This window comes from Oryctolagus cuniculus, chromosome 7, assembly GCF_051225735.1.
Source record: "Oryctolagus cuniculus isolate XC-2025 breed Fujian yellow rabbit chromosome 7, ASM5122573v1, whole genome shotgun sequence".
NCBI lineage: Eukaryota > Metazoa > Chordata > Mammalia > Lagomorpha > Leporidae > Oryctolagus > Oryctolagus cuniculus.
The window spans coordinates 28,855,076-28,927,164 of record NC_142873.1 but is presented as its reverse complement, the minus strand read 5'-3'; the positions used below and the strand labels follow the sequence as shown (position 1 = coordinate 28,927,164).

At 40.2% G+C, this 72,089-nt stretch overlaps 1 protein-coding gene across 2 annotated transcripts; it reads right to left on the bottom strand.

Moving 5' to 3' along the window:
* Nucleotides 1-13,209: 13,209 nt before the first annotated feature.
* Nucleotides 13,210-38,450, bottom strand: GORAB (golgin, RAB6 interacting). 2 transcript variants are annotated; one of them, XM_002715211.6, is made up of 5 exons: nucleotides 38,248-38,450; nucleotides 30,829-31,186; nucleotides 27,019-27,120; nucleotides 23,167-23,307; nucleotides 13,210-15,007 (listed from the first exon to the last, which is right to left on the bottom strand). In XM_002715211.6, the coding sequence occupies exons 1-5, from the start codon at nucleotides 38,306-38,308 to the stop codon at nucleotides 14,560-14,562; spliced, it is 1,110 nt and encodes a 369-aa protein (XP_002715257.3). In that variant the 5' UTR covers nucleotides 38,309-38,450; the 3' UTR covers nucleotides 13,210-14,559. The 2 variants fall into 2 exon arrangements, with proteins under 2 accessions (XP_002715257.3, XP_017201193.1); XM_017345704.4 differs by having other exon boundaries at nucleotides 30,825-31,186; nucleotides 38,248-38,423.
* Nucleotides 38,451-72,089: the final 33,639 nt, after the last annotated feature.

The window sequence follows — 72,089 nt, the reverse complement described above, 5'->3', positions numbered from 1 at the left end:
TACATAGTTATGTATACCTATTATATGTCGCTATTCATTTGCTACCTTTTCTCTGCATACTGTTTCAACCAACGGGTAAAATTTTGTTGATGTTCATTGATGAATCTTCAGTATCATACTGCTTGACACATGGTAGACAGTCAAAGAATGTTATGTTCAAACAGTAAAATTTATCAGGGGAAATAATTTGAGTGGATGTAATCTCTTGAAACTATCTCTCATTCTGAAACATCTTGGGCTCTACTAGTAGGTTACACATAAATTATATAAATCCCATAATTTTGAAACTTAATATTAATTCCTCTTTGTTTATGTCCCAAAAAATACATCGCAGTTAGTTAGCCAGCAAGGTGGCCACATGTCTAATCATAAAGGTGGGAATGATTATGTAATATTTCATAGAAAACTATGTATGTTTTTCTTTCATATAAAAAAGGGCATTTTCTTTCTCATCATCGGAGTGATGAAGAATGTGAGAAAATATATTTGCAAATCATGTATTTGATAAGGGGTTAATATCCAACATATATATAAGGAACTCAATAGCAAGGAAAAAAATCTGATGTAAAAATGCGCAAAGAACTCAGATAGTCAAAAAGAATATATACAAGTGATCAACAAGTAAAAATCACCCAACATCACCAATCACTAGAGAAACAATGAAAACAGTAAGATATCACCTTATTCTTGTTAAACTAGCTATCATCCAAAAGACAGATAACAAGTGCTGGCAAGCTTGTGGAAGAAAGGGAACCCTTGCACACTATTGGTAGGAATGCAAATTAATACAACCATGGGGCCGGTGCAGTGGCATAATGAGCTAAGCCACTGTCCGCAGTGCAGGTATCCCATATAGGTACTCGTTCAAGTCTTGGCTGCTCCGCTTCCAATCCAGCTCCCTGCTAATGGCCTGGGAGGGCAGCAGAGGACAGCTCAAGTGCTTGGGCCCCTATACCCATATGGAAGATGCTTAAGAAGCTCCTGGATCCTGGCTTCAGATGGGTCTAGCTCTGATCATTGCAGCCATTTGGGGAGTGAACCAGCGGGTTGAAGAGCTGACTCACTCTCTCTCTCTTTCTCTAATAAAAAAGAAAAAGAAAAATTAGTATAGCCATGTGGAAAACATATATATATATGAAAAATGAAATCAGAATGTTGAAGAAATATTTGCATGTCTATGTTCTTTGCAGCACTGTTCACAATAGCCAATATATTTGATCAACAATCTTCAATGGATGAATAGCTAAAGAATTTGTGATACACACATACAAGCACACACACACACAATCGAATACTATTCAACCTTATAAAATGAGGGTATTCTCTCATTTGCAACAACATGGATAAACCTGGAAGACATGTTGAGTGAAATGAACCAGACACAGAAAGACAAATATTGTATTATCTCTAAGATTGGACTCATAAAAGCTAAGAGTAGATTGTCATTACTAGGAACATGGAGTTGGGTGAATTTAAGTGATGTTAATCAAAGGATACAAAGTTTCAATTAGGAGAAATAAGTTCAAGAGATCTATCATATAATGTGGTGACTACAGTGATTAACAATGCATTGTGTCCTTAAAAATTGCTACTGGAGTAAAGTTTAAGTGTTTCAGCCACACAAAAAAAGGATGTGAAGTATTACATATGTTAAATAGCTTGATTTAATCATTCTACAATGTATACATGTATCAGAGCAATATGTTATCCATGAAAATTACATACAAGTTTCATTTGAAAATTTATAAATAGATGAAATTTAGTTTGTATTCAAAAAAGAAAAATGTGCAAATCTTTCTTGTGCATATAAAAGGGAATTACTCCCATTGGCCTTATCCACTGTGAGATAACAAACACTCCAGAGAGAAGTAGGGAAAGATGCAAAGGGGGCCGTGAAAGTAGCTTCAGTGGCTAGGAAATGTGCTAGAAAAAGAGCAATGAGGTAAGGATCAGAAGGCCAAGTCTGTGATAAATTTCTTTTTTAAAAGATTTAGTTATTATTATTATTTATTTGAAAGACAGAGAGATGGAGACAGAAAGAGAGCAAGAAGGAGAGAGACACAGAGAGATCTTCCATCTGCTGCCACAACAGCCAGGTCTGGGACAGGACAGAGCCAGGAGGCCAGGAGCAAAGCCCTCCATCCTGGTCTCCCATGTGGGTGGCTGAGTCCTAAATATTTCGGCCATTATCCCTGTGTTCCCAACTGCATTAGCAGGGAACAGAATTGGAAATGGAGCTGGCGGGCTCAAACTGGCGCTCTGATATGGGATGCTGGCATCAGCAGGCTTAACCTGCTGAGCCACAACATTGGCCTCTGTGATAAATTTCTTTCTTTTTTTTTTTTTTAACATTTTATTTGAAAGGCAGAGCCACAGGGAGGCTGAGGCAGAGAGAGCGAGAGCGAAAGTGAGAGTAAGAGAAAGTGAGAGAGAGAGAGGTCTTCCATCTGCTTGCTGGTTCACTCCCCAGATGGCTGCAATGGCCGATGCTGCACTGACTCAAAGCTAGGAGTCAGAAGCTTCTTCTGGGTCTCTCAAGTGGGCGCAGGGGCCCAAGCACTTGGACCATCTTCTGTTGCTTTCCCAGGCCATAGCAGAGAGCTGGATTGGAAGAGGAGCAGCTGGGACTCAAACTGGCACCCATATGGGATGCCGGCACTGCAGGCGGCAGCTTTACCTGCTACACCACAGCACCAGCCCCAGAAGTAGATAATTTAAATCAAGTTTTAAAAATAGATGAAAGACTGGAAACAGCCACACATGTAGGTTTTTCCTAAGACCTCCAGATTTGGTGGACAAAAGGCTCCACAACTATCTGACCAGTTTACAATGTCCACAGAAGGGCAAAGTAACCCTGTGCTTTTTTCAATGTCATCGTTTGTTTCTGATGGGACATGAAGAAGAAATGTAGTTGTTAATGGCAATGATACAAATGTGAAACTATATTTCATGACACAGCAAGAAAGAATGGCATGATCAGGAACTATGCTAAAGTCAAAATCTGAGGTTTAATAAAAACATGACTAATAGATTTTCCACAGGCACACAAGAGCCACTGAAAAGATAAAGGACCAGAATCTCCTGAACGCAAAAGATTTATAGGTCAAAGAGTAAGAGAAGGAGAAAGATGAGACATGTCCAGGTCCATAGCTTACTTGCAGACTCATGGAGGGCCCCGAGGCAGCAGCGAGCATGCAGGCTGCCAGGTGATACTTGATGTGGATTCTTGCACATTGCACTGAAAATCTACGACTTCCATTCCCTGTTGTCGGATGCAAAGCCCTCCTGTTTCCACCATCTCTCTCTGCCTGCTACCAGCCTCCTCGCTAATGCCCAGGCAGTTAACTCTGTCCTGTGCTCTGCACCTGTATCATTTTGGACTCTTCTATTCTCTTTTGAGCTGAGTGCAGCATGGATTTTCTTTTTAAACACAACCCACGCTACTTTCTGCTTTTCTGGTTGGAAAAAAAAATGCAAATAGGTGAGTACTAGGAAGGGGTGGAGAGTGGTGAAGGGCATTAGACCTTCCTGTAATCACAGGTGCCTCGTTAGGATTGATTTATGTGTTTGGCCAACTTAGAAAATGTTTTTACCAAAACAATCCAGTCCTAATTCATAGAGCTGTGTAGTCTTTCACCCCCAATCTGACTTAAACTCCTAACGTGATTTAAACACTGTAATGTACACATTGCCCAAGGCAAGAATTTAAAGTGAGAGTCAAGTTTGCAGTATTTTACAAAATATAGTTTCTCACCCCCTGTCACTTCTCCAGTTACCAAATCTTTTCCAACTTGTCTGGACCCTCTGGGGCTGGTGCATAAATCAGGAGAAATGTGGATGGAAATGGCTTCCTTTCTTCAAAGCTACGTGTACCCACCTGAATGGAGCAATAGAAATCCACAGTGCATGTGGTTTCCATTATGCCAAGAGAGGCCTGTCCTAACTGCTCCAAACTGTGTCTCTGCTGCGTGACATCGAGAAGCTGGCTTTTTAAAATCTGGAGAAGTCTTTGGATCAAAATCAAGAGGAGATCTTCTAGTCTTTAAGATCCGATTTTTTATTCTGATAGACACAGAGAGAAGACGCTGATGATATGGCAGCTTGGCAAGGGAAGGGGAACTGTGCTGGGAGACTTCTGACTTTAAATACCACCATCCTTGTGGGACTGCAGGGTCCTCTGAGACTGTTCTCGGCTGAGCCAGAATGCTCATGAGAGGCCTGGGAATCAACACAAGATATGCAGCTTCAAAGGGACGTGGTCACAGCTTGGTTTCCTTATTTCTTATTTTTCCTCTTCCTTTCCTTTTTTCTGTCCTTTCTACTCCCCTTCCACGTTCCTTCTTTCTCCTTCTTTACCTCCCCCCTTCCTTCTTTCTTTCTTCATTGCCTTTATTGATCGACTTGTATTTTTGAGTTTTACAGTACATTCAGCATGATGAACAGGTGGAAAAGGTTAATAAATGACCTATATTTTTCAAGTGCCTCATTCTAGCTCCTTGTTTTTGTAAGATTATTCTTATTTTTACCCTGCTGCTGCTTCTATCAGTAGGGAGCAGTACTGGGGTTCACAGACAAATGGGTTAACTGCTGTGAGAAATGTATCTTTATATGCTTGTGGGAGTTATCTAGTAAATCATAAGGCCAAGGGCTCATGAGAAAACATTCATCAAAGTTCCTCACAGTAAGTATGCCAAGAGACATATGCATAAACCCTATTCTTCAAAGAACAGTGAGGGGAAAAAATAGACAAGAACCAATGTTTACTAAGATCCAAATACGCATTAATTCATTCAGTAATTAACAGTAAGTAAGTGTATGAAGAAGTGAATACAGAAGTAAAACCTGACTGATCTGCTCTGTAGTGTTAGAGAGTAGGTGTTCTGTATACGTAACTTTATTTGCTGTTCCCAAGAATCTCTAAGCTAGATATTATTATTCCCAGTTTACACATGAGGAAATAGAACTTTAGAGAGGTTAAATTACAAACGTTTGTTAGGAAAACAACTTGGATCTCAAGTCATATGTGTCTGATTTCGAAGACTGTACACAACCTATTATCACACATTGTCTTTTTTGGTTTTTGTTTGATTTACTTATTTATTGAAAGGCAGAGATACAAACAGAGAGGAAGAGAGGAAGAGAGACATCTTCTATTTGCTGGTTCACTTCCCAAATGGCCAGACAACCAGGGTTGCATCAGGTCAACATCAGGATCCTAGAACTCTGCCCAGGTGTCTCACAGGTGTAGAAGGGGCTCAAGTACTTGAGCCATCCTCTGTTGCTTTTCCAGGCATGTTGGCAGGGAGCTGAATCTTAAGTGGAGCACCTGGAACTTAAACTGCCACTCATATAGGACACTGGCATCACAGGCAGTGGCCTAACTCTTTGTGCCACAATGCCAGCCCTGGCCACATGGTCTTTAAAGAATAATAATATTGTAAAAGATACTATCAGAGGCCGGCACCGTGGCTCAATTGGCTAATCCTCCGCCTGCGGCACCGGCACACCGGGTTCTAGTCCCGGTTGGGGCGCCAGATTCTGTCCCGATTGCCCCCCTTCCAGGCCAGCTCTCTGCTGTGGCCCGGGAGTGCAGTGGAGGATGGCCCAAGTCCTTGGGCCCTGCACCTGCATGGGAGACCAGGAGAAGCACCTGGCTCCTGCCTTTGGATCAGCGTGGTGCGCCAGCCACAGCGTGCTGGCCATGGGGGCCATTGGAGGGTGAACCAACGGCAAAGGAAGACCTTTCTCTCTGTCTCTCTCGCTCACTGTCCATTCTGCCTGTCAAAAAAAAAAAAAGATTAAAAAAAAAATACTATCAGAAAGACGGGGATAAATGCCACTTGAGAAGAGTCCAGAAGACTGAGATCTAACAAAGGGCTGATAGCCCATGAGAATTTCTTTTTTTTTAAAATATTTATGTTATTTATTTGAAAGAGTTACAGAGAGAGGTAGAGACAGAGAGAGAGGTCTTCCATCCGCTGGTTCACTCCCCAGATGGCTGCAATGGCCAGAGCTACGCTGATCCGAAGCCAGGAGCTTCCTCCAGGTCTCCCACGTGGGTGCAGGGGCCCAAGGACTTGGGCCATCTTCCACTGCTTTCCCAGGCCACAGCAGACAACTGGATCGGAAGAGGAGCTGCTGGGACATGAACTGGCGCCCATATGGGATGCCGACACTTCAGGCCAGGGCATTAACCCGTTGTGCCACAGCGCCGGCCCCTGCCCATGAGAATTTCATGGAGGCACTGAGTCTGAAGGATGGACAGAGCATAGACAAGACGAGGGAAGGTGAAGCAGAGCACAAGGAGGTGCAGAGACAGATCTGTGAATGGCCCATTTAGGGACAATGAGTAGAAACCGCTTCAATGGAAAAAAAGATTCTTCTAACAGAAAACTAGCAGAGAGAAAGGGGAAGGATGGCTCAAGCTGTGGTGTGCCTTGAACCTTAGAGTGTGTACAGCAGAGAATTAGGATGGCAACACATAAATATTCTCCTGTTCTTACTAAAAGATTTTCACCTCTCAAAGTGATTTCTGTATCTGTGAAATTGAGGCTATCATGGACATATTTGTAGATGACTTGAAGAATGACCAACTAATAAAAACATTTGTAAATCATTAGACAAAAGGACTAGCATGTGATTACATTTCTGCCCTGGAGACCACATATATATATATATACACACACACACACATATATATAGGGCAGCCTTGGTGTTCATACAACTGGACATAGCAGTATTAAGCCAATAAAACTGGTTGAAGAATGTGAGAAATTTATTTACTACATGAAGTCATTGTTTCATAGTTGTCTGAAGCTCCCAGCGGACTCTGAACACCAGATTTTTGTTCTTCTCTGCTTTCCACATCGCTCTTTCCCATGAGGAGATGCTTTTGATATCAGCATGGGGTATATGGAATTCTTTGGGGGTGAAAGGTATACTTTCTATTACAGTAACTTTTTATTTAACCAGTTCATTTCCATGCAAAAACTTCTAGTGATGCAATAAAATTCAAAGGGGCATACCAGATCCGCGTTTTAATTCTCCTCTAGCCGGGTAAAGTTGCAGAGCAAATTTTTTGAGCAGCTGGAATTGTTAAGGTCACACTAACTTTGAAAAAAGAAGGTCCTGACATCAACATACCCAGTGATCTGAATAATTTTGGGCTGCCTCCAATTCTGAAATCTATTTCTCCCTGCTCTTCAATTCTTCCTTCCTTCCCCCTACCCTGGATTCCAGCTTTTCCCTTTTTCTAATGAATGCAATTCTATGTGGATTTTTAGAAGTTGCCTGTTACAATGCAAAGAGTTCCTATGGTATAATCTTTAGGTCAGTTCTACCGAGGATCATTTTCTCAGTCTGTTAAAGAAAAAAAAATCACTTTCTCCTGCCTGGCTCTTGTGTAATTGCACAAATTCTCTGATTTAGTTGGCTCTGCACATCTATCCCAAGGTACACTGACTGCAGAGATGGAAGAGAATTCATTACACATTCCCTGCTGAAATAGTAACCTGCAAATAATGATAGGGAAATCAACCTTGATCGCTGTGCTTTTCCTGTCGTCTAATTTCTTCTGAACTTTAGACTGTACCTTGTTTTTTGGTTAGATAGCCCCAGGGCATACTAGAGTTTGACCAAGGGGTGCTGAGACCTGGATTTTCACACCATGAAGCTGGTAACAGTTTTGACTTCAATGCCTTGAAAAGTAGGTGATTTCAATTGCCCTGTTTCCTTTCTGGGGAAAATGCTTTCTTTGCACCTAAACAATCTTCCGGTGCTTTTGACTGACAAGCATATTGTTATGATTATGACTGGACTTCTTGACTCCTGCAGGGATAGCATTTAAAACTGCCTGAGACTGGCACAAATCAAAATATTCATCAACTTAAACTATGTCAGCTAAAATGGAAAAGCCAAAATTGTAGTGTTTTATATCATGTCAGAAGTCCATGAACACAGTGCAAAATTGCTTAACTCTTTCCCTGCCTGGAGAAAATCCCAAGCGTGCTCTCTATTCGAAGGTATCAGATTTTTTTTTTTTTCAAAATTATTTCTACCATCTTAATGCCTTCTATTTCTCCTTTTATGGCAATCTGAGACTCAATCTACTTTTCCTTGTTTCTGTTCACTTGCTCTTTTGCTCATTCAATGCATACCTCTGAAAGACTGCTGTGTGTAGGTGCTGTGTTCTCCTTTGTAGGGAGGGAAAGCTAAATTCTTGCACATAGGTTGCTGGTGTCCATTAGCAGACAGACATGTCCACACATAGTCATAAAGGCACAGTAGAAACTCCACAATGGCGAGCAAACAGAAGCTGCCTAGGTGGCTCAATCGAGGTGAGATCTATTTTGTAGCCATTTGGTAAAATGGAATCCTGTCCTCGGCAAGCACTCTCCCAGCTGCAGCTGACTGATCACTGGCCCTGCTGGCCCATTCAGAAGGCTTCGCATTAGAATCCAGATACCACAGCAAGAGATTTCGGTGTCAACATGGTAGGAAGAGGAGCACACAATGAGATTCCATTTGCAGAAGGAAAGAGGAAGCCATGAAAGGAGGGAACAAGGTCAGCCTGTAGAAAAGGGCAGAAATCAGAGACAGCCTGGTTCTGATGGAAATGGAGATCTTTGGTGCGTGAAGCACGATCACATTTCTGTCTCAGACTCCAGTGCTCCCACTCCATTCCCTAGCACCTGCATTTCATTTTCGAGGGGGGGAGGGGGAGGCAAGAATGAGTTGATTTCTATTACATACATCCCAAAGAAGCCTAGCTAATGCAGAAGTTTTCCCAAGAAAGGAGAAGGATCACCACTTAACAGAATAAGAAAGAGAATAGAAACCCTAATGTAGCAGGATAATATTTTGATGTATTAACCAAAGTATTTTTCCCCGTGATTTCCTGTTACCCCCTGACCCTCCCCCATCCGGGCAGCTAGACCATGAGTCATTCCTTGCCTCAAGGGAGGGTTGTCACAGCAGAACCAGAGAACAAAAGAGACAAATTCTTGGCTTTAAAAAGCTGAGCTTCAGGCTTCAGACAAAAAAGATTTGGAAGAATATTTGATCAATTTGAGCCAAATTTTTTTTTCCCTGCCCACGTAACATAAAAATTCCCCTGGCTGGGATACAAAATGAGATTCTAAGGCAAAGCAAGAGGGTCAGATGTGGTTGGGGACCTGGGAAGAGGATCCTGCCCTCTTCTGCCTCCTCCCTCAGTTAAGCCCCTGGCGTGAGTGAGCCTTGTTCACATATGAGTACAATGAGACCTTTACGAATCTCAGAGGAAGCTTCTCTACTCAGCATTGTGCCAGAGAGCCTGCCTGGCACATCTAGAGGGGAAGGGTCCGAGGGTTGCCTCAGACTTTCCCATGGTTGCAGAGTGGTAAGGGAGGTGAGCCTAATATTCTCTGTGATGCTGGGAAGGCTACTGAAATGGTCAAGACAGCGTCTGATGTGGAGGAAATGTTGTCTCATCTGTGGGATCGATGCAGATGCAGTGCACACAGAGCACCAGGGGAGCAAGGCTACCAGGTGCTGCTGCGGGGTGTAGCCTGGACAGATGACCCAGAACCAGACGCTGAGACGTCTTTGAGAAGCAATCAGAGCTTGTTGGACCCACAACTCTCTGCCCTCTACATAATATGTCCCCAGACACTCTTGGGAGAGGCAACCTAATGACTTAAAAGTTTCCCCAAAATCTATAAAACTGGTTTTCTATTTTATCCTAAAAGCAGATTTCAAGGTCACCTGAACAAGGGGCTGGGCTATCCAAGAGAAGCCATCATTTGTCCAGACTTTTGTCCAGGATACAGTCCTGTCCTGTGCCATGGGAGCTACTAAGGACCACAGAAAACCTTGCCCTCTGATAGCTTCATTCAGATTTTTAACTATCTACTGAAATGGTAAATAAGAATCCTAGGAACATGGAGAGGCATCCAGCATTAACACATGTGCTAGGCTCTTCAGAACCTCTGTCAGAGCTTGGACATTTCCCACCCTACTTTGATGCTACTGATCTTACCTCTCAGCCTGGTGAAAGACCTGCTACCACGGGAGTGGTGGATTTAGCTGGTCACTTGCTGTAGAGTCCTCTCTCTTCTGCCAGCACCTCAGTGGTAAGGAAGGGAAAGCTCAGACTAAGAGACAGGAGATATTTCTAGATCTGTATGACGTTTGGGCCAAGTTTGCTGGTACAGCTCCTGAGGAAAATGTACATGAAGCAAACAAGCCAAAATATGGAAAATGAATGAGATTTCTACAGTCATTTCTCAAGTCAGGTGAAAGGAAATAGCAATCATACTTCTACTAGGCTGTAGCTCCACATATACACTTTGGGTTTTCCCATTTGTGTCTGAATTGCCTGGTTTGGGCATGGCTAAGGAAATGAGGAGATAGCCAATTCTGCAGTTTTAATCATCTGGTGGGAACACACGGCTACAGAAGGCTGTACACAACTAGTGGTCACATGCACACATGCGTGATCCTCATTCCACAACAACTGAGATAATGGCTCATGAAATGCCTCTTCTAACTCCAACTATTCATTTCCTTCTTCTCTTACTAATAGCAGCAACACCATACGTTGCGAGGTTGTTATTTCACTCCTCATATGAACCTTTGGCCTAGTGACTTATCCCTTGAGGCATGCTATAATCGCTGAGAAATGTTATTCCTGTCACATCTTATTGCTTAATTATGTCTCTATTTTAGGCTCCTAGAGTCATTTGGCTTGGAGAGACCTCTCTTATGTGTGATCTTTGAACAGGCCTCCATGTTGAGTTGTCTTTGAAATCACATTGTTCCATTTCTATCTTATTAAGCAATGATTGTTGTCCCTTGGTTTGACAATACCTTGAAAAATTATGAACTCATGCATTTAAACTATTCTCTAAGAAGAAACTATTAACCCTTTGACAGAAAGGTCTGTCCTTAATTTTCCCAGTATTTGATGTGGTTTTATATTGGTAAATTCCGAAGAGCCCACTATTTTAAATGATGACATGCAGAAACTTTTTTCCAATTTACTCTTGCTCTACTGACTGTATTTTTCAACAAAAATCTGCATATATTTTCTAATGTCGATATTTTTGGTTTTTTGTTCTGTATGTATTGTGCCCTATTGCAAAAGGCAAACTGCCATAGACACATTCATAGATTGTGAAATAACTGGATAGACTATTAAGATTTCTCTAAAAATTTGGGATTTCTAGAAGCATCCATGTTTAGTGTTCTAATCATTCTTCCCACTAATAAGACATTATGTTCTTATCAGTCTTTGTTTTTTGGATGTAAAGCTTCTACTCTCAATTAGACTATGAGCATTTCAAGGACAAAAGGCACAGATCATATTCCTCTTACATAGCTCTGCCCATATAGGTAGCTACACTGTGGTCAGTTGCACACATAGATGAGATTGCATTTTCAAGACAGCTGTTTGGGATTACTAGCTTCAAAAGTAGCCTGACATCAAGTAAAAGGCAGACTGGAGAATAGTGTCCTGCTTCATCCCTCCTGAGAGTTCAAGTCAGGCTTGGGGTAGATCTATGTTGAGAAGGGGTATAATTACCTGGTCCAGAGTGGCCCCGGGTCTTGTCTGGCAGACTGAGTTATATCTATCAGGGCCTTTTAAAATGCTGACTTGGCTCCTTAGAAATACAAAACTCAAAACATCATTTACAAAGGTCACTGGGAATAGCCTGGGTCAGAATAACTTGAGTCCCACTTTGTGCCAACGCCATGGAGAGGAAGTGGCTGAATACTTAGATAAGCTCCTTGAGAGTACTATGTTGCTAAATCCAAACAAAGAATGAGAGAGGTTTATAGCTGAGTTTTCACTCTATAATTCAAATGCCAATCCAGCAATGAAATATGCTCTAGGAATTCAATCAGAGATTTTTATCAAAGACTTGGAAACCAGCTGTGTTCTCAGTGAGTACCAAGATTTACCACCTGTAAGTGCTGTAATTCAACAGAATTATGCAGAGGTGAAAAAAACAAGAAAACTCTCAAGTTTGTGTTTAAATAGTGAAAACTGTGAATTCTGCTTGTCTAAAACCCACAAAAAACCCTCTAACTTGAAGAAATAGGGAATGGAAGTATCAGTACTTTTAAATTCCGGAATTCAAGTTTACCTAAGTGAAAGTATGCCTTAAACTTGGTAAAGACTATCTTTCAAATAGAACAAGTGAGATAAAACAAAGTGGCTGGCTCCTCAATTACTTATCGCATCACTAAGATCCCTGATAATCTTCTGCTTTAACCATTTGAGAAGTGGAAGCAAAAGAAATTTAACAGGAGAACGTGAGAGAGACAGCTCTAAAAGGTCTCCAATAAACTCACTGCAGTAATCTTAACTACTAATTCCCTTCACAGAAATTCACAATTAGTACACATTTGGGAATTTATATTATCAAAGCCTTTCAACCCTATTTTAAAAGATGTATGTATGTATTAGGGCTATCCTAGAAAAACCAATGCATATGGTCCTCATACCAATTCTTCATTCATGTTGTTCTTGTTCCTCCCACACATGGGATACAGCTGTCTTTGTATAAAACTGATGCAATATAATTTTGTCACTTATATCATCACCTGAGCACTCAGATACCACCCTAGGAAAGCCATGCAAGATAATGTTTCTCCAAAAATAATGGCTTCGGGGGCCTTTTATAGGCAATATTTGAAAGTATCTCACACATGCACACACACACAAACACACACACGTACACACACACTCCTGAAATGAGTTATAAAGCACAATCTAAAAGTGGAGAAATACAGTGAACTTCAGGGGCTGAGATATGGGAGAGATGTCATTGAGAATACAGAACCGCAGCTTTACTAGCACTTCGAGGTTAAACTGAAGCAGTTGGCCAACAAGACACTAATGAAATCTCTGGCCCTCACATTCCTCATGTAAAATAGGATGATTAAATCAGGTTATCTCTGAGGTCTCAACCAAATCATTTTTTCCATGTTCTCTTTTCTCTGTGTATCTTATAAATAGTTAAGAATTAAAAATTCTATGTACCTGTAATATGTACATTGCAATACTTCAGCTATTAATGAATTTTCTAACAGAGACTCATACAAAAGTAGGTAACTATCCACCACAAGAAATTCAAGAGGTATTATCCTTGCACACTGCTTAAAAATATATATTAAATTGCTTTAAACTATTTTTTAAAGCTAAATGAAAGACCATACTATAAATACATCAGAGTTGTTTATTTCTTAGAAAAATAAGAGTGTTTTGGGTAATTAAGCTTTTTCTTTGTATGTCATTCACAAATAAAAACATAATTATCACATACATGCTTATATTTAGAGTAGGCAGTAAAGGAAAGTTATACTTTCACCTCAAATTATAAAAAAAGTACTCATCCAGATTACCAGAAAATACCCTCAAACTAACCCATTTTAAAAAATGGATGTCCCTGTTTCAGAAATTATTATGGATATTATACTATAACACCTCTTCTTAGCTTCTTTTATGATTTTTTTCTTTAAGAACTAAAGTGTACTGTTTTTACTTTTTGGAATTTCTGATAAATATTTCATAATTTAGTGTGATATCCATAGATTTTGTGGGAAAAAATTTCAATATTTACACATTCACATTTAGTATACTGTAGAGGTCAAGCATTAGCAATATATAATTAACAAATTGTTAAAATAGAAACAAAATCAGCATTTTACGAATTTAAATGCTTTAAAACAGGATAATTTATCATTTCTGCCCAACAAATAGAACACATCTTTACATATAACTTCAGAAAGAAAGTACATTAATATATTTGGATAAGAAGTAGCAATAAGATTTTCTAAACTATTTTCAGCCTTGAGAAAACTTTAATTGTTTAAATTTAACTGATTAACTCACTGACTAAAAATAAGACAACTTGTTAAATGTAAAATTACATCTAGTATGTTTATATGCATATGTGTCTATGTATCGACTAACCAAAAATCTGGGTGTAAAATAAAACAATACAAAGCAACCTGACACAAAAGGAATGCTGGCATAAGTTATCTGACTCTTTACACAAATTGCAATTTCCAGGTTGCATTTTACAACTCTAGTAATTCAACCTGTGACTTCTTTTTCCTGTATCACTTTTTCACATAGCAATTCTTCTTTTTACTGATTACATAAAATAGGACTTCCATTCTCAACACTTCTCCCAGGAGAAGGCAAACAGGTTTGACTAGGTATTAAGTATGACTTTTCAATCTACTTTTCTATATTTACCTGGTCTAAGAATACTCTAACCATGTTCTTTTTCTCCTATCCTTTTAAGTCACCTATTATCACCCAGTCATAAGGATAAAAGGAACCCTGAAGGAACTGAACCAAAATCAAGGTGAAACACAACTATGAATTTTATATAAAATTACCATAATTTGAGGTCAGCACTGCCAAATAAGTTAACCTACTAAAACCAATCATGGGTTCAAAAATTAACACTGTCTTACAGCGGTTTTATCAGAGGTAAAGGGTATCATTTCCTGTAGTAAGTGTACTTTCTTGACGTCAGGTAAGTTTAAAACAGTCCTGGCAATTCACGTGGTTCCATCAGCTGAAATGCCATTAACTTCTTGATTTGGGCAGCCTAGACTAGGAAGAAGAATGCTCTTAGAATTTTCACACTGTTCATCTATCTTTAGGGAAACAGCTTGTTCTTGATACTTTTTATTTTCATCAGCAAATCCTGTTGTCACACTGTCCCCGGCAGGCTGAAACGGCCTCTCTAAATGAGCCATTTGTCTCCTTGCTTCTGCTTCTTGTTCATGAAGAAGTCTTTCTACTTCCACCTCAAGCTCCAAAGTCTCCTCATCAGCTTGTACGTCCAGCTGTTGCATCAACTCCTCCAACTTCTTGGCCTTCCGAAGCTCATTCTGCTGTATGATCGTACAGAGATGCTCAGTGAGTTGCTCTTTTATCTCAGTCTTGCGCTGTAAATCCAGCTTTGCTGTAATGTACTCTGCCTCAGCCCTGTCAAACCGCTTCCTGTAAGGACAGGAACAAAAATGGGGCCATTGGTTTTCTATTAAAGATACTCAAAAGAGGATCTACAAATCATCAGTAAACTCCAAAATTGGGAAAATGTATAATGAAGGTATGAATATTAAAACTGTAAAAACACCTGTCTACAACTTAGACAAACTAGGCTACAGCTGCTGAAACACACAATTATCCTACCTGTATTCACCCGATCTAACATAATTTCACCCTCATTTACTTTAAAGATGTGTTTGACTGAAGGCAAGCTAAATGGGTTAATTAAAAGGTGTGCTTGCTTCAAGAGGGGAAAAGCTCTGATTTTTTTTTTTTTTAAAGATTTGTTTATTTATTTGAAAGGCAGAGTTAGAGAGAGAGAGAAAGAGAGATTTCCTATCTGGTGGTTCACTCCCCAAATGGCTACAACATGCAGGACTGGACCAGGCTAAAGCCAGGAGCTTCTTCCGGTCTCCCACATGAGTGCAGTGGCCCAAACACTTGGTTCATCTGCTGTTGCTTTCCCAGGCCATTAGCAGGGAGCTGGATTGGAAGTGGAGCAGCTTAGAGTACAACCAGAACCCATATGGGATACTGGCAGTGTAACCCACTACGCCACAACACCAGTTCTGAAAGCTCTGAGGTAGCATTTTCCAGTTTCAATGGTATGCATACTAGTATTCTAACCAATTTCAGCTAGTAACATGACATCGTTGAACACAGAATTGGGAAGAGATACACAAAATCTGCTCTGATAACCAGTGCAAGCTAACTCCATCACATAATTTGTTTAATTTAAGAGAGATAAAACAACAAAAGATAGAGAAAGTAGAATACCTGTGTTCTACTGACTGCTGGATTAGAAAAGGAATAGGGGTGGTGCTGTGTGGCACAGTGGGTTAAAGCCCCAGCCTGCAGTGCCAGCATCCCATATGAGCTCCGGTTTGAGTCCTGGCTGCTCCATTTCCAATCTACCTCCCTGCTAATGTGCCTGGGAAACCAGCAGAGGATGACTCGAGTCTTTGGTCCCCTGCATCCATGTTGGGGAACCTGGATGAAGCTCTGGTTCCTAGCTTCAGCCTGACCCATTTGGGGAGTGAACCAGCAGATGGAAGATCTCTAATTCGGACTTTCAAATAAATAAATAAATAAATAAATCTTAAAAAAAAAAAAAGGAAGTTTTTGATGGAGATGGTTGTTGGGAGCTGAATACAAATGGGACAGAGCTCACCAACCAAATGATACTTACCAGGTGAAGGCAAAAAAATATCAAGTAGGGGCCGGCACTGTGGCATCACGGGTAAGCTGCTACCTGCAGTGCCAGCATCCTATATGGGCATCGGTTTGAGACCTAGCTGCTCCACTTCCAATCCTGCTCTCTGCCATGGCCTGGGAAAGCAGTGGAGGATGGCGCAAGTCCTTGGGACCCTGCACCTGCATGAGAGACCCGGAGGAAGTTCCTGGCTTTGGATCGGCGCAGCTCCTGCCATTGCGGCCATCTGGGGAGTGAACTAGTGGATGGAAGACCTCTCTCTCTCTCTCTCTGTAACTCTGCCTTTCAAATAATAAATAAATAACTCGTTTAAAAAAATAATATCAAATAGAAGTGGAAGCTTCAGTATACATTCAGCAAGATTTTTCAAATGCAGCATTGTTGACAGTGTGGCAGTATAATGTTGTGGTTGTGAGCAGTCCTGCAGACTACAGGACACCGACAGGCTCACTGGCTTCTCCCTTCTGCTGCCAGTACAACCCCCTAGCTGTGAGGACAGAAAACATCTCTAGACATTGCCAAGTGTCTATAAAATGGCAAACCGCTCCTAGGTGAGACCTTCTGGGTTAAGTAAGCTGTGCGTTCCCTCTCCACTCAGAAACAGACCACTGTTAACACTTGTATTTGTATTAGAAAATTTTCATATTGACACACATGAACTCTAATGATAAGTACCACCAGTCTTATGCAAAAATAGAGAAATTCTACTGAAGAAGTCACCCTTTAATCTTCCTTTCTTTGGCTTTGGTTTGGCACAAAAAAAGAAAATTAATCAGATTTTTGCTCATTGTCTTTTGCTTTCTCCCTACAATTTGTTGCTTTTCTTTCTACATCAAGGGAAAAAAAAGGTGTTTTTTTTCCTCTTACAAGACAAGAAGTTGATTCCCATTTGCCAACAAGTCCTTCAATTTAATCACCACTGACACTTGTTATGGTCATGCTTCTTGCCTGTTACTGTCACCTGCATCAATTCAATGTAGTAAGTAGTTTCTGGTGTAAGAGTTATAGCAATAAAACTGGTGTATCTCCTAATACAAGATTATCTGTCTTGGAAGGGAACACAGTGAAAAAAATAAACGTTTTTTATTTTAGAGGACTCAGGGTTAAAACCTTCCTGGCCATTTTCTGTAAGCACCTGTTTTGGTCAAGGCTTCTCTTAGATGCAAAGAACAGGCATCTAGTTAAACTAGCTCAGGTAAAAAAAAATGGGTTTCACTGTAGGATATAAGAGGCAATTTCATAAGGCTATTCTTCTTCAATGCATTAAAAGCCAAACAGTTTCTCTCACTTCAGCTTTCCCATGATACTCACAACCCAATATGGCCACCAGCTGTGGCTCTAACTCAAATTCACCCCACTTAGTCTCTGAGTGATTCAATTCTCAATTCCAGAAGGAGAAGCTGGATTGGCCTGGCTCATCTCAGTTTAACAGAGCTTAGTGTCAGTGGCATCAGCCACTATTTAGCCTACAGATTCAATGTCCTGGAGTCAGTAGCCCATCTTTGTTCTAATCAGGTGTGCCCAGGCCAGCATCATGAATACAAAACAGCTGGATTCCTGGGGTTAGGCTGCAGAAGAGGCACACAATGACTGAAAGCGCCAGTACAGTGACTCTGGACAGTTTCTTCAACTGTGTCATGGTCTATCTATAAAACAGTGATGATAATAATAGCTCACAGGAATGTTAAAGACTGAACAGTATAAACTGGGCAAGCACCTAGCACAGTGCTTCATAGGCATTCAAGAAACAATTTCCTCTTTGGAGCACTGGAATAAAAATGAACTGCTGTTATATTTGTAATCATATATCTAAAATTAAGATTATGCAAAATGTAGGGAGCCAGAAGAAACTTTTGAAAACTCTTACTTACATGTTTATTTATCACATTTCAGTTTTTACTGTGACTTAGTAATATAAGAATGAGAAATCTAGTTATATTTTCAATAACCATCTATGTTCAAAGAATTATCCTAAAGAAACTCTGTTGGATACCTGGGTCCTTTATTCACATAACTTATAAAATATCCTATTTATGGAGGTTCTTGCATCAAGCCAAGAACTCTGACAACATAAATCTCCCTTCTCTGCAAGTCTGTGGTCTCTCTCAATCAGTCAAAGTCAGTCAGCAGAGATTTACAGACTTGGCTCATGAATACTGAATTGAAATTAATATTTGCAAATAGGTCCCTGGGTTTTTGTTGACCTACCACCCTGGATAAATCACTGAAGATTTTGCATTTTGTTTATTTACTTAAAGTCCTTCTGGCAAGAGACATGCACATATATTCCCGTACAGAGTAATTTATGTTTAAAATATTGATTAGTTTCACAAACCGCACCACCAGCCTTGGGGGCAGGTGGATAATAGCAAATCAGGGTATGATGAATACTCTGGAACAGAATAAGAGCATTATACACAACATAGTAAGACACACAAAACTGGAAATGTCATTATAGAATTGTTTTCTTATTTCAAAGTGACACTGAATGATTTAATGAATGTTATTTCAAGGGTTCCAGAAAAATGTCTCCTGGTTTTGGTAATCCAGAAATTTTTTAAAAACTCAATCATTAACCTTCAAAAGACCATCAGGTTCTATTGATTCACTTTTAATTTTTCAGTTCCTTTTCTAAGCAGTTCTATTTGTACAGATTAACATGCAGGATTTTTATCCTTTCTTAGAAGTCTTTGAAAAATCAAAGAGAAAATGTACTTATTTTTTTTTAAATAGAATTAAATTTTATTTTACAATTACTTTGATGGATCCAATGGATTCTTTTATTAATCCAAGATATATCAGAGGATGACAGATATCTTACTTTTCTTGTATTTTGATACATTTTACCATTCATCACCTTAGGAATTATTTCATGATTATTCATCAATTGTCCATTCCTTGGACTAAAAAACAAAAAACAGTAAGAAAACAGAAAATGATGGAATGATCTACATTGATAATGACATAAATTATCATCATTTAGTTTTCTTACTGTGTTAAAAGTATTACATCCCCTCAAGAAGGTATAAAGGGGCAGGGGTTGTGGTGTAGTGGGTTAAGCTGCTGCTTGGGGCCACTGTGTCTCTTATTGGAGTGCAGGTTCCAGTACCAGCCACTTTGCCTCTAACCCAGCTTCCTGCTTTGTGGCCTGCAAAGTCAGCAAATGATGGTGCAACAAGTAAGTGGGTCCCTGCCAACAAACTGTGAGACCCAGAAGGAGTTCTGGGCCTCCTGGCTTTGGCCTGGCCCAGCCCTGGCTGTTGTGGGCATCGGGGGAGAAATCCAACAGATGGAAGCTATCTCTATCTCTTTTTGTCTCTCTGTAACTCCTACCTTTCAAATAAATATATCTTTTTTTTTAAAAAAAAAGTTATAAAAGATTGGAAACATCATCTTTATAACCTTAGTTTTCATTTAACACAGTTGAGAATTAATGTTTCTTCATTTTCTGCCCATATTGGCAAAGTAGAGAAAAATTCACTGAGGAAGATATTTTGCTGTTGCTGCACAATCAAAAGGAATGTTACAGTAGGCTTAAAACAGTCCCCCAAAGACACTCAATTCCCAGTTACCAGAACTTGTAAATATTACTTCACTGTGACAAAATAGTGAAAATTAGAGAAAAATAGAGAAAAGGATGTGATTAAGGTAAGGGTTTAGAGGGATTTCTGTTGGGTTACTCAGTTGGGCTCTAAGTAAAATCATACGTATTCTGAGAGAGAGGCAGAGGTTCTGAGAGGAGAAAGCAATGTGACGATGGACACACAGATAGTCAAGGAATGCTTACAGCTATCAGAAGATTAAAAAAGCAAGGAATGCATCTTTAGTCTCTGAAGGAAGCATGACCCTGCTGACATCCTGAATTTTGGCCTCCAGAAGTATGAGGAGAAATTTCTGCTGTTTGAAGCCATCCAGTTTGTGGTAAATTGTTATGGGAGTCCCAGGAAACAAACACAGATGCAGAGGCACACTCTGCACTCTGGAGGGTGAAACTGATCATGCAGATGAAATCTGGGACTTTCAGTCTTTAGAAAAACTTATTCAAGGACAATCTCCCTAAATTCAAGAAACAATGAGTGAAATGTATAATTCTAAGTATAAAAAGGAAATGACAATTTCATACAGTTAGTGATTTTAAGAAGAGAAATTTAATCACCCAATATTTTACAAATACGGGGACCTCCCTGGGATGCTAAAAGGATGAAACAATATTCTCTCAACATTTTATGTATGGGAGTCAAACTACTTGATACAAAAAGGTTTATTATTCTTACATTTCTGTATGCTGTTTTCCACAATACCACTTATTTCCAGTTTTGTAAATTATTAATAAAATGACTTAAAATATTTGCCTCTGTGTGTGGGGGAGGACAGGGTGTTATCTATTTAACCTAGAGGATAAATAGGGATAATTATTTTTCCCAGTATACTGAGAGTTCAACAAAATATTCTACATGCAGCCACTCTCACAGGCAGGTCTGCACAGCATATGACAACATTGTAGACATGGCTATAAGCAGCAGCCTCATGCTGGTCTCATCAGAGGGGTCTATCCTAACATCGCTCCACAGAAAACAATTTTAAAGTGAATTCGGCATATTTACTATTCAAGAACCTTTTGTGGACACTGCATTATACCAGGTACTACAGAACTAAGGTATCACTTTTATTAAAAAGAAATGAAGTTCCTACAGAAACTGGAGATTACCTCACACTAAAAACTGGATCATATTATATTACCAATATGCAATTTTTCAATAACCATAAATGTAAATTCAGAAAATGTTGCCCTAAACTTATGCTTGAAACAAACCCAACCCTAGTTCTAATCACAATTATCTATGGTTTCTCTTTGACCTAAGACAAGAGCTTAGGCTTTTAACAACAGCCTCATATAGTATCCAATTCTATCCAACTACACATACATTAAGTATCAATACCATGAGAAATTGTCATCTATAGATTATTAAAGATGCAAAAAATATATTTTTGCTATGTAAAAATATGTCAAAATTTCGTTAAGAATATTCATACATTATGGTATATATTTTGCTTTAACTAGTAATTCCACCTTCTCTGTGGTTCTCTGAAGGCCTAAACCAAGGCATTTTTATATAACATTCAATATGCAAAGGCATCCTTCTCCAGTTTCCACTAGGATAGAATTAAAATGTTAATCATATTATTTTTCTGTTGAGGTACTCAGCACTGGTTCTTGTACTATGAACTATTCATATAAAAGGCTGGCAAGGCATAAAAATGCTCCTCTGGCTAACTTATGTTACAGAAAATAAAAGTGTAAAAAATCAAAGCTTACTTTAATCTTAAAATCTTGGTTACCTTCTTAATGACATTATTAATAAAAATCTGGAACTTCTAGTTATGAGCTACTGATGGCATTACTTTAGGTTGTTAATTAATAAAGACAATTCATTAAGTCAAACAGCATATGGCCATACAACAATTCTAAAAATCACAAGGACAACCACAGACCTTTTTCTTAAACACCAAACAGTGAATTAAAAACCACAATCAAGCATTTCCGCTTTATTAAATTGTTATATAAACATTCTGATGTTGTGGTTTACCCTGGACTAATGAGGCATTCTGATTGATTTCTAGTGTTACAGAGAAAGATGCAAAACTGAGTTATTAACACAGCATTTTCTTGTGAAAAAAGACAAACCCAGATGATTAAAGCAATGTTGAAGGGACAAAAACCCTGAAATAGTACATTTTTTTGCCCTTTTATCTGTTTGCAAAGTCCATGTAATTCTTTACATGTGTCAGTTCATTTAAAAATACTCCATGATGAGTTTTTTCTCTTTGAAAAAATGCCAATGGTTGAAACCAAGGAAACATATAATATCAAACCATTTTGTACATACTATGGGTGAAATGGAAAACATAAGGGAAAGAAACTGTGGGGCTGATGTCGTGTCATAGTAGGTTAAGCCTCCACCTGCAGCACCAGCATCCCATACGGGTGCTAGTTCGAGTCCTGGCTGTTCCACTTCTGCTCCAGCTCCCTGCTAATAGCCTAGAAAAACAGTGGCTGGCTTTGGATTGGCCCAGCTCCAGCCATTGGAGCCATTTGGGGAGTGAACCATTGGATGCAAGCTCGCTCTCTCTTTCTGTAACTCTGCCTCTCAAATAAATAAAATAAATCTTTAAAAAAAAACCTGCAAGTTCCAAGAGAGGTATTTTCTTTAAAATATTCATAAACTTTTAAAAACTAACCTATATGGCCCAAGTCCTTGGGCCCCTACACCCATGTGGGGGACCCAGAAGAAGCTCCTGGCTCCTGGCTTCGAATCAGCACAGCTTCAGCCTTTGTGGCTATCTGGGGAGTGAACCACCGATGGAAGACCTCTCTCTCCGCCTCTGCCTCTCTGTAACTCTTTCAAATAAATAAAATAAGCAAGCAAGCAAGCCTAGGTTTTCTTACTATGCTGAAGACTAAAATGAGAAAAGTTCCAATCCCATAAAGATCATATCAAATAATCAAAAATTTTAATGGAAACAGCATAAACGTGGTGATAGAGTAACAGAGTTTTGGGTGCAAGTCATTCAGACATTTACACTGATAAATCCTGAAAGACTAAAGAGAAAGTCTCAAACATTCAATTTCTGATAGTTTACCAACAAAGATTGAAATGTAAATAAATAATATAAGAAATGCTTTAACAAGCATATGAACAAGGTTAACTGGTAGAGTTAAGGAAGGCTACACAGAGGAAAAAGATACTTGAATGAGAACCACAGAGGAGTAAGTGCCACACCTACGGAGGCTGATACGAGGCTTAAATGATGATATACGTTAAAGCTACTGGTCCAGCTAGCAATATGAATTATTTAAGTCAGATTCCTTACTCTGAATTCAATCTTCCCAACTCACCGGGCATATGAATAGTCGAGACTGGCCTGATCAATGCGGTTCCTAAGGATTCCAATGTCAGCTGATACCATGTCATCCAAAGCCTGCAACTCTTTCTGGATCCGCTTTAGTTTCATAGTCTCTGCCTGAGTTCTTTTAGATCTAGAGAATAGCAAGGTGAGTGGAAAAAATAAAAATGTTAACATCATGTATCCAAAGACAATGTAAGTAAAAAAAGTAAGTCACTGTGTATATAATTCTGAATTTTTAAAAATTAGAAAAATCAGAAAAACTAAACACTGGTAACATTTTGGTATATCTCAAAGACTGCATTTGAGCTTTTCCCCAAATATACCAAATTTTCTATTAGTGCCCATTTTTTTGTTTAGGATTTATTTATTTACTTGAAAGGCAGAGTTAGAGAGAGAGAGAGGTGGTAAGACAGAAAGATAGAGAGAGGATCTCCTCAAAACCAGGAGCTTCTTCTGGGTCTCCCACGTGGGTAAAGGGTCCCAAGTAGTTGGGCCATACTCCATTGCTTTCCTAGGCAATTAGCAGGAGTGGGATTGGAAGTGCAGCAGCCAGGACTCAAATTGGTACCCATTTGGGATGCTGGCATCACAGGTGCCAGCTTTACCTGCTATGACACAATGCCAGCCCAGCACCTATTATTTTCATGAACAAGGTGAAAAAAATTACCAAAACACAACTCACTTTTGTGCATTTATTCAATCAGTAAGAACAAATTCTGGGGGCTGGTGCTGTGGCACAGTAGGTTAATCCTCCGCCTGCAGTGCCAGCATCCCATATGGGTGCCGGTTCGCATCCCGGCTGCTCTACTTCCAATCCGGCTTTCAGCTTATGGCCTGGGAAAGCAGTAAAAGATGGTCCAAGTACCTCAGCCCCTGTACCCCTGTGGGAAATCCAGATGAAGCTCCTGGCTCTTGGCTTCGGATCAACCCAGCTCTGGCCGCTGCAGCCATCTGGGGAGTGAACCAGTGGATGGAAGACCTTTCTGTCTTTCCCACTCACTGTAACTCTAACTCTCAAATAAATAAATACAAAATTAAAAAAAAATAACAAACTCTGGCAAAAATGTGTCTATATTCCCTTTGTACTGACACATCCAACACAGCTTTCCAAAGATCTATCTTACATTCCTCTTCTTGCTAAGCCTGTTTTCATTTTGATACTTAAAGATAATCAAGAACAGATACCAGGGACTGAGTTGTGGCTTAGTGGGTTAAGTTGCTAGCTGTGAGGTCAACATCCCATATTGGCATTGGTTTGTTTCTGGTTGTTCCACTTATAATCCAGCTCCCTATTAACATGTAGGGGAAAGCAGAGGAGGACAGTACAAGTATTTGAGACCCTGAACTCATGTGGGAGACCAGGATGACGCTCTTGGCTCCTGGCTTCAGCCTGGCCCAGCCCTGGCCATTGAGGTCTTTTGCAAAGTGAACCAGCAGACAGAATATCGCTGTCTGTCTCCCTCTCTCTGTAACTCTGCCTTTCAAATAAATAAATAAATCTTTAAAAAAAAATACCTGCATTAAACATTTCTATATAGAGCAAAAAAACCTCTATTTGGTTTTTGGGACCCATTTGCCCAAACCTTTTTTACTTTTTTAAGATTTATTTATTTGAAAGGCAGAGCTAGAGAGAGAGAGAGAGAGAAAGAGAGAGAGAGAGAGAGAGAGAGAGAGAGACAGACAGCAAGATCTTCCATCCACTGGTTCACTCCCCAAATGACCACAATGGCCAGAGATGGACTAATCCAAAGCCAGGATTCCTCTGGGTCTCCCATGTAAGTGCAGGGGCCCATGCACTTAGGCCATCCTCCACTGTCTTCTCAGGCTCATTAGCAGGGAGCTGGATTGGAAGCAGAGCAGCAGGGACTCAAACCAGCACCCATATGGGATGCCAGTGCAGCAGGCAGAGGCTTAAACCACTGTACCACAGCACCGGCCCCCGATTTTCCCAAACTTTCAATGCTGTTACTCTTATTCTCAAAACAAGACTAGTGATCCTCAAAACTCTTTGTGGGGCTCAAAATCAAAATACTCTTCTCTCCTTGTTTAAAAGTACAGCCAACCTCATCAACTCTCAGTGCCCTGACCACTTCCAAGTAAAATATACATGTAAGAAAGAGAATAAGCAAAGACAAAAGCAAACCTTTAATCATGACTTCACTTACTTCAAAATTTCACAGGCACTCTCAGGGAGAGCAAAACTTCCTACATAAAACCAGTATCTTGTACCTTACATTCTCCTGGTTTCTATTCCATTATGCATTTACCCTTTCTTTCTGCCTATAAATTTCTTACCAATATAATGCTTTCACTTGAAGTGCCTCACTGCCCACCCACTTAACAATCCAATCATGAATTTCCTTATATTTCTGTCCATGGCAGTGCGTTCTTAGATCTAAAGCACCTAGGGAAGAAGCGCTGAGTCTTTAAATTTTTTTTTGTAAAATCCCCAGTAAACAGCCTCCCAATCTCTTCCAAATTCCAAATTGAAAACTACTAAAATGCTTTCTCATAATCACGTATGGGAGAAAAAAAAAATACGGAATGACTCATTTTTTTTCTTGAAACACAGAAAGACACTGAATCGTACATTTCCTATGCTTCATGTAACCTCAAGGTATACTAGGAGCAAAAAAAAAAAATGAATCATTTTCAATACATACCTCCTTCTGGCAGGTGATTCTCAATTATTTCATACCCATCCTCCTTCCACCTACCTCTACCCCTGAACATACACATACTCTAGCCTTAAAGAAAGGTTTTGCCAGAATTTTTTGACTTTGAAAAGAAAATGCCATTGAATACTCACCTGCATGTAGTTTCCAGTACTGTCATTTCTTGACTAACCAAGCTTAGTTTCCTAAGGCTACAGGAGATTTAGAAATTACAAACCAAATGGTGGTAGGGGGTGGAAAGAGTGGCCCAAATCGGAATGTTGGTGCTCTGTGCTGGCACAACACAGTAAAGGAGAAAGGACTACTGACAACTCTAACACTGAGAGGTGAGAGATAAATGGAGCTCATCATGGTGACCTGAGTCATCAATAAAAGTTAAATTATATAACATATCTTCTACTAGTGGAGGCAGGATACATTATGTAAGAAAAATGCCCACAGAAAACACAATTACGACTTCTGAGTGTATGAATCACTTATGTGGGATAACCCCACTCCTCTAACACAATGGATAACTAAGGTCATTTTGTTAAATTAAAACCTGCATTTGCTAATTTACATGTACTGATAGCTACTTATTGATTTTCTTACAAACATGCAGATAGTTAAAACTGAGGACACTGATACTGATCCTTAAGTTTTGTGTTTTTTTAAAAAAGATTTTGCTTATTTATTTGAAAGTCAGAGTTACAGAAGTGAGGAAGAGAGATCTTCCATCCGCTTGTTCATTCCCCAAATGGCCGCAATGACCAGGGCTGGGGCAGGCCAAAGCCAAGAACTTCATCCGAGTCTCCCACATAAAGCACTTGGGCCATCTTCCGCTGCTTTTCCCAGGCCATTTGCAGAGAGCTGGATTGGAAGTAGAGCAGCTGGACACAAATCTGCACCCATACGGGAAGCTGGCTTTGTAGGTGGCGGTTTTACTGGCTATGTCTTAAGGCTGGCCCTGATCCTTAAGTTTCAATCACAACTAGACTTGTAAATTCAATATGACCTATGCTCTAAAAATGCTCCTTAATAAACTAATATTGTAATTTCAGTATAACTTGTTTAGTTAGCCTTGAAAGTAATGGTTGTAGGGACAATGCCAGCTTATTAGAAAATAAATGCATAGCATGACAAAATTGATTGCAGGTTATAAGCGTCTCCTGGTTCAAGCATCTCACCTTTCTGCGATAGCTTTAGCCAGCAGAGCTTTCTTACGTTTATTTTTCTCTTCCATTAGCCGTTGTTCTTGTTGCAGAACTTCCCAACGAGATTTTTCCTGCCTGGAAAAGAAGTATAAACACGAGTTAATGAAACAGACTGCTACACTACACTACACCTTACAGTCTTAGTCCCTAAGTATAAAATTTAATCAAGCAGATCATGTGCATTCTCTTTCAAAAGTCCTCTTAAAAGAAATCCATCTGCATCTCATTATTTTGTTCTAATAGGAACAAAGACTCTGATGTGAAGCACAGAGGCTTACATAAATTGGACCTTTGAAATCCATTATATATATATATATAGATAAAATCTAGGAACCCACAAACTGGAAGCCAGAGTACTATGGCATTTTTTTAAAAGTACAAAGAAATTTGTGGAAGCTAATTATGTGTTATATGCAAAATGGAGATCAAAATAAATTGAACTATAGCTGATGTCATAATGTATCTCTTAGTTTCCTAGAACAAGAGGTTCTACCTCGTTAAGACAATAAGAAATGTTTATTTCATGCCGTTTTTTCAATTTGTTCACTTTTCCCCAATACTTAGAAATTTGTAAACAGACTGAAAACACTGTGAGCTAAAGCCAAATGGAACAAGGCTAAAGAAAAACTTCAAAGTTCTTAAAACATACATTCCTCCAGACTGTCCAATTCTGAAATATATGAAAATTTCCATAAAGTCCATGAACCTGATGTCAACTCAACAAGCTTAACAGCAAATCTATGTATTCCTATTATCATTTCCTATAGTGACTCTTATCAAGTCTCCATTCTCAAACTTAGTAACCACTTCCAAACTGTCCTCTGCTCTCCATTCCCACAGCTTCCACTTAGAGCTGGATCGCTCCTCTCTCATTTTTACTATTGCAGGCATATCCGTACCAGTGCTTTTAATTCCAGCTCAGCCAGTGCTGACACGTGAATTTCTCAAACAATTACTTTGACTGGGACTGGTCTTCCTCAGATGACTTGGTGTTATCATGCTGCACCTGCCAATTCTGCTTTTGAAGCCCTTCCTTTTTTATTTATTTATTTATTTATTTTATTTGAAAGAGTTACAGAGAAAGGTAGAGCTAGAGAGAGGTCTTCCATCCGCTGGTTCACTCCCCAAGTAACTGTAATGGGCAGAGCTGAACTGATCTGAAGCCAGGTGCCAGGAGCTTCTTTGGGATCTCTCTGCAGGTGCAATGGGGCAAGTGCTCGGCACAGCAGTTAAGATGTCATTCGGGAAGCTGGCACCTATGCTGGAGTGGCTGGATTTGAGTCCTGGCTCTGCTCCCACTCCCAGCTCCTACTAACACCAACCCTTGGAGGCAGTATGTGACTGATGAAGTAGCTGAGTCCATGCCACTCGTGTGGGAGACCTTATTTGAGTTCCTGGCTCCTGGCTTCAGCCTGGCCCAGTCCCAGCTCTTTGGGGCATTTGTGAACAAATGGATGGGAGATTTCTGTTTTTCTACCTTTCATATAAAACAAAAATAAATAAATTTATTTTTATAGTTAAACTTTTTAAAAAATATTTATGGGGGCTGGCGCTGTGGTACAGTGGATTGAAGCCTTGGCCTGGGGCACCAGCATCCCATGTGGGCACCAGTTCAGGTCCCGGCTGCTCTTCTTCAGGTCCAGCTCTCTGCTGTGGCCTGGGAGAGCAGTGGAAGATGGCTCAGGTCCTTGGGCCCCTGCACCCACGTGGGAGACCCGGGAGAAGCTCCTGGCTCCTGGCTTTGGATCGATGCAGCTCTGGCCATTGCAGCTATCTGGGGAGTGAACCAGCCGATGGAAGACCTCTCTACCTCTCTCTGTAAATCTTTCAAATAAATAAATCTTTAAAAAAATATGTATTTATGAAAGGCAGAGTTAGAGACAGACAGAGAGGGCATGAGAGAGAGAGAGATCTACCATCTGCTGGTTTGCTCCCCAAATGGCTGCAAAAGCTGGAGCTAAGTTGGCTAGGAGCCAGGAGCTTCCTCCAGGTCTCCTATGTGGGTACAAGGGCCCAAGCACTTGAGCTATCTTCTGCTGCTTTCCCTGACGCATTAGTAGGGAGCTGGATTGGAAGTGTAGCAGCTGGGACTCGAACCACAGCTGATATGGGATGCTGGTGCCGAAGGCAGCAGCTTTACCTGCTACTCCATAGCACCAGCTCCTTGAACATATATTTTTAAATAAATAAATAATTTACCTAAAGGCATCTAATCTAAATTGTCCAGCTCAATTTAAACTTAATGCTCCCTCAACAAACTTGTCTCAGACCTTTGCTAGTAAACTACCTTTTTTTTTTTTTTTTAAGATTTATTTATTTATTTGAAAGACAGAGTTACAGAGAGGCAGAGGCAGAGAGAGAGAGAGAGAGTTAGTTTTCAATCTGTTGGTGCACTCCCCAAATCGTTGCAATGGCTGGAGCTGGGCCAGTCCGAAGCCAGGAGCCAGGAGCCAAGAGCCAGGAGCTTCTTCTGGGTCTATCACATAAGTGCAGAGGCCCAAGGACTTGGGTCATCTTCTATTGCTTTCCCAGGCCACAGCAGAGAGCTGGACTGGAAGTGGAGCAGCTGGGACTCAAACCAGCACCCATATGAGATGTCAGCACTGCAGGCGGCAGCTTTACCTCCTGCCAGCCCCTGGCAAGGTACTCTTTTTTTTTCAACTTTTATTTAATAAATATAAATTTCCAAAGTACAACTTTTGGATTATAGTGGCTTTCCCCCCCATAACCTCCCTCCCATCCGTAACCATCCCATCTCCCACTCCCTCTCCCATCCCATTCTTCATCAAGATTCATTTTCAATTATCTTCAAATGCAGAAGATCAACTTAGAATATATTAAGTAAAGATTTCAACAGGGCAAACTACTCCTAAAAGATATTTAATCCATGTACTTGTTTGATGTCAGTTTCATAATTCATGTGGTTATATATTTATTGTCAAATAATTTCCTACCCATAAACCCCTGAGAGTAGGAAACATTAAAACTCATAGTACAGAATCTTGATCAGTAAAGATTCAAAAAATATCTGGGATTAGATAAAATATACAATGCTTTGAAAAAGACTCACAAAAGGGAAAACAGAAACAAATATCATCCTTTTTCCTCTACTCTTCCTGTAAGAATTCACAACTCAGAAGGGTAACTTCTACCAAAGTGTGACAAAATTTTTTAAATTACATAGGTTGTTTCTCACATATACATTCAATAATTTCTAAAAGGCAACTGAATTATGTAATTTGTCCCCTCAATTTCCTACACCCTCTCCTTTAACCTTCATATCTGTTTACCTGTTTATAATAGCCTTTTACTGTGCCAATGAACATGCAGTCTGGAAGTTGAAAACTGGGTTAAATATGAGAAGTAATGCTATGCCCATAAAAACTGATTCTGATGAGTATAAAGGGCACAGACTTTGCATTCAGATACACTTATATGTGAATCTCAAATCTTATTTGCTAGCTACATATTAGCTTTAGGAAGGCAATCTCTTTTCTGATTCCCAGATCCTTCATTTCTAAAGCAAAAATAGCAGACATAAATTGAAAGGCTGCTATGTAAACTAAATGAAATAAAATCTAAAAAATACCTAATAGAGACTACCTTATAACATATTTAGGTGGTACAGCTACTTTTCAATAGTTTATTCATCACACTTCTAAACTTGAAGACAAAACAGAAGAAATGTAAAAAAAAAAAACCAGCAAATTATATTTCCTCCAAGTCCAATGGGGAAGAAAAGGGCAAGAATGAAGAATCTCACATATATATAGACTTACTAACAATTCCACTTTCTTTTTCTCCAATTTGCAATCTGGCTTGGGAGGTGAAACCTCAACATTTTTGTGAGCATCATGGGAATTCTCAAGTCTTGGTTCTCTTGGTTGGCTTTCAATACACTGAGGTTTTCCATCACCAACAGGAGAGGTAAGGGTGAGAGTGCTTGGAAGAGCAGGGGGAGAAGAAAGTGGTTTTTGAGTGTTAGATCTCTGTTTCGGTGCAGAAAGCAGCTGCTCTGGAGGTAATAAGGTTGATCCATCTTGAAGTCCAAGTTTCTGGCTTTGCTCTAAAAGAGCTTTTTCTCGCTGAATCTGCTGTCGACTTTTCTTTACAGGGGCACGCCGCTGTGGTTCAAATGGATCTACAGAAAAGAGAATGGAGGAAAATTCCTTTGTGTGAGTAGCAAATAATTATAATAATTTACCTAAGGAAAGAAAGCACTGACATCAAACTTGATAATAAATCCAGAGGTCCCCCTACCATGTTCTCTACCTTGAAAGCCCAAGGATAAGCAGCCATCTTCCTGTAGCTTCAAGGGTTCTCAAATGACACTTTAACACTGAACAGAAACTGTCCCAGTTCTCTATTTATCTTCAGAGCAAGGTCATCTGTCTTTGAGCTAAGCCTTGGAACATACAGCAAGGTTTCTTTTTCAACCTTATTTGATAACTGTCAAAAGAGAATAGACTAATTTTGACCAAACTCAGTAGATACTGAAATATCTGATATGACTTTAATTTTATGTATGATTCTTCTTTTCTCCTGAAACAAAATGGATGTTAAGTTTTCAAGTGGAATCTTCTCTCCTCAGCTTTAAAAGCTTTTAGGGCAATATGATACAGAGTACATAATGTTACAGAAATGCAATTGAGTGAAGTCCCTTATTTCTAAGAATACTAGTTCATCCCTCATCATTTTTTTTTCATCTTGTAGAGCGTCTAAGGCTGGATCCTGAAATCTTATCAAGCTCTAATAAACGTAGTCAAACTAATTTTAATGTAGCCCACAAAAAGGAATTAAAGGATACATTAAAATTTAAGCTTTTTTTGAATTTTGAAGGCTTATCACTTTAGTAGTGCAAAAAACCAAAAATTTAAAAATTTAAACTTTAAAGTATAATTAAATAATATGTCTACTATACTTTTTGGAATTTCTATTTTAGTTAACCTCTTACTGAGGGTGGACAAATGAAGAATCTGACTCACATTCATACTGTATTAATAAGGCCTATAAATATCATTCTCTATGAAAATGCCTAGGAAGACAAATGGTGATGAGTCTTTATAAATTCAAAATTCAAATACAACTTCTAAATTCTGCATATTGAAGTTTGAAATAATGCAAATTCATATCTAAATTTCTCAAAGTAGAGTTAAAAGCTTCAGATTCATGGTCCCAGCTTTGCGTCTGTCAGCTCATTGATGTCAGTTAATTATTTAATGCCTGTTTCCTCATCTGTCAAAACTGTTGAAAATGACCTGCTCTACTTAACTCTCAGAGGGTAGTAATTAAACAAAATATGTATAGACAATATCTTTAAAAAGACAGAATTACTATCAAAAGCAAATGTTATAGCTGACTTTAGCCAGAAACAGAAAATATTCTCCTAGGAAACAGGAAATATCTATGTGTATCTTTTGTTAACTTCTCTTTTGGTTTATTTGTATTGTTCATATATCAAAAGAAAAAAATAAAAACACAATTAAAGAGGATATTTCAATATTAGAGATCATCATGTATCAGAAACTAACAAAATTACTCAAGATGTCTACAGGAAAAATTCCAAAATTTATTAATAAATATTTAAGACAACCTAAGTAAGTGATGACATATATTATTAGTGGGAATATTATTATATAAAATGCACTCTCTCTGTTTTTCCTTCTCTCTGTAACTCTGCTTCTCAAATCTTTAAAAAAAACTTTATTGATTTGAGAGGCAGAGTTACAGTGAGAGAGAAGGAGAAACTAAGAGAGAGATCTTCCATTCACAAGTTAACTCTTCAGATGGCTGCAATGGCCAGCACTGGCCTAGGGCGAAGACAAGAGCCAGGAGCTTCTTCTAGGTCTCCCATGTGGGTAGCAGAGGCCCAAGCACTTGGGCCATCTTCCATTGCTTTCCTAGACCATTAGCAGGGAGCTGGATCGGAAGCGGAACAGCTGGGACATTAACCAGCGCCCATATGGGATGCTGGTTCCACAGGTGGAGGCTTAACCTTCTATGCCATAGTACCAGCCGCATCAAATAAATAAAATAAATCTTAAAAAAAAATTAGAAAAACTGATTATCATTGTGGAGCACCAGGTTGAGCCACCACCTGCAATACTGTAATCCCGTGTGAGTGCTAGTTGAAGATCAGTTGCTCCACTTCTTATCCAGCTCCCTGCTGAGGCACCTGGTAAAGCAGTAGAAGATGCCCCAGGTGCTCCAGCTCCTGCCACCCACATGGGAGACTGTATGAAATTTTTAGCTCCTACTTTGGCCTGACCCAACCCTCGTCACTGCAGCCATTTGGGGAGTGAACTGATAGATGGAAGATTTTTCTCTCTCTCTTTGACTCTGTCATTGAAAGGGAGGAGAGGAGAGGAGAGGGGAGGGGACGAGAGGGGAGGGGAGGGAAGGGGAGAAGCGAAGTGAAAAGTCTCCAAAATGATCTAAAGATTCAGTGCAATTACAATCAAAATTCCTACTGGGTTTTCCACGAAATTTGGTAAAATTAATAAAGATTTTACATGGAAGGATAAAGGTTCAAACACACAAAGAAAAATTTCAGAGAAGAAAAAGGGACTACATTACTAGGTATCAGTGACAGTATGAAGCTCTAATATAGTGTGATATTGCTGCAGGAGCAGACAAAATGACCAACACATTAGAACAAAGAGCCCAGAAACTGATTCACACACGGATAAAGCATTGTATATGACACAGGCACATGACAAATCAACAGCAAAAGGTAGGATTATTTAACAAATAGACACAAGGTAAAATTATCCATAATGAAAAGATAAAGTCAGATCCATATCTCATACTATATTAGTAAAAAAAAACCTATTTAATAAAGAACAAAGATTAGTTATCTTTTTACCTCATAGTAGGGATTGATTTCTTATGACATAGAAAATGTTGAAAATTCTAAGACTGATAAACCTGAAAATAATGTAATTAAATATATTGTTCATCAAAAGTTAAAAGACAAACTATAAACTGGATGAAGGTATTCATGGTATAACTGGTAAAAACTAGTATATCAGGAATAGATAACTCATCCATAATTTAACTAGAAATTGATAGCATGTGGCTATTCTGTTTTCTTTTTAACTTTCAATCCTACTTCATTATGAGATAGATCACACATCAAATATATGTATGTATATGTCACCTTTATACACTCTCTTCTACCCTGTATAGACTATTAAAAAGAAAAAAGCACAGTTCTAGAAATAAAACATGATCTTAGCAGATGTAACTGCTAGTCAAAGTTAGACATACCCCCTTTCTTTTGGAACACACAACAGAATTATGCACGGCCTCCAAGTCATATAATTTGCTTTTGTTAAATGAACCATAGTAGGAGAGATACATGACAATTCTTGGTGATAGCACTGAACTGCCAGTGTTTGATTTTCAAAAATTTCCTCCTACCACGGTCAACGCCTAACTAACAGCATCAAGAGATAGTATGCAGTGACTATATAGAACAGTTACATGCCAACCCATGTCACACATGAAACTAGAGTGAAAAATAAAACTTTATGTGATAATTGATATTTTTGGATTATTTGTTACCTCAGCTTAACTTGAGTTAATGTGATTTCTGTTAGTAAAATGGTGCCTTCTTATCTGAGGCACCATCACAAACTCCCAATGCCATTTTAGGCTCTGCCGCAGTCACCATCTTGTACAATAAACTTAAGTCCTAAGCCCAGCCTGGCTTACTAGAAGTCAGTTGACCAAATGGTCCAACCACAAGCATCAACTCCACCTCCACCATAATGGAATTAGCTGCTCCCACTTCCCTACCCCTGCAAAGCTACAATAGGACCTGCTTTCCCACACACTCCTCTCTTCTCCCTCCGCCTCCAGGCTGTTGGGTTCCCTCCCAACTCCCAACAATAAACCTTTTCTTTTCTTTTTTCTTTTTTTTTATTTTTTGACAGGCAGAGTGGACAGTGAGAGAGAGAGACAGAGAGAAAGGTCTTCCTTTGCCGTTGGTTCACCCTCCAATGGCCGCCGCGGCTGGCGCACTGCGGCGGGCGCACAGTGCTGATCCGATGGCAGGAGCCAGGTGCTTATCCTGATCTCCCATGGGGTGCAGGGCCCAAGCACTTGGGCCATCCTCCACTGCACTCCCTGGCCACAGCAGAGAGCTGGCCTGGAAGAGGGGCAACCGGGACAGAATCCAGTTCCCCGACCGGGACTAGAACCCGGTGTGCCGGCGCCGCAGGCGGAGGATTAGCCTAGTGAGCCACGGCGCTGGCCCAACAATAAACCTTTTCTTTAACTCCGGTGTTTGGTGTGTTTTGTGATGGCCTTTCAATGTCATAATTACCAATACCTCTGAAGTTCCCTATGTATTTGCCCCTCCCTGAAAATACCCCTTGCCTCTTTATCTATTTGAATTTTATTCTTTTGATTTCCATTATCGATTCCCTATATGCCTATCAGATTGTATAGAGTCATCTGTGACTTGCTTTTTATACATTATACTTAGGTGACTTGAGGATGTTAACTCATGTGATTATAATTAATACATTCTCATTAGCTGTGTAGTAGCCTACTAGACAGGTATATGACAACTTATCTATGCTGTTATTAATGAACATTTTAGTTCTTGCCAATTTTTTAGCACTATACACAAGACTGTTAAGAATATTCTTGACCACTTTCCCCAATGTACACACAGGTGGCTCTAGAGTACTGGTGTCTCTATTTTTGCTGCAACCAACCCCATCTTCCTAGTTTACTTAAGTTATTTTTTTTAAGGCTGGAGAACACCTTAGAATTAAAGACTCAAGTCTTTTAGTTATACTATTGAGAAATCCAAGGCAAATATTTAGAGGCAAAGCTGAGGTTTATATACCAATCTGTACCTGGCTATGGATAACACACGTACTTCAAAAATCTTGTGGAAGATGGATTTAAAAGATAAGTTTATTTTGGTGCAAAAATTTTTGAAATCCATACATAGAAGGAAGATACAAAAAGTTCATAAGAATGTGTATTATGAAAAAAACTAGATGGATTTCAAAGAAAATTGCACCAAAAAGGTTTGGTTTAGTTCCATTTTCCACACACATTTTGAAATACCCTAATTGGAAAGATGCTATGATGTTCCTCTGTCCTCAAAGCAGTCATGGACTAGTGATTTGTTGTCCATTTTTAAAAATTTATTTATTTGAAAGACAGTTACAGAGAGAGAGAGAGAGCCAGAGAGAGAGAAGTCTTCCATTCGCTGGTTCACTCTCCAAATGGCTGCAATGGACAGGAGGTGAGCTGATCTGAATGAAGCCAGGAGCCAGGAGCTTCTTTCAGGTCTCCCACATGGCTGCAGGGGCCCAAGGAGTTGGGCCATCTTCTACTGCTTTCCCAGGCCATAGCAGAGAGCTGGATTGGAAGAGGAGCAGCCAGGACTCGAACGGGCGCCCATGTGGGACACTGGCACCGCGGGCCTGGGCTTTAACCTGTTGAACCACAGCGTCGGCTCCCGTTGTCCATTTTCTAAGTTCTCACTATCAAACCATGAGCACAAAAATTTAGGTCCTTATCGCTCCCTATGCAACCCAATTGCAAAAATATTTCAAAATATAGTTATACATAATGAATGCATTCTTTTAGACTTCTGTATTGTTTCCTTTGCTTCTGTTAACACATACCTTCTGTCAAATATTTCCAAGCTCTATCCTACTCCTAGCACAGAAAGGTTGCTCCTAGCTCTGCAGCAAGCTCTTACATAACATTCGTTATTATATGATTTTTTTTAACTTTTATTTAATGAATATAGATTTCCAAAGTACAGCTTATGGATTACATTGGCTCCCCCCCCCCCCCCGTGACTTCCCTCCCACCCGCAACCCTCCCCTTTCCCGCTCTCTCCTTCCATTCATACAAGATTCATTTTCAATTTTCTATATATACAGAAGATCAGTTTAGTATACATTAAGTAAAGATTTCAACAGTTTGCACCCACATACATTATTATATGATTTTAAGGTTTATCTTCTCACTAGACTATAAGCTCTTTGAAGGCAGGAATGATAACTCGTTCTTTCCTGCATTGCTAAAGCAGAAGCTGACACCTGGAACTTGGAGTCAGACCCAAAGCTAGGGTACTTGCACTCTGTACACCTTAATATGTATATGGTTGTTAAAAACAGAACAAAAGAATCTCAGGACATCAAGCTAGATGGTCAGTTAGCCACATACTGTAGTATAACTTCTATGATACAGTTTTGAAAGGTCTCTAGACCCCTAAAAATCATTCTAGTCCATACAATCTGCCTGGCCCCACCCTACTAATTCAATTCCTTTCCCACTTGTCAGTCTTAGATAAACTCACATGTATGCCAAAAATGTACAGATGACTTGAACAATATTCAATTTTCACCAATCATAAAACCTGAATGAAATGTACACGGCAGGATTTAATTTTCTCTCAAAACGAAGCACTTAAATTCGGGTATCAAGGGTGGTGTAAGCTTCTTGCAGAAGGGGTGGGCACTGCCAGGATCACCACTGAGATCTTCAAGGAAATTCCACCACAAAGTCATGTCTTAGAATTAACCCTTTCCCAGCAAGTATTAGTAATCTTGATTCCTGCATGAAATGATTTTAAAAAACGGTACGATCCCATTGAATGCTCCATAAAGCTGAAGACAGAAGCATAAAGCTACTTAGGTTTATAAAGGATTCACGGCTAATCTCCCAAAGACTCTTTTGGTCTGTGGATTCTCAAGAGCTGGAAAGAACTGCGAACATAACCTGACAACCAGAAGTGCGTGCAATACGCCAGATGTATTACAAAAAGCACTTTGTTTTGCGTTTATTCAGATCCTTGTGCAATTCCTGTTTTAGCTGCTTCTATAAATTCACCCCAATTCCGAAGTGCTGTGTGCCCCTCCTCTCTCTTTTACCCGCAACCAGTCCTCTAACCACAGGTTCGTGCATCAATCCTCCTTATAGCAGACACCCAGGGCTATGGGCTCCCACTCCGTTACAGGAAAAATCACATCCCTGAAGTGCGTTCCGGAGCTCTCTCCCCAGGGCCCGCCTCTCACCACAGCTCCCCGTACCTCCAGCCCTGGGGCCCCTCAATCCTGCACACCCAGCTCCTGCCCGGACAGAGTCTCTTCCACGCCCCCTTCTCCCTCCCGAGCTGCAGTTTCGCTTCTTCTCCTTAACGGCTCTGTACGTACAGCCTAATACCTTTAGTCTGCTTTAGTCTCCTCAGCTCCTCCTCAGAAAAGCCGGCCCAGCTCTGCGCCATCCGCTCCGGCAGCCAAAACCCCAGGATACCCAAACCTATAGCCCTGGACTGCCAACACGGCCGCCCAGGCACATCCGGGTTCACCCCCGGCCGCAGCCAACCAGCCAATCAGGGCGTCGCGCTCGGGACACGAGGCCCCCTCCAGCCCTAGGGTCCTGCTCGCTTCCAGGCTGCCTCTGGCGGTGCCGGACAGACTGCCGTGGGATAAGCTGTCACACAGACGTTTATCTTCGCTCCTGTGCTTCTGCTCTCCATCCCTGCGTGTTATCTATCTTGGTTAAGTGCTCACACAGGTAAGGGGGGGAATGGCGATGGGGATGGGGGAGGAGATAGACAGGCAGTTGGGAAGTGACCAGGAGTCGGTGAGGGGAAGGGTGCCCGTCCTCTGCCCGGGGGCGGCGCTCAGCGCGGCTTGTAGAGGGTGCCTTCGGAGTCAGGTGCACCGTGCTCAAAGCATCCTTTCTGCTGGCTGAAGAGGATGGTCGCCTTCGGGGTTTTTTCATGATGAGAAACATTCCAGAGGGCGGAGATTGTAGTTAGTGAAGAGAGACATTGACACAGCCGGGTCTCCCAGACGGCTCTGTCCGCGGCTTGTTTCCTCGCGTGTCTTTTGTGAATGCGTGTCCCAGGTGATCCCTTAGGAGCAGGTGTCGCGTCTTTTCCGCAGGACGCTGCCCGGTCCCGATTTCTCTCTCACCTGTCTGCCTGGGACGCGAATGGCTCTGAGTTTCCACTGCCTCATTCGAACAACAGGAGCCAGCTAATCAGTCTTCCCTGTTTCTCTCTTCTTTCCTGCGAAGCAACAACAAAACTTCTCAGGGGCTAAGATGTCAGACTTTTGGCTTTTGTGTGTCAATATTTTTAAACAACTAGAGCAGAAAACGCCACACCGAGGGTTGAGAAGAGTACTTCCTATTTAGATAAGTCAGCAGAAACTAAACAAAGTTTGGAATTTCCCTTGTAATCTTTGGACTTTTAAACCTGAGGTTTCTGAAATTTGGGGATGCCATAGATCCTTTTAAATGTACTAATTTTTCATAATATTTTAAAGTTAAATACTATCCCAAAACACTGGGGGATACGGTTTCATCCAGTTTTTGACCATAGACTAAATATGTTAAAGATACAGATTATCTGACTTGCCATCAGTGGCAAGCTGGTAGCTCATTCCGTTTCCCATTTGCAGGCAACAGCAGTCTGGATCACCGAATTAACAGTGCTGAACCACCTGTGTATCTGATGTGTAATGTTATACATACATTTTCCCTAGTTAACTCTGGGCGAACTTCAGAGAATATCAGTAATTTTAATATAGATGGAAATGATGGCATTTTAAGAGGTTTTGCATTGGTCCAAATAAGAACCATAGCATGAGCAAGATGTAGCAAAATATAAAATCCAGCCGGATAAAATTGTAATTTCCAATATGCAAAGTTCTAAATCACCTGTTTGCTTTTTGTGGTTGGTGCTCAGTCTTCAAATGGTGTGCAGTATACTAACGGGAGCTGTGTTCAAAGAAGGGCCTTCTTCAGTGGGAGTTCTCTGTGACCCAGGTTGAAACAGATTGGGTTTGTTGGCCCTAGTTGTTTCAATTACTTTCAATCAAGTTTAATGTTTTTAAGCTTGTAATAGAAATTTGAATCCTACCCTCATATATAATAGCAGGCCTCATGTATTGGCTTTATTAAAGGGTATATATGTACTATATAAATATTGTGAAATATTTATGATATACAATATTACAAAAAGCAGTTTTCCATACTGTTTTTTCAACGCCTAGTCTGAGTTTTCTCTAATCCTCTGTTGTCACATGGCCTATCGTTCCCATACTTTTTTTTTTAAAGATTTATTTATTTATTTGAAAATAGAGTTACACAGAGAAAAGGAGAGGCAGAGAGAGAGAGAGAGAGAGAGAGGTCTTCCATCCACTGGTTCACTTCCCAATTGGCTATAATTGTGGGAGCTGCACGGATCTGAAGCCAGGGGCCAGGAGCTTCCTCCAGGTCTTTCCATGTGGGTGCAGGGGCACAAGGACTTGGACCGTCTTCCACTGCTTTCCCAGGCCATAGCAAAGAGCTGGATTGAAGAGGAGCAGCCGGTACTTGAATAGGAGCCCATATGGGATGCAGGCACTGCAGGTGGCGGCTTTACCAGCTACACCACAGCACCAGCCCCTTTCCCATGTTTTTGACTTTAATTTAGCAACCTTATCTTCAAATATGTGTAGAAATCCCAATCTTCAGGATTTATATTTAGGTAGAGACCCCCAGTCTATGTCTCTTTTGCTTTGAGTTCTGTGATGTATTTTTTTCATTTAAATAGAATTGTGGTATACATTATTTAGCATCTTTAAATGTTTGTGGAAAAGAGGGGATTGTCTGTAACAGTCTTTAATATTGCTACCAGTTGCTTTTCCAATAGAGCAGCTAGAGTAATCTAAAATTAAAAATATAATCATGTCTGTAGCCTAGTTAAAACTGTAAAGTGGCATCCATTGCACTTTGAATAAAATCCCAGGTCCTACATGATCCTACCAATCTGATCCCTACCTACCTCCCTTAAGGGACTATTAGACCATTTTCCTCTTTATTCCATACTCTTAACTTTCCAGTCAGACTGACTTGCATTTGAATTTTTAAACATGTCAGACACTCCTTTCTCCCACTCCCTACTTCCTACTCAGGGCTTTCTCAAATGCTGTTCCTTTGTCATCTTCTCCTTGTTTGGTTGAGTTTTCGTGCTTTTTAGGTTTTGACCTAAACACCTAGCAAGAGAGATTTCATATTACTGTGCTGTGTAAGTAGCATAATCCATTTTTGTGTTTTTATTATTTTATAATTTTTAATTATTTTTGTACTTGTATTTTTTTACTTGTTTAGTTTTTATTTTTATTACATAATAGCCCCAGAAGATCAAAATTGCCTCTTTAATTCACATGGCATTAAACAGAATGTGTGACACTCACTAAACAGTCAATAAATATTGAAAGAATAAACTCTTCTGGGCCAAGTGTTGAAACGTTTCCATATTTAATGTATGTTGAGATTTCTATGATGGTGAAAAACATTAACTCCATTTATTATCCTATTTGCAGTGTGTACTCATGTGTTATTAGATACACACATTAAAAATAGGTTGAAAGAAATTAAGAGGTCATTTTATTTTTTGTAAGGCCTTGAGATAGTATTTCTCAGCCATATTCTACAGTTTTCAGTATTTGGAAATTAGACAATTTTTGAAAAGTTTACCACTAAATAATAATAACAATGCTGTTATAAATAGTATTTTTAAATATTCTGTTATTTTGTCTATATATGCTATGTCCTGAAAAGTGGTGTCCTTCCAAAATTCACACGCTGGCACTTAATACCCAATGTGATAGTGTGAAAAGGTAGAGCTACTAGGAGGTGATTAGATCAGGAGAATAGATCCCTCTGTATTGGATTACTGCCCTAATAAAAGAGTTTAAGTGTGCCACTTTCCTTATATGAGAATGTAGCAATAGGGCACCAACAGTGAAGCAGAGGGTCAGCTCTTACCAAACACCAGATCTGCTGCAATTTTGGTCTTGAGCTTCCCAGCCTCCAGAACTGTGAGCAATAAATTTCTGTGGTTTCTTTTTCTCCTCCTCCTCCTCCTTCTCCTTCTTTTCTTTTCCTTTTTTTTTTTTTTTTTTTGTAAATTACCTAGCTGAAGATACTTTTTTATAGCAGCTTAGTGGATTAAGACAATACAAAAACAAAATTGATTTGTATTTGTTGATCTTGTTTACTTCACCCACCCTTGATAAATACACGTATTCATACATTACAGTAACATTTTTTAGGAGGTAGATTTCATTGGATTTTCTACATTGTCAATTACATCTGCAAATTAAGTTTTAGTTCTTTCTTTCCAATCTGATTGTCTTTTATTTCTTTTCTTGTCTTATTGCACTGGCTAGACTCTCCAGTAAGATGTTGAATAGAAGTGAAATGAAACACCCTTTCTTGTTTTCTGATCTTAAGGGAAAAACATGGAAGTATTTCACTAATTAAGTATGATGTTAATTCTAGATTTTTCAGAGATGCCCTTCATCAGGTGCATGGAATTCCTTTCTGGTCCTAGTTTACTGAGAGAATTTATCAAAATCTGTAACAGATTGTGTAGTTTATATTTTTCATCAGTCTGTGGGAATGATTTTGTGATTTTTCTTTTTCAAACTGTTTGTATGGTAAATTAGTTCATTGACCATTGTTACACCAATCCTGCATTCTTAGGATAAACCCCATTTAGAGAAGAATGATACTTCTAATATGAGGAGCATTCAAAAAGTTTATGGAAAATGACATTATAAGAAAACTATGCACAGATTTCAAATTTTTTTTGCACCAAAATAAACTTTTATTTCCATTTCTAAATTTTTTTAAATACTCTCATGTATTGTTGTATTTGGGTAAACTTTTGTTTAGAGTTCACATATATTTATGGGAGATTTTGTGGAGATTTTATTTATTCTTTTTATGTTCTTGTGGTCTAGAAGTTGTTTGAATAATTTAAATGCTTTTAAGTTTATTGAGATTTTTACTGGCATATAATATAGCTTTTGTTGGAAAATTTTCTGTTTACAAATGCAGTGAACAAGTATGCTGTTATTATTGGATGAAATGTTCTACCAGTGACAATTAGGTCAATTTTGGTTGCTTCTATTTTAAGGTCCTCTATATCCTTACAGATTTTCTGTCTGATCATGTTATTATTTTTTGAGGGATGTGAATTGAATTATTCTACTGCAATTGTATTTTTATCCACTTCTGCTCTCAGTTTTGTTAGTATTGTTTCATGTACATAGAAGCTGTTTTTTAGGAGTATGACTGTTTAGGATTATATGCCCTCTTGATCCATTCACCTATCAATCACTATAAGTGAACTTCTTCCCCAGTAACTTTGTTTTGAAATCTACTTTTCCTGATATCCATATAGTTATTATTTCTTTTGATAAATATTAACATCAGTGTATCTTTTTTCCTTTTTAAAACTTTTTTAAATCTATTTGTTAAATTGTTAGCTTTATTCTCTGTGATTTTAGTGATTGGCTTAGGATCATGCTAAACATCTCTAACTCATTGTAATCTCCTTCTGGTAGTACTGATCCACATGTGGCATAAAGACTTTGTAGATGTTCCCTTCCACTTCTTTCCTCTTGATGTTGATGCTATTCCCTCTGCTTCATATATTTCACTTATGCATATGTCATAAAATCCACAGTGCTATTGCTTTTGCTGAAACTGTTATTTTTGAAGACATTTCAATACAAAACTCATATATATTAACCTATGTAGATGCAGATACAATTTCCTCTGCTCTTCATTCCTTTGTACAGGTCATTTTTTCCATCAAGTGTCATTTTCCTTCTGCCTGAAAGATTCCTACAGCATCTATCAGAAAGTAAGTCTGTTGCTTGTGTATTCGTCCAGCTTTTGTTGCCCTTAATTTGCTTTTGTTTTTGACATTTCATTCTAATTTGACATTTTCTTCTTTTAGTATTTTGTGAATGATACTCCACTGTCTTCTACCTTGTACTGTTTTTGATGAGAAATCTGCCATCATCCTCATCTTTGTTTTTTCTGTTTTTGAGTACATATAAGTATATATAAAGTATATGTAAAATATACTTTATCACTTTTTTTTGAAAGTTTTATTAGTTTTATGGGGCCGACCTTATGGGATAGCAGTTTTAGCCATTACCTGCAGCACTGGCATCCCACCTGGGCACTGATTCAAGCCCCAGCTGCTCCACTTCCAGACCAGCTCCCTGCTGATGGGCCTGGGAAGGCAGCCAAAGATGGCCCATGTACTTGGGCCCCTGCACCCATGTGGGAGACCCAGAGGAAGCTCCTGGCTCCTGGCTTTGGCCTGGCCCAGTCCCAGCCATTGTGGCCATTTGGGCAGTGAACCAGTGGATGGAGGATCTCTGTCTCACCCTCCCTCTCTCCGTCACTCTGCTTTTCAAATAAAAATAAATCTTTGAAAAAGGTGTTTTTTATTTTACTTGAAAGGCATAGTGACAGAGAGGGAGACAGAGAAACACACACACACACACACACACACAGAGAGAGAGAGAGAGAGAGAGAGAGAGAGAGAGATCTTTCATCTGCTGACTTACTCCCCAAATGGCAGCCCAGGGCTGGGCCAGGCCAAAGCCAGGAGTGCAGAAATCCAAGTACTTGGGCCATCTTCTGCCGTTTTCCCTGGTGCCTTAGCAGGGAGCTGGATCTGAGATGGAGCAGACAGGACTCAAACCAGTGCTCCAGTATGGGATGCCATCTTTGTCAGAGGTTACAAGTGGTGGCTCAATCCACTGTGCCACAGCAACAGCCCCATTTTATCACTGGTTTTGATAAACTTGAATGCGTACCATCATGTAATTTTCATTATATTTCTTGTGCTTGGGCTTCTTTGGGATGCTTGGATGTGGGGGTTTGTAGATTTCATCAGATTTTTAAAACTTCTAGCAAATATTCTTTCAAAAATATTATTTTGTCCTTTCTCACTCCTCTTTTGGGCTTCTATTACACATACTTGTATGTTAGCCACTTAAAGTTTTCCTATAGCTTCCCGGTGATCTTGTTATTATTTTGAAAATTTTATTCTCTATTTGATTCGTTTTTTAAGTTTCTATTGCTATGTCTTCAAGTTCACTAATATTTTTATTATTTTCTCCTCCCTCCAACATCTAATCTAGAAAAATACATTTGATGGGATTATCATCACAGGCGTTTGTAGTTTTCAAATCTAAGTGTTTAATTTGGGTCCATCTTATATATTTGCTGTCTTTCCTTAAACTTTTGTACATATTGAATACAAAAGTTATAAAAATCAGTGTCCTTAAGGCAGGTATTTAACCTAACAGTAAAGATACCACTCAGCACATCTATATACCACAGAGTTCAAGTCCTGAACTCCTGAGTTCAAGTCCTGGCTCCAACTTCTGGTTCACACTTTCTGCCTGTGCATACCCTGGAAAGCAGCAGTGATGTTCCTGCCACTGCCTCCCACAGGGGAGACCTGGCTTGATTTCCTGGCCTAGCTCCAGCCATCGTACCTGTTTTGTGAGTGAACTAGTCAATGGAAGCACACTCTGTCTCTCTGTTCCTCCTTTACTCTCTTGCCCTTCTCTTTCTTTCTCTGCCTCTCAAATAAATAAATAATAAAAACAAAGTTTGTGGAAAATGTAATTAAAAGATAAGATTTTTTTAAAAAGATTCATCTGAAAGGCAGAGTTACAGAGAGAGAGGCAGAGAAAGAATGAGAGATTTTCCATCTGTGATTTCACTCTCCAAAAGGCCACAAAGGCCAAAACTGGGTCAGGCTGAAGCCAGGAGCCAGGAGCTTCATCTGGGTCTCCACATGAGTGGCAGGGCTCCGGCTACTTGGGACATCTTTCACTGCTTTCCCAGGCACATTAGCATGGAGCTAGGTTGAAAATGGAGCAGCTGAGACTAGAATCAGCATCCATATGGGATGCCAGCATCGCAGGCAGCAGCTTAACCAACTGTGCCACTGCACCACAATGCCAGCCCCAAAAGACAAATTTTTAAAACAAATTCATATCCTTGTCTATTTATTCTAATAACTATGTTAGTTCTGGATTAGTTTCAATTGATTATTTTCCTCTCATTATAATTCATAATTTTTTACTTCTTTGCATGCCTGGTGATCTTTTTTTAAATTAATTAATTAATTTATTTATTTTTCACAAATAAACATTGATGATCTTTTATTTAATTCAGTAAGTTGTCAATTTTACATTGTTGGACACTAGCCATGTTTGTTTATCTACAAATCTTTTTCATCTTTGTTCTGAAACATAATTGTTACTTGGAAATAATTTTTATCTTTTTGAGTCTTACTTTAGGGTTTGTGGCGTAAGCAGAGACGTGTTTAATCAAGGACAAATTATGTCCTTCCACTGAGACAGAGGCTTCTGGATATTCTCCCAAATGCTCTGTCAGTTGTCAGTATGCAGATTCCTGAACAGGTGGGAACAGTCATTATCCCTGGCCCCTGTGTGTGCGAGTGTGCTCTTCTCTCTGATGCTTTTGTGTGGTGCTTTCCCTGGCCTCATATAGTTGCCTCACTTGGGTGTGTTGGTCACCACCCTGTGAATACTTGACAGGACCCTCTGCCAACCTCTGTGGCTTTTTTTCTGTGCAACTTTGTCCTTTCTGGTACTTGGCTCTGCAAATTCTAGTCCCCTTGTTGTTAAGCTTCTCAATAACCTTCAGGAGTAGTTTCAACTACTATTCTCGTTTGTGGATGAGAAACTGAAGTACTAATAAATTAAAGTAGTTGCCCAAGCTTGAACAACTTGGAACCAAATTTGAGCAATGCAGCTTCAGAATCCATGATTGTCACTATCCTGATATTCTACTTTTTATATTATTATTCATTTTGCAAAGAGCTGTGAAAAATATTTCATTAAAGTCGTATGTGGTTCATATCAGTATAATGTAAACAACTGGTGGTTCTTAACCCAAAAACCCTATGATATTTGCATTTTCAAAAGAGTATGTTTATTTATTCAGATGACTCTTGAGTGAATGAAACATGTATTCTAAAAAAGAGAAATAAGAAATATTTTTTAACTGTAACAGAAACTGCTTTTAGTCACTAATTCTCCCAGTTTCACTCCATTTTGGAATTTTCTGGCTTGGTTTCCCTAAATTGTTCTAAATTTTGGCAGTTTCTCTAAATCCATTCCTTTGACTGTTCTCATTTTAGACATCTGTATCTATGGCATCAGGTACTAGGAACAGTAGTGGTTAGTTGTATGTTAGAATCACTTACAAATGAAATGCCAGAAGTGATTTAACAGCTTGCATTTTCCTTTGGGAAGCCTTCAGAGCTTTTCCATCAGGTTTTGGATTCCAACTTGTTCTTTTTTATTAAAGCTTTTGTTTCTCCCTCAGTTCATAGTCATTAGGCAGCAAGGAGAGATACGTTAGAAAGTATTTTTGCTTACTGCTGCATTACAGATAACTAGAATAATGCCTAAAATGATACCTTAATATGATTAGTGAGTGAATACGTGGATGGATCAGTCAGGGTGCACTGGTGACCAGCTGGAGAGTCAAAGGGAGACTGGGCTGGACAAAAATACGCAGTAGTCAGCATCTTAGATATGAAGGGAATACCTAACACACAGGAAATTGCATCGTGACTATGTGATGTTCTGGCTTTTGGATATGTTTATTAATTTAAAAAAGGTAGAGCAACAAAGAAAGAAAACAAGACAGAGAAGTCTTCCATCCAGTGGTTCACTCTCCAAAAACCCACAACACCAGGCCTAGGGCAAGCTGAACCAGGAGCCAGGAAACCCATCTGGATCTCCCACATGCACATGGATGGCAAGGGTGCAAATACTTGGAGTATTTTTTTTCTTTTCTCTTTTTTAAGTTTTGTTTATTTATTTATTTGAAAGGCAGAAGTTACAGAGAGGCAGAGAGAGAGAGAGAGAGAGAGAGAGAGAGAGAGAGGTCTTCCATCCACCGGTTCACGCCCCAAATGGCTGTAACGGCTGGAGCCAAGCCGATCTGAAGCCAAAAGCCAGGAGCTTCTTCCAGGTCTGCCACATAGGTACAGGGGCCCAAGGACTTGGGCCATCTTCTACTACCCTCCCAGGCCATAGCAGAGAGCTGGATTGAAGTGGAGCAGCCGGGACTAGAACTGGTATCCCTATGGGATGCCTGTGGCAGCTTTACCCTCTACACCACAGTGCCAGCCCCAGACTACTTTCTGCAGCCTTCCCAGGTGCATTAGCAGGGAGCTGGCTCAGAAGCAGAACAGCTGGAACTCAAAATGGCACTTTAACCCCCTGGCATCAGAATGCCTGCCCCTTGGATGTCTTTTCTACTTATATTTGAGTATAGTTGTGCTCTGGCTTTAGAAACTGGCATACTTAAAATAGGAAGTCTACTCACTTTCAGAGAATATTGGAAATTTCTCCTTGCTTTCCCATATGCTGTCCTCACTTGAATATTTTAAATATGTCTTCCAACAAAAAGGCAATTCCTTTTAATTGCACTACTATTTCAAACATTTTTAAAAAATCAAAACACATAAAAGCATTAACTAGAATTGCTGGGCAAAATAACTTTCCTGTTTAACATTTTCCATCAGTCCTCGGTTTAATTACCACATTATTCTGCCAGCTTTTTCCAGAAATAATTGACTGGGTGAAGTCATTTCATTGGATATTTACAAACACCAGACTTATAAAAGAGGTATCTGTCAATCACCCTTTGGCTGGGAAATGACTGAGGCTGACCTGGCAGGGCACAACTGCTATTTTGGGCTCAGCATGTTTTCATAGTCACCAACTCAGTAAGATAATGGGAAGGAAAGAGAGGGACTTTAAACTTTTGGCCTTTATGCTCAGTCTTAATTTTGTTATTTTTGGTGTGACAAATGAGGGAGTAAAACCCTGATTTGGCCTAAGACACAAAATAATTATTTGGGTGATATTTGTGTGTGTGTGTATGTGTGTTTTGTTAGAATAACTTGTTAAATTATGAACAGTCCAAAAGTAATTTGCAAAACTTTAGGTATCTGCAGTCACAGCTGCTGGCATCAACCATGGTAAAAAGAAACTACTAAACTCAGTCTGCTTATGCTGTTGATTTTATATTCCACAATGAAGTGTTTTTGCTTTGGATTAAATAATAAGAGCTGATTTTGAAGGCATAATGTAAAGTCTAAGCCTAATGACAAGTCTAAGATTTGAACTCAGATAGCAAATATCTCTCATTTGAGTCTGCAGGTCAGTCACACAAGACAAATGCCCATTACTTAGGGGTAATCTCAGAGTAATCTAAAGTGAATTTTACTCTGTGCTATCACTGATAATTTGATAATTACAACTTACAAATTTAGTGGAAACCAATTTCATACCATATGGTGGAACCCGAAGGCTGTTCAGTTTTGTGGGCTTTCCAAAGAAAAGAATATAACACTGCAAATACACGATTAGTTAGAGGAACTTGGAGACCTTGAGCAAGTGGGACCCTCAAGCTTAACCTTGAGTAACTTCAGATAAATCTGATCCTGGTTAACAAATTTAGTTTCATTTATATGGGATGAAAAGGTTTACTGTAATTAAAGAGTACCTGGAATATCAGTGTGGTGGGAAGAGGAGTGAATGGGGGTTTAAGAGCTATGTTCCAGCCTTGACTGATCTGATATTTCATTGCTTTTTCACCATGCAGCTTTATAAAAAGGATGATAGACATGGCTGTGGATGCAAAGGCCCTGTGCCTAAGGCGTAAAGCATTCCACACCCAATCTGCATTTGGGAAAATAATGCACTCTACCTCAGTGGGGATAGTAGACTTCAGCGTATTACTGAATCTGAGAGGTCTTAACTATCCAAAAAGCAAGCAACCTCATTCTCTCACACATACAAGGTTTAACTTCACTTATTCCAGATTTTAGGCTCTTTTATTTGTTAATGTGCTTATCACATGGTAGCATCACCTGTAAGACATTTTGGAAAATAGTCTTAGAAGGAATTATCTCGTTCAGACTTCTTGACTACTTAAAGCTCCTCTTAGGTTTTCCTCTTTGGCCAAGTGGGAACTCCCATTCTTACTCATGGTTATACTACACTTAATGGAATCAACCTGCCAGCAGTGCAATGTTGACAGATTTGCACACTTTAGACTTAGTTGGCAGTTCTCCTTAAATAGTACCGCTCATCAAGCAGAGCTGGCAGTAGGATATGAATGGGTGCTTTCCTGGGATGGAGGGACTGGCCCTTTGCAGCCCAAGCTTGCCTGCATGATTCCTGCGAAGGCTTTCTATTAAGCATACTCGGGCTTCTTCCAAGAGCTCTCTTCTCTTTGTGGTGTTGCCTTCTACATGTGCATGTCTGTGGAGGTTACTACACTTAAGTGTGAATACCACCCAAGCAGACTGTGTCCTGGTTGGAGGCCCAACCGAGAGCAAGATTCTATCCTTTCCTCGGAGTATTTCTCAATGTAGAGGCCTCAGAGGAGGCCTCTAGCCTTGTATGGCTTGGAATTTAAACTTAGTGCCAGAGTCACCACACCTTTTTAAGGTAATTACCACAACCCAAATATTTCTGAGTTCCTTATAAATTGGCCCCCACCGTCACTTAACCATTTTAGTAGCTCTTCTCTGAACTCAGTCCAAATTTTCCACAGTTCTGGCTAACAAGGTACTCTGCAGGGAATACAGTGTCCAGGTGCACCAACCTTCCCCAACATTTGCTACAGTGGGAGGGAGCAAGAGAAAGATGACAACCCTCCAATATCCCTTAGGCTTTCATAAATGCATGGCAGCTTTCCAAGCAACAAGGTTGAGCTCACAGTAAATGAGTAGATGAGTGGACTGAAATGGCCCCTTTCTCCATGTAGGTGGAAGAAAAGCCAGTTGTCACTGGCCCCCAAGCAAGAAGTGAGGGTATGTGAATTTCACATTAAATAAAGTTGTAGCCAAACTTAAAAGTAGGAAATCATTCTAAAGTTGAGGCTGAGAAATTCTTAACAGGAATTTTTCAAAGAAAGGCAATAGCTAATATTAACCCTTTTCAGTATTTACACTGTATTTATATAAATAAGATCATAAAGGTGTTGTGTCTCATTTTTGTTTTCTTGGTCTTTGATGGGCCTGGGAAGAAATCTGATGAAACACACAAGTCACTTGCAGTTCAGTGACTTTTACAGGTCCAAACAAATAATTTTTTTTTAAATAAAGGAATCAGAATTACAGTGCAAGTACATAAACCTTCAAGTTCTTCACTTTTCACTTGACTCTAAACAACCGAGGAGATGAAACAAAAACACCCTCATTCTCATATCCTGTTGCTAATACTTGTTCAGGAAGTATGATGTTAAAATACTGGCAAGATTATTTTCTAGTTTTCAAATTTAGCTACTGTGTCATGTGTGTCCACAGCTTCTTAAATTTTGTATTTGGTGCAAGCATTATGACACGGAAGATGAAGCTGTCACTTGAGATGCCCACTTCCCGTATTGAAGTGACTGGTTCAAGTCCCACCTGTGCTTCTCACTCAGTTTCCTAGAAATGCCTCCAGGGAGGCAGCAGACGATGACCCACATGCTTGGATCCCTGTCCCCCCACATGGAAGACCCTCCTGGAGTTCCTAGTCATGGAATTGGCCTGGCCCAGCTCTGACTATTGTGGGCAATTGGAGAGTGAACTAGAGAATATAAGATCTCTCTCTCTCTCTCTCTCTTCTTGTTATCTCTGTCACTATGCCTTTCAAATAAATCTTTAAAAATTGCACAGTCATTAGTTTACCTTTTTAATTAGTAACTTTTTTATACTAAAATTAAGATTCCACAGATATTTGCATCTGGTACTAAGGTAAAAATAAATCATGTCAATTTGCTGGGACTCTGGGAGACCCTAACATGGATACTGGTGAAAGATCCTTAAGGTTTAAGAACAAAAGTCATTTATAAATATGTGGAAAATATAAGGTACTTTTCTTTGGTAATTTTACTTTTATTTCTTGGTATTTGGGACTTAAAACAAATATTTAACATTCTGATTCCAAGCTAATTAAATATGTGTATAATGGACCACCCTAAGAAATACATTAATCAGTTACTTACACATGGAGCTACATATTTTTGTGGTCACTAATGTTAGAACCATATTTCAATTGCATAAAAATATTGCTATAAAACAAAATTAGGCAAGAGAACCATATCAGAAAGAATAAAGGAGTTAATAACAAATGTAACGTTTTAAAGATACTTTTTATAAAGGCAAGAGTTTAAGATTCTGACTGAAATGCTATTAGTTCTCACCAGTTAGAAGAGTGCTGGCTAAGATTGTCTACTTAACATGGCTGAAGGGATCACGTGGTTTTCATATTGGAAGTGGACTTCTGTCTCAAACTCCTTGCTCTATCATGTATTTTTCCTGACCATCATAGGATGACTGTTTCCTTAAGAAACTTATAATCAAGGGAGGATGTGAGGGGATACCATACTAACATGGAACCCCACATTGTTCTTTCCTCTGGTCTAACAACTCTTTGTATGAGCATTGTCTGCCTCTGGGGGCAGAGTTCTGGAGATCAGTACCTCCTTTGAACACAGCTGGACTCTCAGGGAGTTTGGTCTTTGGGGGCTGATATACCTAAAATAACTTTGAATAGTTAAATCTGACCATGTGTGAAATGGCAGTTGCCTTTTAATTTTAATGGAATATTTTAGAGCATTTTTATGGAAAAGCTCTTAAAGTTCTTTTTTTTTCACTGCCTTAATGAAAGGGGGAAATGTGTTGCTGTAGCTGTTATTTTTTTTTATAATAAATTTCAAGCAGTTCTTGCAAATCTTAACAAGTAAAATCAAATATTTTATGCTTTTGGCAAAATGCCTTTATAAAATTTCCAGAACAAAATAAAATATTCTGTACTTAAACTTGCCTGAATAAAACAGACCGAGTTTCTAAGAATATTTATATCCCGTATCAGTATTTTCAAGTGAATTTGATATGTGGAATCATTAAACCATGTCATTACAATACTTATTATTGCAACTGAAAATCTAGAGCCAGATTTTTAAAATTAGAGTGAAAGCCAGATTCACAAATATGAGTATTACAGCTGTATTTCTTTGATATTTGAGACTTGAGGTATCCTCTATACCTGCTCTTAATACACGCCACAATTACAAGGATCACGTAGACTGTCCAAGCTTGGGTCTTTGCAAAGGCTGACTCTTTTGGGCTAGAGAAGTGATGTGCTGGTAACATTTAACAGAGAGCTTTTTGGGAAAAAAAAAAAAAAGCCCCAAGAAACGGATTTGCTGATTTCCATAGCATAAATATGAAATGTGAGTTAAAGAAATGTGAGTTAAAAAGAGACATGTACAATTATCTCCTACTTGTTGGCGCCAACTAGCTACAGCGAGCTACTGAAGTCATTTATTAAACATGCAGTGTGAAACCATCAGCCATAAAGGAAAATATTAGTTTAGCTCCGTAAGATGAACCAGTACCATTCCTTCGGACATTTTCCACTGGGGAAAATTTGACAGGTTTTAGTGACTTTAATCAGATACAGCATTTTGAGCAAATTCTGTCAGAAGTTCTAAGTAGCTGTTGGAAAAGTAGCTTGACAAAATGAACAGAAAAAAGAGTCGAAGTGATGCCTTTTTGTTCATATCCCTTGTTACTCATGGTCTTCTCTGGATGAGTTGGACTTGGAAACCTCCAAATGATAGGACGCGGACATGGTGCTGGGGAAGATGTCATCCAGGAAAACACATCATTACAGTAATTGCAGCTAATATCTGTTTTAGCAGTGCTAAGAATTCCTCATGTATTGTCTCATTGAATCCCCACAACAACCTCATTATCCGTCCTGTTCTGCAAAGGGAGAATCTGAGGGACAGAGCTTAAGTAACTTGTCCAAGTCAGATTTACTAACTGGGATTAACCCAGACTGTCTGACTCCACGCTTTGTGCTTTTAACTAATTGACTCCAATGCCACAAGCATTTTTTAAAAGAAGCCTCACCGTTACTGTAGTTAGCCAATAACTTTGAATATTTTACATAAAGTTATTTGTGGTTGCTGAATTTGTGTAGTATTCTTTCAACATACATATATAAGAAACATAGAAAGGCTGTCACCGATATTCAGAAGGGCAGACAATTTGTAAAGGGTGCACAGTTCAAAATTAGAACAATTCTGGGCCAGATAATCTTTGAATTACATTAATAAAATGGAGATTAAATAGTAATGTAACTAAACAACACCCTTGCCTTTAGTTAATTGAAATCATCTGTCAAGAAACTATAAATGTGTGCTAACTGCTTAGGCCAGAAAGAATTTAGGTTGCCTTATAAATACAGACTCACACACACACACATACATACATATAAATACATATATGTGTGTGTGTGTATAGGAGGGTACTTCAGAAAGTTCCTGGGCCAGCACCGCGGCTCACTTGGCTAACCCTCCTCCTGCGGCACCAGCACCCAAGGTTCTAGTCCCGGTTGGGGCACCAGATTCTGTCCCGGTTGCTCCTCTTCCAGTCCATCTCTCTGCTGTGGCCCAGGAATGCAGTGGAGGATGGCCTGAGTGCTTGGGCCCTGCATCTGCATGGGAGACCAGGAGGAAGCACCTGGCTCCTGGCTTTGGGGGGTGAACCAATGGAAGGAAGGCCTTTCTCTCTGTCTCTCTCTGTCTCTCACTGTCTAACTCTGGCTGTCAAAAAAAAAAAAAAAGTTCCTGGAAAATGGAATTAAAAGGTAAGTTTATTTTATTTTGGTTTTCTTTATTCTAAAATCTACAAATCATTTTTCCCCTTTTTTTAAACGAAGAGTTTTTATTTACATAAGTAAATTATTTAAAAGGCAGAGTTACAGAAAGAGTGGGAGAGACAGAGAGAGAGATTTCCCATCCGCTGGTTCACTCCCTAAATGGCCACAACAACCAGGGCTGGGCCAGGCTGAAGCCAGGAGCCAGGAGCTTCTTCCAGGTATCCACATGGGTGGCAGGGACCCAAGCACTTGGCCATCTTCTACTGCTTTCCCAGGCGCATTAGCAGGGAACTGGACTAGAAGTTGAGCAGCAGGGAGTAGAACCAGAATGCTTGCACTGTAGGTGTCAGCTTAACCTGCTGGACCACAGCACTGGCCCCAGTAGTTTTTTCATTTGGTTTTTAAAGATTTATCTATTTATTTGAAAGTCAGAGTACTGAGAGAGAGGCAGAGAAAGAGCTAGGATCCAGGAGTTTTATCCAGGTCTCCCATGTGGGATGCAGAGGCTCAAACACTTGGCTCATCTTCCACTGCTTTCCCCAGACCATTAGCAAGGAGAACAGTCGGATGTGTAGCAGCTGGGATATGAACTGGTGCCCATATGGGAGCAGTGGCTCTACCCACTGTACCAAAATACCAGCCCCAATTTGTTCATAATACACATTTTTTTATGAACTTTTTGAAGACCCTTCATATGCATGGATTTTAATTTTTCTGTTGCCCCCCAAAAAATAAATTTTAATTCCACTTTTCAGGAACTTTTTGAATACTCTATTATACATATATGCAAAAATGTAAATATGTACACGTTTGTATATGTAAAATATATGTAATGAAATCTAAGGGAAATAAGAGTAGGAAAATAAATTATAGCAGAGAAAGAGAGTAGTACACAAAAATTATGTTTCAAGGCCTTTTATGGTTTCTGGAGCTGAATCACGGGTTTTGTTCTAAATCATTTCTGAGCCAAAGCACACAGGGGGAATAGTATGCACTGTCCATATTTTAAAAAAAAGAGTACTTTAAAAGCATGGGAGAATTTTCTCCCATGAATGCTAGTGAAGATTATCTTAGTAAATTTAGAATGAGATTTCCTCAACATTAGAATACAATGTGTGCCAGCGCCGTGGCTCAATAAGCTAATCCTCCGCCTGTGGCGCCAGCACACCAGGTTCTAGTCCCAGTCGGGGCACCGGATTCTGTCCCGGTTGCTCCTCTTCCAGGCCAGCTCTCTGCTATGGCCCGGGAGTGCAGTGGAGGATGGCCCAAGTGCTTGGGCCCTGCACCCACAAGGGAGATCAGAAGCACCTGGCTCCTGGCTTCGGATCAGCGCGGGGCGCCGGCTGCAGCGGCGGGTGAACCAACAGAAAAAGTAAGACCTTTCTCTCTGTCTCTCTCTCTCTCACTGTCCACTCTGCCTGTCAAAAAATAAAAAATAAAATAAAAACACAATGTGTGTTTCATTTTGTAAAATAGCACTGACTAATTAGCGTAATTCAGTGGCCCAACAGAGTCACCAAATGATAATACCAAGTCTATTAATAAAATGAAGTCCAAATCCATGACAGCAGCTTAACCTGGCTCTACTTTTTGTTAAAGTGGATAGAGGAACAGATAGTTATGTACCAGAATTAATGTCACATACTTTTAATTTAGGAATGAATTTCTACTTCTTTAGTCTGATCAAGTTTTGGTAAAGATTCTTTAAAAAAATAACTTAATTGATTAAAATTAGCAAGATATCAGCATGTAATACAAAACGGGTTATGGCATAGCGGGTTAGGTTGCTGCCTTCAACACTGCCATCACATATGGGCATGAGCTCTACTTCTGACCCAGCTAGCTCCTTACCAGAACACCTGGGAAAGCAGTGGAGACTAGCCCAAGTGCCCGGGGTCCTGCTACCCACATGGGAGACCCAGATGAATCTCCTGGTTCCTGGCTTCAGCCTGGCCCAGCTCCAGCCATTGAGGCCAACTGGGGAGTGATCAGCAGAGGGAAAACCTCTTTCTCCCTGTCTCCCTCTGTCTCTGTAACTCTGCATTTCAAATAAATAAAATAAATCTTTTTTAAAAAAGAGAGAACATGCTCATTTTGTATAATTGAGGAGAATTTCAGGAAAGGACTGTTTACAAGGGTGTGGGCTATGATAATAGAAACTAACAAAGGTTGATAGCAACAGCCAGGATCTCTGACCACCAAGGCCTAAAGGGAGCAAGAGAGGGAGTGGAAACCAGAACCCAAAGGATTTATTGCTATTGCTGGAGGTTCCAATTTGCAGGAGGTGCCCTGGGAGGAGCAATGTTTCTGTGAAGAGAAAATCAGCCACTGCCACCCTGTGACCTGACACAGTGGGTGCTGGGTGTCTAAGTGTCCCATAAGCTTTCTGCTCCAGTCTCCTCCTGCTGCTGCCTCCTACTAGCCTAACAGAGTTCCTAACCGAGCTCCAAGTTAGAGGGCAAACAGACTGATGCAGTCTATAGAAGTCAGCCTACCAAGGCATAAAACAGAACAGAGTAGGGAATTTATCTGGAAGGGCAAATCGATGTAAACTACTTTATTGGTTTCCTCAGTTTTATTTTTGAAGAAATTAAGAAATAAGAAACCGAAGTACAAGAAATAGAACATACACCTGCACTTTCATCTCAAACACCTGTTAACATTTTTTCTCTAATACCAGTCCTTAACAAAACTGCAATTTTTGTTTTACTTTTCCTATAATTTTGTATTCTCATCCAGCTACCCCAGATCTTTGTCACCACTTGATATTACTATTTTTAAAATTTTAGGCATCGACGGAGCAGTGGGTTAAACTAGCAGATCTAGAAGATCTCTTTGTCTATCCCTCTCTCTGTCATTCTGCCTTTCAAATAAATAAAATATTTTAAAAAAAGCAAATTGTAGGCACTGAATGGTTGTCATTGTGACTTTAATTTGCATTTCCCCAATGACTTCCCATGTTGAAAATCTTTCCATGTGTTTGACATCCGTGTGACTTATTTGATGAAAATTCTGTTCAGACCTTCTTGCTCACTTTAAAGCTGTATTGTGCCTTTTTTTATTATTGAGTTCTCTCTTAAAAATTATTTTAAATGTATTTACTTATTTATTTGTTAGAGGCTATGTGGGTAAAACTCACATCTACAGCTCACGCCCCAAACATCTGCAGTAATTGGCATGTGAAGCCAGGAGCCTGGAATTCAATCTAGGTCTCTCACATGGGTCACACAGGGAACCCAACTACTTGAACCATTATCCTCCTTGCTGAGGTGCACATTAGCAAGATGTTGGAAAGAGCTGACAGAGCCGGGAGTCAAACTCAGGCACTCCTTTGTGGGATGTGGGCTTGTTAACCAACATCTTGACTGCCAGGTCAAACACCTGTTTCTGTTATTTTGGGTTTTAATTTTGAAATATTTATTTGAGTTACATATAGAGAAACTCCATCCACTGGTTCACTCTCCAAATGCCTGCACCAACTGGGGTGGGGCCAAGCCAAACCTGGAGACTGGAACTCAATGCAGGTACCCAGATGGGTGGCAGGGACCCAACTTGAGCCATCCCAGTGTCCCCATTAGCAGGAAGCTGAAATCAGGAGTCAAACCCAGACGTTCTGCTGTAGGATGCAGGTATCCTAACTAGCATTTCAACTGCTAGGCCAAATACCAACTCCTGTTACTGAATTTTGAGGGTTCTTTTTCATACCACAAAAAATTATTGGCTACCCTTAATTGAAGACAATTGTAAAAATCCCAGTTTTTACATCTGTAGTATGCAAGCCTCATACACTGAGCTGGGAAGTTTTATTTCTATTTATATGTACCTTACAGAATATTTCTGTTTTTGGAGCAATATGACTTAAATGTTCAGTTTATTTTTCATCTTTTTTAATTAATTAATTAATTAATTTGAAAGGCAGAGTTACAGAGAGAGAGAGGGACAGAGAAAGAGGTCTTCCATCTGCTGGCTCACTCCCCAAATGGCTGCAACAGCCAGGGCTGGGCTGATCTGAGCTTCCTCCAGGAATCCCACATGGGTTCAGGGGCCCAAGGGCTTGGGCCATGTGCTGCTGCTTTCCCAGGGGCATTAACAGAAAGCTGGATTGGAAGTGGAGCAGCCGGGACTTGAACTTTACCTGCTGGGCCACGGTGCCAGGCCCCTATTTTTCATCATAAATGACTTTATTAAAGCTGCATGAGTCTTTCTTCTCTGATTTTGAGAGCATTCAACAAATTTGTATATATTAAGTATTTTCTCAGTCATTTTATATATTTTTATATATTTTATTTTATTTTTATTTTTTTGACAGGCAGAGTGGACAGTGAGAGAGAGAGACAGGGAGAAAGGTCTTCCTTTGCAGTTGGTTCATCCTCCAATGGCCGCTGCGGCTGGTGCGCTGCGGCCAGCACACCGCGCTGATCCAATGACAGGAACCATCTAATCTATAACTTTTCAGAGGCAGTTTTTGTTTTATTCTTTGGCTATACATCTACTGTTAAAATTTAGGTTTATTATATCATGTTCAGCAAGTAAAGGCTGTGTGGATTCTAATTTTTGAGGTATTGAGCTTTGTTTGTTTGTTTTGTAGTCTAGCAAGGGGACTATTTTTGGTAAATGTGCCATGTTATATCAATCAAAAGTCTGTTATTCTAGTTAAACTCTACTAAATCAACCTTATTAATTCAGTCATTTTAATCCATGTAAACTACTTTTTTATCTCTCTTCTTTTTATACTTCTCAAAGAGGCAACCACTATTATGGGTTTGTCCATTTATTTTTTGACTTTTTAAAAAGATGATTTATTTAACTGGATTGATAGATGCACATAACTTCACACTGTTTTTTTTTTTTTTTTGTGGATTTTACAAAAACTGCATTTCCTCTCTGTATGTGTTTACCCTGGATTTTAATTATTGCAGTACTAATATCATGACTATTTTAAAATCTTATTTAGCAGGTATATGTATTTTTTCATTCCTTCATTTTCAGACTTTTTATGTTATTATTTCCTATAAATAGCACCCAGAAAAATAAACATACAAATGTATGTTTTAACCCAATCTGGAAATTCAGTTTGTTTCATTCACATTTATCCTGGAAATTGATATGTTTAGTCTTAGACTTGACATTTTGACTCATGTTTTCTTTTATACTAAAGGATTTTAAATTTCTCTATTTTTTTGTACTTAGTATGATTGGCTATATTTTCATTGTTCTTTATTTTCTTTAATAGAGCAATTTTTTTCAGAGATTGCCTTTTAACTTTTAATCAGCATATTTCACCAATATCAACTTTTCTATCAACATGAAGAACTAACCAGAATTTATAAATCCTTCACTATCCCAGAATAGACAAGCCTTTTCTTTTATTCTTTAACTTTTAAAAAATTTATATGAAGGGAAAAATGTCATGTATTTCATATAGACAGTTTTAAGAGCATAATGATACTTCCCACCCTATCCGCCCTCCCTCACTTCCACCTTTCCTTCTCCTTCTTTTCTTCTTTTTTATTTTTTACAATGACATACTTTAAATTTACTTTATAATTGCAAGCTTAACCCACCATTGAATAAAGAATTCAACAAGCAGTAAGTAGAAAAACCACTGTTCCTCAAGAGTAAAGACAAAGTCTACATACAATAATCAAATCTCAAAATGTCCATTTTGCTCATATACATTACTTTTTTTGTACTGTGTATCTTAGTTACCACAAATCAGGGAAAACTCTTTTTGAGACTGGTTGATTTCAATGAGTGTAATACTACACCATCAACATTTATCTTAAGTTCTTTCAGAATCCTTTTAATTAAAATAAAACTTTAATTGACATAAATTATAGATCTTCTTTGGATCCATGTGATGTTTTGATATACCTATGCATTATATAATGTGTAATTGGGAAAATCATCTACCGCTGTAAGCATTTATCGTCTTTATTATGAAACCATTCAAAATCACACCTTCTAGCTGTTTCAAAGAGAAATAGACATTATCATTATCTATGGTAGCTCTACTACGCAGCAGAGAACCAGAATTTTTACTATATAACCACTACCTATGAATCTGTTAGATAACTTCTCCCCAACCATCTTCCTCACTGCAATCATATTGATTGATTTGGGTGCACTTACTTTCTCTCCTATCATTGTGGTTCTGTTTCTTGATTCCTTAGGAGTTGAACTGATTTTAGAGTTAATGATAATCATTGTTTGAAATTAACTGCAAGTGCTGTCTTTGCTTTACCCATCAGTTTTTTACTATTATCCTCTTTCTTGAATTCAGCCTTTCCTTTGTTAGAGTACATTATTTTGTATTTTTCAGAAAGGTATTAAACTTTGAGACTGTGGGGAGCAGCCCGGACTGGACTGAGTTACTGGAATTAAGACTTATTCTATGCATCTGCTCTCCCACAATATGGCGCTGGGAGAGAAGTAAACAGCTTCCGCACAGCTGCCTCCAGTTCAACCAATAAACTGTAGGACTTGCTCCTGATTGGAGAGCAGCGTACCCGGCGTGTGGGCAGCCGAGTTAGGATTGGCGGAGGAGGACTATAAAGGAGGAGAGAGACGGCATGCACCAGGAACATCTAGGGGGAACATCTAAGGGAACCCGTGCAGCCCCCGAGAAAGCCGGCCGGCGGTGTGCCGCTCCCCTGCGGAAGTGGGGAATGCGGCCAGGGGGAACTGCCCTTCCACGGAGGTGGAAGGGATAGTAGCCAACCCGGGAAGAACCAGCAGCAAACCCGGGGAGGGCCGAGCAGACAAAAGAACAGCGCAGGGTCCTGTGTCGTTCCTCCACGAAGAGGGGGAGCAACATAATGGTGCCGTGACTCGGATATGAAGCCTAGGCAGGGTCCTGTGTCGTTCCTCCACGAAGAGGGGGAGCGACATAATGGTGCCGTGACTCGGATATGAAACCTAGGACGGATAGGAAACTTAGGAGGGAAGAAACAGGAAGAAGTGGAAAAATACCGGAGAGAGAGACTAGCAAAGAGCCTAGGGAAAAGCCGGACGGAAAAGGTGCCGGAAGAAGCTATTGAAAGCCTAGGCATAGACTCGGATACGGACTGTGGGAAAGAAGTTAGGATTTAAAGTGAAAGCAAGAAGAAACTTAGACTCAGATACGGACTGCAGGTTGAAAGCGAAAGTGAAACCTAGAAGAAACTTAGACGCGGATACGGACTGTGGGGAGAAGCCAGGAGAAATGAGAGGAATATTGTTGGAAGAAAACTTAAGGAAACATACCGGGTAGAGAAAAATGTTAGGGAGGATGAAGCCGCGAGTGCAGGCCAAGCCATCTTGGAATTCTTCAAGTCACCCCGGGGAGCAAGAGGTGAAGATCTGGAACCAGAGGCAGAGACGTGGGCCGCCAGGATTCGCCAGGTTAGTCCGGGGAACTTGGACTGAATGCCGGTGGTGGCGGAAACATTCACGGAAGCCGCCGCGTGCAGAGAGAGCACGGGGCGTTGGCGCGAGGCCGTGGTGCGGGCGCGAAGTGCGTGGAGACCGCGGAGCGTGCGCGCAGAGCCGGGAACCCGCCGGCGGGGCGAGGTGCCGGGAAGCCGCGCAGAGCCGTGAAGCTGCCGCGGGGCGAGGTGCCGAGAAGCAGCCTCGGGGCGAGCGCCGCTGGGAAGCCGCAGGGATAAGAGAAACAGAAGTTTAGAAGTAAAATGAGAGAAATAGGAATGCTGGAAGATAGAAGTAAAATGGGAGAAATAGGAATGCCCGGAGATAGAGAAATAGAGAAATAGAAAGGCCTCCCCTCAACATGGCAATGAGAAAGCTTGGATTCGGTCTGCCCGATTAGTGAGGCGATGAGCACCTGCGGCGGCTAGCAGCTTATGCGCCGCAGGTCACCGAAGACAGGCACGAACCAACACTAATAAGTCTCCCCCACAATATGGCAATGAGAAGGCTTGGATTCGGTTTGCCTGATTGTTAGGGCTTGTAAGCCCCTGCAGGCAGAGCAGAGCATGCGCTGCAGGGCACCGAACACAGGCACGTATCAGCGCCTAAAAACCTCCTCACAATGGCGAAGAGAGGACCCGGATTCGGTTTGCCTGATTGATAGGACTTGTAAGAACCTGTGGCAACTCTAGCAAGTAGAGCAGAGTGTGTGCCGCGGGACACCGAAGACAGGCACGTATCAACGCCAAAAAATAAAAAGAAAGGGGGATCTGTGGGGAGCAGCCCGGACTGGACTGAGTTACTGGAATTAAGACTTATTCTATGCATCTGCTCTCCCACAATATGGCGCTGGGAGAGAAGTAAACAGCTTCCGCACAGCTGCCTCCAGTTCAACCAATAAACTGTAGGACTTGCTCCTGATTGGAGAGCAGCGTACCCGGCGTGTGGGCAGCCGAGTTAGGATTGGCGGAGGAGGACTATAAAGGAGGAGAGAGACGGCATGCACCAGGAACATCTAGGGGGAACATCTATCTGAAGGAACACCTGTACAGCCCCCGAGAGAGCCGGCCGGCGGTGTGCTGCTCCCCCGCGGAAGTGGGGAATGTGGCAGGGGGAACCGCCCTTCCACGGAGGTGGAAGGGACGGCAGCCAACCCGGGAAGGACCAGCAGCCAACCCGGGAAGGACCAGCAGCCAACCCGGGAAGAACCAGCAGCAAACCCGGGGAGGGCCGAGCAGACGAAAGAACAACGCAGGGTCCTGTGTCGTTCCTCCACGAAGACGGGGAGCGACAGAGACCTTGTATATTATTATTTGCTCTGCCAATTAAATAATAGTGTACCTTAGGATGTAAAATTTATTTGTCCCTTTTAAATTTAGAGAATTGCTCCATTGTCGTCCAGCATTCTTTATTGCTGTCTTTATTTATCTGATGTTATAGTTTTTCCTTTCTTTGAGGTTGACCGCTTTATCACTTCCATGGTTTATTAGAACTTTCTACTTATTATTGGTATTCATATATTTAATAGAATGTGTATAAAGGCGTGCTTCATTTAGAAATTTTTATTTATCTGGGAAGTTGAACAACAGGCAGTAGATACCTACTGGTTCACTCCTCAAATGCTCTGGAGCTGACAACTCAATGCAGATCTTCCAGGCAGGTGGCAGGGACTCAGCCTTTTTTGCTCTCAGCTGCTGCCTCCCAGGGCGCCCATCAGCGGGAAGCTGGAGCTGGGAGTGGAGCCAGAACTCCAGACACTCCATGTCAGATGCAGGTGTCCCAGTGTCCCATGCCTGCCGCTACAATGTGTCTAGACGTTATTCTTGCACAGCTTCTTGATGAGGAGACATTAACTGGGGGAACTTTCCTGGTTCTTGTTTTTAATTTTCTTTACTATTATTCATTTGCTTTTGCCTTCTGTTTTTGTTATGTGTACTTTCTTGAATTCTTACTGGATATATGTCAGGATCTTTAGATCTGTTAACCATCTCTCATATTTTTCATCTCATCATTTTGCTGAATTCTGGTAGAACCTTTCACTTCAACTTCCAGTTCAATAATTAAACCTCGAGCCCATTAATTCTGCAATCAGTCCATATTTCATTAATCTTGATAATTTCCAAAAAGCTGTGCCTCTTTTTAACATATTTCTGTTTTGGTTGATTGTCTTTTAAGACATCATTTCCTTTCAAAAGGACATGCAGTTACTAATTTTAGTTATTTCTTTTTTAGTTAATTAATTTATCTATTTGAGTGGTAGCTTTTTAAAACTTTTGATTGAAGTTATATGTTTGATATTTGGTGAGCTATTTATAAATGAAGGTCTATATCAGTTATTCTTTTCTGGAGGACCACAGATCAGTAAGGAGTCGATATAGAATTCAGGGGGTCCATACATCTAGATGGAAAAATTGCATGTTTTAGTAGCCTCAAGATGAAATTTAATAATTCACAACATTATGGATGTGGGCCACAAGTACATGAGTATTCTCAGTATTGTGACTTTGTCATTGGTAGAAGCCGCAGATATTTCTATATCACATTAATTTGTAAATATGGATTAAAATCATGGCTGCTTCAAAATTTGGCAGAATTATGCCTACTCCTTTTTCTTTTAACCTCCCATGTTAATAAAGAGGAAAGTATATTTATAATGTTTTAATTTAAAACATATTTTTATGGTTCCATATCAATGAAATTGTCTTCCTTTAAAAATATATCTATTTCAACACATTATTCTGAAGACAGATGTATAAGCTGCATCTGACAGCTGGTCTGATGGCCCAAAAGAAGTTAAGAATCCGTAGCCTGGGCCGGCACCACGGCTCACTAGGCTAATTCTCCACCTTGCGATGCCAGCACACCCGGTTCTAGTCCCGGTCGGGGCGCCGGATTCTGTCCCGGTTGCCCCCTTTCCAGGCCAGCTCTCTGCTGTGGCCAGGGAGTGCAGTGGAGGATGGCCCAAGTGCTTGGGCCCTGCACCTGCATGGGAGACCAGGAAAAGCACCTGGCTCCTGCCATCGGATCAGCACGGTGTGCCAGCCACAGTGCTCCGGCCGCGGCAGCCATTGGAGGGTGAACTAATGGCAAAGGAAGACCTTTCTCTCTGTCTCTCTCTCTCTCACTGTCCACTCTGCCTGTCCAAAAAAAAAAAAAATCCCTAGCCTGTATATAATACTGTTGATTATTGTTGTTGAGAAAAAGAGAAGGAAAAAGAGAGATAGGGAAAACTGTAATCCCATCATGAGTGCTTTACTCTTATTACTTGGAAGAGTAGAAGGAAAGATATTTTTCTTCCCCTACATAAATATGCTTTGTTTGATTGCTAATTGAAAATAATTCATGCCACATATTTAGTACAGTCACACGTATGTTTTTATTTGTCTGGTTTTACTCTTTCCCTGGTTTTCAGAGAGTTCCTGTGTTGGAGCCTTATCAGTAGTATCTCAGGATGAGTCACACTTGCAGGGACTGTCACAACAGAATTCTGTCCATTAGATCTTTCCCACATACAAAAAACCCAAATGACTTGATACTGACATGAAGATTTACAAATATTTTGGTTTGTACCAAATTGATTTGTCATTACTTCACTTTGGAGAGTGAAGACATGGATCCTGCTTATAATTTTAGCTTATTAAGTAAATTTTAGCTTCTTAAATTTCTTTACATTTTGTTTTTGAATTAACTCATGATGGAAACTCCTTAGTATCAGCTTTAAAATTATATCAGAATATTTTAAATAATAAGGAAGGATAATGTTATTTAAGGAAGATAATTAAGAAAAACAGTCCCACTTCCACCAGTCTTAAGCATAGAGTTATAAAATATAAACTTGCTTTTTAATTTTAGATTATATTTAAACAAGCATCAGGAGCTGACTCCCTACACATCACCAATAACAATCTGTTGGTAAGAGGAAACTCTGTTTATTGGTTATATTGTAAGGCAGTAAGTACCGCATCACAACACTCCTGTCGGGTCTGGGAGCTGAGGAGGTAGGGTCAGCATTCATTGTGATTGGAAATTTGGTTTCAGCTGGGAACCTGATTAAGACTGTGTGAGACTCATGACAGTCTACATTTGGTATGCAGAGCAAAGGGAGGATTTTGAGGCAAGTGAGTCAGAGTCCAAGGCACAGTTGTCTATTGGTGCTTTGCATTGAAGAGTTAGTGGGTCTTTGGGGAGAGTCCTGTAATGAATAAGCACATTGTTTTCCTGGCCAGCACAGTCCTGGAAGGGTTAAAAAATGATAAGGAAGACAGTGGAATACCAAAATCACATGAATATAGGCAGTAAGATGTGTGGGTTTTTTTTGTTGTTTGTTTTTCTTAGTGTGCAGGCTACGTGTCGGTAGATAGCTTTGGTTTTCAAGAATTATCTGAATTGTGTGACTCTGTACTTTCTCTACAGTCATATCACTGGGAACCTTTTTATTGTCTACTACCCCTCACTGGAAAGTTCTAGAATAAAATCTCACACGAAGTGGGAAAGTTTCACCTGAAGTGCTAGACTAAGATGTCACTTAAAGGTATTGTAACTGGCTCATCCTGGAGTCTTTGGGTCGTGATGCCATTATCTGACCCTCACTTCCGGGGTCCAGGGGTCCTCAGCATGGTCAGTTCAAGCGATGTGATCACCTATTTTAAGCACTGTGACTCTGTCAGCAACAAAGGGAGTTCCAGCTATTGAGAAACAGGAGGCCACGATGTTATAACATCTAAGTGATTTGTTTCCAGAGTAGCCAGTGAGTCTATCAGAACAGAATATAAAACAGAATCATCAAGGGTAGTCTCTTAGTATGTTCAAGCCGCTGCAACAAAATACTGTAAACTGGGTGGTTTAAACCACAAAATACCATAGACTGGGCGGCACAAACCACAAAATACCGTGAACTGGGCAGCTTAAACAACAAACATTCATTTCTCATCATTCTGAAGACTGGAAGTTTGAGATCAAGCTGCCAGCATGGTTGAGTTCCCCCTGGTTTACAGACAACTGTCTTCCTTGTATCCTTGCCTGGAAAAGAGAGAGAGAGAGAGAGAGAGAGAGAGAGAGAGAGAGAAAGAGTGAGAGAGAGAGAGAGAGAGAGCACAATAATCCCATCATGTGGGCTTCCTTCTTGTTATCTATGATCTCCCAAAGTCTTCATTTCCAAATACCATCGCTCTGGGGATGAGGGTTTCAGCATATGAATTTGGCAGGGGCTAGGGGCAGGAACACAGTCAGCCATAGAAGTTGTTTTAAATTATTTTTTATCTGGCCTCTAGCCAGTGCCTAAAATATCTGACACAATGCAAGAAAAAGAAATAAGTCTCCCTTGAGAAAACATCCATCCTTCTCCTTCCAAGTACATATCACCCTCCCACCTCCATATAACAAAATCCAAATTTCCATTTTATTAAGATTTGCACCAAGCCTTCTATTAATGTAGAATTTTCTATTATTAAGGGACTTCAAAAGTGACATGATAACCAAAGTACTGGAGCATAAGTCAAATTATTCTGCACCTATCTACTGAGCCAGGAAAAAATACATCCACATCTATGCATCATAGATATAGATATAGATATGTAGATTTCAAGTAGAAAAGTAGAAGAGAGGGCAAAAGAGGATGAGTAAGAAGTAAAAATAAACATTTCAAAATCTTATTTCAGGATTTGCCCTCTCTCAGAAGCTTCAAAGCAAGGGGCCTTTTCTTTTTTTGTAGCTTGAAGTAACTTTCCTGTCAACCACCCATGTAACCTCTGTCACTACAAAGCTATGCATTGGCAAACTGGCCTCAACAGTTCAAGGTTGAAGAAGCTGAGCCAACGCCCGAGGGTGGGACAGAACCTAGGCGCCAAGCAGTGTCCTCCAGCTGCTAATTTGCTGGACACACAGAGCCCTGTTCTGTAACCTCCCCCTAGGTTGTGGGTGAGTGGAACCCATTAACATTTAAAAATATTTGCAGAAATCAGAGGGGGAAAGGTATTTCTGGAGGGCCAGTACTCAGTGCACTCTCGTGCATGCCAAAGTTTGCTGGCATGGCTCAGGCTTTGATAGAGAACATCTGGGTGACTGCTGCTGCAGCACAGGGATGGGGCACAGGGCAGGGAACAAAGGAGGCTTGTGAGGGAGTGTTCCAGTGGGGGGAACGCTCTCCGGGCAGGAGGCCATGCTTAATGCCCATCGCATAGTCAACTGGGGAAGGGGAGTGAGGACAAAAATGGAAGGTTTTGCCCTCCTATCGCCTCTGTAATGAATACTGGGGACTGAGTGGTAGCAAAGAACCGGCTGGGCTGCAGAGGCCCATGTTTCCACTGCTAAGGAGACTCATGCCTAAGGGCGAGGATGCAGCCAACAGCAGTCACCACCCGTGGAACCCTAGTGCTGCCTCTTTGGTGCAGGGCAAGGGAAGGCGAGATGGCTTGGAGAAGGGAGAAGAATCTGCTTTCAGTAGAGACAGATGCGTCATTGCTTCCCCCACGCCAATTCCATTCGTATGGAAACAAGATAAACCGACTTGCACTTTATGAATAGGTATATTTCAAACACAAAAACACTTCCATGAACTCAAACTTAAGGTCACACTGTTTAATTTTATATTGGCATTAGATTCATGCATGCTTCACCTTACCTAGCATAGATGCATATGAAAAAGAATCCACGTTTAGGCAGTTACTAATTTGTGCCACCGGTGAAATAGGATGAAAATCACTTTAGTTCTTTATAAGAATGAACCAACCACGACTCCCTTTACTCAGATAATTATTGTGGATTTAAGTGGACCTCTGAGTCACTGTGAGACTGATGAGCGTCCTTCATGTACAACACCTACCTTCCCTTACCCTGCGTCTCCTCAGCTTACTGCACGTCTTGACTCAGCTCTGAGAAACTAGTCACACGTTTTTAATACTACTAAGAGCTCTCATCTCTGTAGGTCAGCTAAGAACCCAGCCATTAGCACTTGGGATTGCTGTTGGGTTGTGATGGCAGCAGAATCAACACCCATGGTAATAATTATGCTAAGACGATAGGATTGTCAGACTCCTGTCACTAACTCAGCGAATATCTGCCAAATACCTACTGTGTCATATGCTCTGGGGATAAGACATTTGGCAACTTAGTCCCTGCTTTCCAGTACTGGGAGACCCAAATGATGTGTTTAATATTTCCAATAGTGAATTCTGGCTTGCTTGTAAATCACTAGGCAAAGCTTACTTTAGTGAGTTGCCTTTATTGCTCTGATGGCTTATTTCATGTCTACACATACTATTTTAGATTCTTAATAATATTTTTAGGCTTATGTAACCAAGTTTGCCAATTTTTCTATTTAAAAACTAGTATAAATATGGTAAGGCTACTCTGTGGCATTGAATTTATTTATTTTTAAAGAATTATTTTATTTTATTTATTTGAAAGAATTACAGAGAGAGGTAGAGACAGAGGTCTTCCGTTCTGCTGGTTCACTCTCCAAATGACTGCAACGGCTAGAGCTGCGCTGATCTGAAGCCAGGAGCCAGGAGCTGCTTCCAGGTCTCCCATGCGGCTGCAGGGGCCCAAAGGCTTGGGCCATCTTCTACTGCTTTCCCAGGCCACAGCAGAGAGCTGGATTGGAAATGGAGCAGCCTGGACTTGAACTGGCGCCCATATGGGATGCCGGCGCTGCAGGCTGGGTCTTTAACCCACTGCACCACAGCGCCAGTCCCCTCTGACATTGACTTTAAATGTTCTGTATCCATGGTCTGTGTGTGTGTGTGTTCGTGTGTGTCTGTTCTAAAAGAGACCAAAATTAGCATTCGAGGGGCCAGTGCTGTGGTGTAGTGGGTACAGCCACTGCCTGCAGTGCTGGCATCCCATATGGGTGCCGGTTCGAGTCCCACCTGCTCCACTTATGATCCAGCCATGGCCAGGGAAAGCAGTAGAAGAAGACCCAAGTCTTTGGGCCCCTGCACCCTTATGGGAGACCTGGAAGAAGCTCCTGGCTCCTGGCTTCGGATCAGCACTGTTCTGGCCATTGCAACCATCTGGGGAGTGAACCAGCTGATGGAAGACATCTCTCTCTGCCTCTGCCTATGCTTTCCTGTAACTCCGCCTTTCAGATAAATAAATAAATGTTTTTTGTTCTGTCACTTGGGGACTCTCATTAATCTCAAAAAAAAAAAAAATAAGAGACCAAAATTAGCATTCAAGGTTTAGTTTTATCAAAAGCAATTAAAACCTGTAAGTCTTAAGTTTAAAATTTGTGTTTACTTCAACTTTACATTGAGAATTACATTTTGCTGCTAGCTTTCCCACATTCTTAACTGATTGAAGCATTTTAAGAAAACTATCTTCGGTTTAGTTGAGAGAGAAAGAGGGAATGAGATATCAGTCTTCCATCTGCCGGTTCATTCCCCAGGTGCCCATAACAGGCAGGATTGGGCCAGTCTGAAACTAGGAGCCAGGAACTCCATCCACGTCCCCCACATGGGTAGCAGAGACTCAACTACTTGGGCCATCACCTGTTGCCTTTTAGTGTTCACATTGGCAGTAAGCTGGATCAGAACTGGAGGAGGGACTCAAACCCAGACACTGGTGGGGGATGCAGGTGTTCCAAGCTATTTCTTAACCACTGAGATGCTCACCTGAGCTCCCAGTTGATTTTTTTAGCATCTGAATTTCCCTGTCATTACTTCTAATTTATTGTAGAAGTTTCCTGTTTCATTCTCCTTCTCCCAGGCAATAAACAGGAGAATCTACCTAAGTACCAAATCTATGGTCAGTTGCCAAAGACATTTTTGTACTAAAATTATTGTATATCACTTCATATCTTATCAAGTATTCTCTTTATAAAGTATAGTTGTAATAAACTATCAGCCTCCTAATTTCAAAAATAATAGATATCTGGTAATAGTTGGAAATAGAGCCTTAAACTTAAATACCGGTGTTAATGATCTTCACCAAGTTTTAGATGAAAACTAGACTGCTTTTCTGGAAAACAAATACATATCAATACTATATTTTGCCTTCGTTCTTGAACAATTATGTGTATGTCAGTAAAGAAACTGTACTCCTCCCCTCCCCTCCCCTCCCCTCCCCTCCCCTCCCCTCCCCTCCCCTCTCCTCTCCTCTCCTCTCCTCTCCTCTCCTCTCCTCTCCTCTTCTCTCCTCTCCTCTCCTCTAAGATTTTATCAGAGAAAGATCTTCCACCTGCTGATTCACTCCCCAAATGGCCGCAACATTTCTGAGCTGGGCCAGGCCAGAGCAGTGAGCCAGGAGCTTCTTCCTGGTCTCTCCCGTGGGTGCAGAGGCCCAAACACTTGGGCCATCTTCCACTGCTTTCCCAGGCCATAGCAGAGAGCTGGATTGAAAGAGGAGCAGCCGGGACTCCAGCTAGCACCCATATGGGATGCCGGCGCTTCAGGCGGAGGCTTAGTCCATTATGCCACAGTACCAGCCACCCTCACTTTCTTTCAAAGCTATCTTACATGAAGCTTGAAGATTTGCCACATATATAGTTTCTCAGAGCTTCTTGCAAATCATCTTAAACTGGTTGTTGTTGACAAAAAGGTGATTATTTTCTTTTGTTTAAAATATTATTTTGATTCAAATAATCTAATATTGATGTGAAACCACATTTAAGAGATGAGGTTGAAAACACACTGATCAGGTATCTCAAGGACACAAATTCATAAAATTCTAATGGAAGGTACTGAAGTCATATACCTCATAGGAGAAGGCAACCAAACTCCTGGTATAAATAAAAAAATTACTTTGTTCTTGTAGCAAAATTTGGCATATCAGTAAAAGTCTCGTAACATTATTCAATTTATACCCTCATAAAACTGTCAATTAAAAGAGAAATACTTTTTCATTCTTCTTTTTATAATGAATGTGGGGATAGCAGTTCTGTAAAGAAGAAAATCCCTATGCAGGCATCTTATTCATCCGACTTAAAGTCGTTTCTTTGAAGAGAGCTGACAACAAATGTCTGACACAAAGTCACTGCAATACAATCTTTGGTGGAACCACTCAAGCTGGGGTTCCAATGTTTATAATCTGATTTTTGGGCTCCATTTACTATAGAGGAGATTAAAGGCTTCC

Excerpts from the sequence above, each read along its gene's own strand:
- GORAB (XM_002715211.6), bottom strand. The coding sequence starts at position 38,308 with ATGGCGCAGAGCTGGGCCGGCTTTTCTGAGGAGGAGCTGAGGAGACTA. Across the intron at positions 27,121-30,828 it reads GAGAAAAAGAAAGTGGAATT|GCAGGAAAAATCTCGTTGGG; the intron begins GTTAGTAAGTCT and ends CTTCTTTTCCAG. Across the intron at positions 15,008-23,166 it reads CTCGACTATTCATATGCCCG|GAAGCGGTTTGACAGGGCTG; the intron begins GTGAGTTGGGAA and ends CTGTCCTTACAG.